The sequence below is a fragment of the Wolffia australiana genome, chromosome 17 (assembly GCF_029677425.1).
Source record: "Wolffia australiana isolate 7733 chromosome 17, ASM2967742v1".
NCBI classification, from domain to species: Eukaryota; Viridiplantae; Streptophyta; class Magnoliopsida; order Alismatales; family Araceae; genus Wolffia; species Wolffia australiana.
The window spans coordinates 10,729,909-10,800,686 of NC_135851.1; the positions used below are offsets into that span (position 1 = coordinate 10,729,909).

General features: G+C 40.1%; 5 protein-coding genes, 1 long non-coding RNA gene and 1 pseudogene across 10 annotated transcripts; 4 read left to right on the plus strand and 3 right to left on the minus strand.

Moving 5' to 3' along the window:
* Positions 1-10,881: 10,881 nt before the first annotated feature.
* LOC144714222 (uncharacterized) lies at positions 10,882-14,247 on the plus strand (annotated as a pseudogene). Its single transcript, XR_013584284.1, has 8 exons — positions 10,882-11,908; positions 11,985-12,105; positions 12,197-12,249; positions 13,146-13,231; positions 13,548-13,657; positions 13,736-13,768; positions 13,899-13,962; positions 14,047-14,247. The product of XR_013584284.1 is annotated as an uncharacterized LOC144714222 (transcript).
* A 230-nt stretch (positions 14,248-14,477) lies between these two features.
* On the minus strand, positions 14,478-15,849 carry LOC144714487 (uncharacterized). The gene is made up of 2 exons (XR_013584364.1): positions 14,862-15,849; positions 14,478-14,778 (listed from the first exon to the last, which is right to left on the minus strand). It is a non-coding gene; the product is annotated as an uncharacterized LOC144714487 (long non-coding RNA).
* An 8,239-nt stretch (positions 15,850-24,088) lies between these two features.
* LOC144714223 (uncharacterized) lies at positions 24,089-34,712 on the plus strand. The gene is made up of 7 exons (XM_078588918.1): positions 24,089-24,227; positions 24,330-24,434; positions 24,518-24,695; positions 25,007-25,130; positions 25,191-25,495; positions 31,165-32,159; positions 34,266-34,712. The coding sequence occupies exons 1-6, from the start codon at positions 24,089-24,091 to the stop codon at positions 32,132-32,134; spliced, it is 1,821 nt and encodes a 606-aa protein (XP_078445044.1). The 3' UTR covers positions 32,135-32,159; positions 34,266-34,712.
* A 3,803-nt stretch (positions 34,713-38,515) lies between these two features.
* On the minus strand, positions 38,516-43,796 carry LOC144714685 (putative sugar phosphate/phosphate translocator At3g11320). The gene is made up of 5 exons (XM_078589466.1): positions 43,151-43,796; positions 40,730-40,833; positions 39,914-40,142; positions 38,872-39,065; positions 38,516-38,764 (listed from the first exon to the last, which is right to left on the minus strand). Exons 1-4 carry the CDS (start codon positions 43,607-43,609, stop codon positions 38,919-38,921), a joined length of 939 nt encoding a protein of 312 aa, XP_078445592.1. The 5' UTR covers positions 43,610-43,796; the 3' UTR covers positions 38,516-38,764; positions 38,872-38,918.
* Positions 43,797-45,469: 1,673 nt separating this feature from the next.
* On the minus strand, positions 45,470-47,750 carry LOC144714686 (nuclear transcription factor Y subunit B-8-like). 4 transcript variants are annotated; one of them, XM_078589468.1, is made up of 6 exons: positions 47,592-47,750; positions 47,242-47,487; positions 47,040-47,169; positions 46,799-46,952; positions 45,966-46,014; positions 45,470-45,836 (listed from the first exon to the last, which is right to left on the minus strand). In XM_078589468.1, exons 2-4 carry the CDS (start codon positions 47,472-47,474, stop codon positions 46,869-46,871), a joined length of 447 nt encoding a protein of 148 aa, XP_078445594.1. In that variant the 5' UTR covers positions 47,475-47,487; positions 47,592-47,750; the 3' UTR covers positions 45,470-45,836; positions 45,966-46,014; positions 46,799-46,868. The 4 variants fall into 4 exon arrangements, with proteins under 4 accessions (XP_078445594.1, XP_078445593.1, XP_078445595.1 ...); XM_078589467.1 differs by lacking the exon at positions 45,470-45,836 and having other exon boundaries at positions 45,850-46,014; XM_078589469.1 differs by lacking the exon at positions 45,470-45,836 and having other exon boundaries at positions 45,850-46,096.
* Positions 47,751-48,010: 260 nt separating this feature from the next.
* On the plus strand, positions 48,011-52,409 carry LOC144714684 (E3 ubiquitin-protein ligase RSL1-like). Its single transcript, XM_078589465.1, has 3 exons — positions 48,011-48,808; positions 50,573-51,354; positions 52,137-52,409. The coding sequence occupies exons 1-3, from the start codon at positions 48,026-48,028 to the stop codon at positions 52,255-52,257; spliced, it is 1,686 nt and encodes a 561-aa protein (XP_078445591.1). The 5' UTR covers positions 48,011-48,025; the 3' UTR covers positions 52,258-52,409.
* Positions 52,410-63,492: 11,083 nt separating this feature from the next.
* Positions 63,493-64,532, plus strand: LOC144714224 (uncharacterized). The gene is made up of 3 exons (XM_078588919.1): positions 63,493-64,002; positions 64,045-64,275; positions 64,515-64,532. Exons 1-3 carry the CDS (start codon positions 63,493-63,495, stop codon positions 64,530-64,532), a joined length of 759 nt encoding a protein of 252 aa, XP_078445045.1.
* Positions 64,533-70,778: the final 6,246 nt, after the last annotated feature.

The following is a 70,778-nucleotide window of genomic DNA, read 5'->3' on the forward strand; positions in this document are numbered from 1 at the left end:
CGTCTTCTATGGCCCACCAATGAATGTAAGGATGTGCGTAGTCATTTAGTTTGCCAGTATACAATATTTAGGGTCTGAGATTTCGGACCGAGGACTGGTTTGACCGGACTGAACCAGGACTGTAGGTCTTCCATTTGAGGGTGGACCATTTGATAAGGCAGGTTTAGGTCAAGGAGTCAAACCGAACCAGAAATGGAAGTAAATTATTAAATATTTTTTTTCTAAAATCCTAAAATATTATGTACAACCTGCCGTAGAGGTTTCTATTGAGCTCAACATAGCTGCCATATATTTCAACAACTTTGGGACCCCACTTGATGTATAGTTATTTTTCAAAGGTGGGTAAAAAGAAACTATGAAAACCTATGTCTCTATTCAATGTTTCTTCCTTCTCTGTCATGGAAGGAGAAAGACATAAAAAATGGAGATTGAGAAAGGGGGAAAGAAGGGAAGGGAGCCACTGAGATGTTCATTACCAGCACTCTAAAGTTCGATAGTAAACATAACCATCATCATAAATTTTATGCTCTGTCTTCAATGTTGACTAGTCAACCTGACCAGATTGGGATTGAATGGGGACCGACCAATAATAAATTGGAACCAAACCACACTTTTGGCAAGGTTTGGGTATTTTTTAAAATCCAAACCACAACGGCACCATCAAAATCAGGACATTATATGTTTGTTCATGCATCATCTCATATATTTAACTTATATGATATTAATATGTATATATGCCGTTCCTAAAATGAAGCCTAGGTTTAGTATGAGTTTTTTTCAAGTAACTACTGTTTTAAGATTTATTTCATAAGTTCGAAGCATTTATTTAAATTAAAATACATGTCTTCAACAATAGAATATGACTTGATTTTGTTCAAGCATGTAGTTTTTTTTCATTCCCATCACCGGGGTCACGCAGAATCCATGATGGACCAGATGGTTATAATATTACAAAGTAGACTAATGAGCATCATCTAATGACATAATGAAAATGTTTTTATCAGAAGGGCATTGGCAAGGATTTTTGTCCCACTTGCTAAATGAGTTCAGGATAGATGAACAAAAACATATTTAATTTTGTCACCTACAAATTATCATTTGTCCACGAGCCTTACTCACAGGAAATTAAAAAGGCTAATAACTACACATTTTATTTTACCTTTTTATTGGATTCCATAAGCAGCTTAACACTTCTTCCCATGTACTTTTGTTATAACAACAATTGAAATTAAGAAAAATCCACTCTAGACCTGCATCGGTTTATTGCATCACATTTTGCTAATTTTCATGGCGACTTTAATATTTAAGACCTTAATGAATATCATAATCAAGTTTTAGAAATTTTTACGTAAGTTGGACCTCCAATCTAATTGACACCCACGTAGTGGGTTGACAAAGTTGATCTGACCAAGATGATTGGGTTGGATGTTAAGGGCCAGGTCGTGTCGCATTGGATGAATATCGGTTTACTAAGCCAATTTTTTGTTAGGTCGACATGGGAATGCTAAGATCACCTAAAATTTTTTTTAGTTCAAGTGACTGATTCATTTAACAATGGATCAGTCACCAACGCAATATATTCATATAATGTATGTGTGGTGCGTGTAATGAATTTCGTGAACACATTAAATCATGGAGCAAATTATGTGTGATATATTTGTATCCAGTTACTAGTATTTTAAAACATATTATAAACATTATTTTTTAAAAGGGTACTTGAAAATATGGTTGAAATATCCAGAGATAGAAACACTAGGTACTCCCACTCAAATGATGAGAATGGCTGATTCTTTGGCCATTAGTTTGGAGACACTAAGCATAATGATCATAGTATGTGCTATATTGAACAAACATGAGTTTAATTGGTTGGCATGAATCCCGGGTGGTATTATACCCAATTTTTCAAACCTGTTGATTCTCTCTCTTGGTGCTCACTCCTCCCAGTGCAATCAGAATAGTGCGATAGTAATAGTGGGTTAATGAAGAGGCTCATCGAGACAAAGAGGAAGATATTCAACATGTGGACAACCATGTACGTATGTCTAGAGGCTAGACACCCGAACAGTTCAACATGACTCACATGGAAATTGAGAAATCACATGTTTGACATGTGCAAAGGTGATCTGATCATTACGTGCAATATGTTTTGAAGGTATATTAAAATTCTATTATGTAATTCATTGCATGAATCATCTATTTATCATAGCAAACGTGAATTCAAAATCCAATGTCTAAGAAGTGTGTAAGGATATGGTTGACATGATTTACATCATACGTTCATTTGTATATGATTAGCATGTCATAAGAAGGGTTGGAGTTAAGCGGATTCCATTGTGGTAAAAGTTATACCTGATAGCAAAGACATTACATATCATATGAAAATGGTGTCCGGTCAGAAGTTGGCTGAGTGTGCTCCCCTTCGCGCATGGAACATCACAGCAAGACCAAAGTTTTATCAGACTAGACCAAACCAAGACTATCCAATTTCATCTTGATTTATAACCTATACAGATGACCATATATGGGATTGTTACATCTATCAAGAAACAAGTTTACAAACTACTCCTGATCCCCCAAATCTCCAAAGCCATAGACTTGGGCCAGGAGAAGAAAGCTCATCCCTCTTCAGTGGACCGAGATGATAGCTAAAAACTAATGCCTACCTACACAAACTGTTCCAACTGATGTCGTTGAACTGGCTTTGATTCCACTTGCCGAAGTTAAGTAGCTACCACTATCATAAAAGCTATAGTTGATAGAAAAGTTTCTAGTTCCAGGTAAGATTTCTCAGCAAGATGTTGGCTCCCAACAAGAAATAGTTCTTAATGGAGACCATGAAACCGTGATATTAGGAGGGGATGAGGCAAGTCTTACAAGGATTTGATGGTCCTGGTTCGGTCTGAGGTTTAACAAAGACCCAAACCTTACGTACGTTTGGTGCAGTTTGGGTATGTTCTTATTTGGTCTCGGTCCGGTCCTGCCTGGGCCAATATGTCAGGTTGACTAGTCAATGTCAATGTCAAATAAAAAAAATTATGTTCATATTAATGTTAAATATCTTCTACATCAAGTGGGACCCACAGATGGTCAAATATATGGCATCTACGCTAAGCTTAATAGAAACCTCTCCATCAAGCTAGATTTGATATTTTTGTAATTCTATTTTAAAAAATCAAATAAATATACTTTTTATTATATCCTGTTTGACCCTTTGACCTAAACCTGTTTAACTAACTGGTCCACCCTCAAATAGAGGACCATGATCAAACCAGATCTCAGTCTTAAATGTCCAATGCTTGTTCTAACAACAGCGCGTTTCAAATTAGCAGACTAAAACATAATTTAAACACAAGTAAAACTGTCTGATATTTGATAAACTGCAAATTAATATGATTAATGAATGAATTTTAAATTATTTTTTATGTGTTTTAATGATTATATTTGCATGTTATCATATTAAAATTAAGAAAAATCACTTACACTCTCATTTTACTGTTATTTCAAAAAATTTATCAATTGTTACATGGAATTTAACATTATTTTAGTGAAGAAATATTTTTTCAGGGCGTTAAATATTTTGCTAAATATTGGTAAGGGTTATTCAAAATTTTATGGATTTTTCGCATATTTTTATGTAATTTTTCGACCTCTATACAGCCCATAAATGTTTTTTATATCTTTAAATTATGTATATTTAATTTATTGGGCATTTTTAACATTTTTATATATATATATTAAGGCATCCACGTCATTCGTCCGAAATTCGGACGAATGATTGGATGATTAATTATTAACTTATTCAATACGAATAGAATAGAGAGAGAAGGAAAAGTCAATAAGGGCAGCATTTTTTTTCATATATCTGCAACGTTGGTTAGTCGCGTGCATTAAATGCACACGGCAACCGACAAACGTGCGCTAAATCGCACATGAATCCGTTAGCCATGTGCATTTAATGCACGCGCTAACCGACGCACGTGCATAATATATATATATATATATAAATATTAAGAAAATAGATGTCATTATTTAACGCGAACCGACATACTTTTTAGGAAATGACGCTTCGCGGCGTCGATTTTCCGCGTACAGCGGAAATTGACGCCGCAAAACCTTAAAATGATTTTTTTTATAACGGTAAGATCACCGCCCTAGTTTTTAATGAAATCTCGGTCAAAAATTGCGGTTCAACGAAGTGAAAAAAGCACTTTTTCTCTTTTATGTTTTTTTTAATATTAGAACAGGGTCACGTGGCTCTCTCTGGATCACTCAAGCGAGGCATTCATGACGCGATGATTGCGACTTTTTCAAGCACGAGAAACGTGACAGCGCACGATCCGACGACGGGGAAAACGAGGAATCAATGCCAGCCAATAGGAAAATTTTGTTTTTTTAAGAAAGAGCAAGATCCAATGGCTCAAATTTACCCTCACTAAAACCTTGATATCTTGAGATTTACACGTCTGATTGGGCTGAAATTTAGAGGGTAGGTTCGTCTTTTCCCCCTCTACAATCCAGACGGTTGGATCTTTAAATGGAGGTCTGGAAAGGGGCGAAATTCACTTTTGGATGCTCTCCCCCAAGCAATTGACCAGGAAGGACACAGGAGGGAGTCTGGAAGTTGACAGATCTTGCTTCTACAATCAAAATTGTAAGTTTCTGATTTGTAATTCAACACTCTTCTTGAACGATTCTAAAACGCCAAGGCATGAGCGGAATGTACGTGCCCTAGAATTGTGTTTTGAATGAAATTAGCCCTCTGTTTTGATTCTGATTCGAGATATGGTTTTTGATCCTTAATTCTACATCAATTTAAAAGATTTCTGCTTCATTAGATTTTTGATTTTGGGTCGGATTTCATCTTTTTCGCAAATTCTTCATTTTCTCTCTCTAGGATAATTTGTTTAGTTTCTCTCTCTAGAATTCATTTTTATTTTTTAGGAATTTAATTTAATATATAAAAAACCTAAAAATAAAATTTGAATCGAAAATTCATCTATCTTGAACCCCAATTTAATATCCATTTCTTAATTATTTAATTCTCAATTTTAATTCATAAAATTGTTTTAAAATTTATATTAATTGGGAAGTAAATAATCTGAATTAATCTAAGGTGAAAATTATAAAATTACTATCTTGAATTTTCTGACCGAAATATAAAATAATCAAAATTAAGTTTTACTTAATTTTGATTAATTAAAGAATATTATTGAGGATAATTAAGATTGATTAATTGCAAAAATTAATTCATTCGTGAATTAATTTATTTAATTTGGGAAAAAATTTGTTGCCTCCCTGTGGTTTGACCCCTTCCTTACTCTATATTTATATTTAGTGATTAAGGGAAATTATAAATTTATTGTATAAGTCTAAAAGCTTAAACAACGACATATTTTGCGTGTATTTTTAGGCTTATCAATAATTAGGGAACGACATGTGAAGGGACGTGATGAACGGAAGAGGAATCCTGTTGGAGAGGAGCGTGACGAGTTTTTTGTCACGTCCGCGTCTGTCACACACCCCCAAGTTTTTTAATAAAATCTGTCACATTCCCCTCATGCGCCATCCTGTTATCATCCCCTCTCCAGACGGCGTCACCATCATAGGTGACTAAAATTCAATTCTCAGTTCTCTCTCTCTCTCTTAAGAATAAAAATTTTAAAGGTTCTTTTTTTTTGCGATTTTTCAATGTTTTTACAAATCCGTCAACTATGTCATCTGTGTCGTCCGTCCCATCATGTCACCCATTCAAGGACCACCTTCACTATCATGTCGCCGTTGTAGATATTTCATCATCGTCACAGTCACCAGGCCAAGAATTTCATCACCGTCACTGCCACATCATCTGTTACGGTGACATCATGGTGCCCTCACAGTATTGTCATGGTTCATGACGTGTGAGGTGACGGATGATGACTGCCATTAAAATTACTTTTTTATCTTATTCAACATATCCTAAAAAGTATAAAAGGAGAGAACCTCTGGGCATAGGAGTAGCATTTCTTCTGAGCTGGACTGTTGGTGTTGGCATTGCGAGGAGAAATTCAAGGAGGAACTCGGCCTTGACAAGCATTGGCCTTCACTTTGGTAGTTTTGTTGGATGTTCTACTTGTTGGATAGGCTCCGAGGAGACCCTCTGTGGGCCCCTTGGTCATCGTCCTATCAGTTTCTATGACAGACATGTAAAGTGTTTCTTGGCAAAATCCCATGATAATCCGGTAGATATCTTTCATTTTTTTATTAATATTGTTTATTTATTTAGATTTTCAAGCTAGATACGGGTGATAGAGGAGTTAAAAAACTCGGCGCCATGTCAGCAGTCGGAACCATGTCAGCATCTGGCACCAGGTCAGCGAAATAGGGATTTTTAAATAAGATTAGATAGTAAGAAAGTGAAAGTTGTATATATCCGGAATGGGATATTAGATGATAGGATTCAATATAGGCAAAACTAGCTGTTAGGATTAAAGATAGATAGGATTCATCTAGCGGCTAGGATAAAAGATAGTTAGGGCCATCCAGCGGTTAGGATTGAAACTGAAATGGCCGTTGTATTTTGTTATAACGGCTACAATCAGTTTAAGGAGCTCACTATAGTTAAATATTAGTTATCAATATAAATGGTGAACCAACTATACAATCATGTTTGTGGATAATACAATCTCCAACATTCTACTTCTCATCTCTCTTCTTCTTCTTCTTCTCCTTCCTTCTTATTCTCTTCTTCTTGTTCTTGTTTCTGTCACACTGCTTGAGAAAGATCCACGTTCTTTCAACGTCATGTCCATTATCTGATGAAAGAATGAGAGGCTCGATTACTATACCAATTTGATGCCGGATGACTAAATGTGACAGAGTTAGGTGATGATGCGAACGGGATCCTAGGATGACTAGGGGTGATGGGATAAAACAGACCACAAATCACATGGTCGAGTTCAAAAATTAAGCCCGGTGAAAATATTAATGGTGCAGCCCCATTCCTCGTCGAGGGCGGGAGTACTGTCTTACAACCACCGTGGTGATGCAAAAGCACCAAAATCAATAACTTTGAATGGGAGATTCGCTTAGAAGACTCAAAATCCAAATCTAATCCGACGGCGGCAGATGAACACTCGAAGAACACTGGACGAAGAACACGGCACCAAAGAGCATAGGAGTACCTCGACACTAAATAATGTGTGAAGAGGTTGCGGGGAATTCTTGACGCATCATTGGTGAGATGTTTGATGTGTGCTTCGACAAGGTGTCAGATCCAACTGCGCGATCAATTGTCGGGGGGTCAAGGGGGGATTCGCCCCCTTGTGGGGTGTGTGGCAGCGCCCCGACACCTGAACGGTATGCGCAGCGACCAGTGGCCGCGAGGGCATCCTGGGGGCACAACGGGCGTGCGTTGGCGGCCAAGCGCGTGGTGGGCGCAGGTGGTCAGATGCGCTGCGGGCGTGGGTGGCCTGCGCAAGGCTGGCAATTGTGCGGACGAGTGCCTGCGCAGGGCGAGCGCCTGCGCGGGCTGGCGCCTAGGGCATAGGGCGGCCAGGACACAGGGCAGTGGCCAAGGAACAGGGAGCGTGCGACCGGGTTGTTGGGTGGTGACCAAGGGGCACAATGCGTGGCGGAGATAAGCGGCGGTGGTGATCGGCTGTGGTTGCGACTGTAACAGGATGGGGAAGATAGGGCAAGCCTTCCAAGGAGTGAAAAACTCAACTCTTGAAATAAACTCGCTAAATGTTCTTTTGCAACATTGGCCTACATATAGGCCTTGGAGGAAGGAGAACATAAGAAATCAAATAATCGTCAAGGAAGAGGCGACGTGTCGACTCATCACATCACGAATGGTTCTGCAATTGTCATTGGCGACGTGTCATGACGCGGGATGTGTCCTGCATAAGTGGAGGCACACCCGTTATCGGTGCGTTGATGTGGTCGTCATCATGGTGGTTTTTCAGCTGACGTTGATGATGGGTTAGGATGCAAGGCGTCTCAGATGATGGTGGTGGCGCGTCTGAAGATGGTGCGTTGACTTCGTTGCCACCAAATGATGTAACATTAATTCATGGATTTCTGTTCTCTTCTTGTTGTCAGATTAATTATGAAAGAATGGAATGTGATGAAGGTATCTCCAAGTGATTAGATTGCATATCTTTTGCAATCAGCCTCATTTTGTTGCTTATTCGTTCTCAGACCATAATTACATCTACCATGCCCTAGTTCTGCAACGAGATTACGAGAATATTTTTTTTTTACATTTGTGGCACTTTTTCTACAAAAGACGAAGGATTGATCTGATTTAATGGTCGTATACCTTTCACCATTTATTATCATCTGGGGTAGGCTCAATTTTAATTTATGAAATATTCCATATCCAGATTTGCCAGTTGTCGTGGAGTTTTTCTCATCTAACATTACTACATCTCACACCATCAATAGCCAATGATAGAGATCTATTTAATATGATCTCCTTTAAATAGTTTGTCTTTGTCGTTCATTGATAACACCCTAATTTCTGTCTTTATTTCATGTTATTAGCATACAGTTATGATTTAAAGAGCTTAAAATGGGGTTGTTATCATATATTTACATGAAAATAGTGTTTTCAACTGATTTCTGATTTTTTCCTAATTTTCCTTTAATTCTATGAATTTTAAAGGATTTATTGAAGCTCGTAATAATTATTTTTGAATGAAAATGGCATATTTAATATTTTATTTTGACATTTATCAGCATGGGAATGAATCAGTGAATTTTCTCGAATTTTTTACGAATTTTTAGGATTTTTCTGAGATTTATTTGAAGAGGAAATGTATTTATTTCAAGGAAAAAAGTATATTTATAATAGAAAAAAATGTATTTTATTATTTTCAAACTTTCAAGGGCCTTTTTGCAAACTTTCGTTGCAAAAAGACCCTGAAAACAGCTCTCGGTCGCCACTGCAGGCGTAAAGATCCAATTTAAAATTTTACAGGGTTTTATTACAATTTTTAATATATATTTTTAATGTTTTTAGGAGAAATCAGAGGAGAGAGAGTGCGCTAGGGCATAAACACAATTACTTTTGGGCGGCGTCCAAAAGTAATTCTAGGATTTTTAAGGACTTTTTTGCAAAAAGGAGGATTCAAAATGCGCCAGCCAATGAGAGAGCGACACGTCATTGCGTGTTAAAAAACGAAATTAATAAATAAATCAATTTTAAGTCCAATGGATTATATTGGTTTAAAATTGATTTATTAATAACGTTTGATCCTGAAGTTCGATTGAGATGATTTTTTTATGGATTTGTTCGTCTTGATCTCCTCTTTCTATTTGTACGGTTGGATAATTCAGATCCAGCCTACATTGATAGATAAATATCAAGTACTAAACGGGGGTAAAATAGTGATTTTTACCATATAACCTAAGTATAAAAGCTAAATTTTGAGAGGGGGAGCTCATTCTTGATGGTTCTCTATCAAAGCTGCAAGACAGAGAGGAGCCCCAGCCTGGATCAACCCTTTTGGTACTTTTTCCCTTCATTGTATTTGAACTTTGATGCATTTTGAATGAAATTGGTTAAGTTGTTTGTTTCTTCTTCTCTATTCTGATCTGAATTTCTAAATTGCTTGGCTTGAGCAGCATGTACAAGCCCTGATTAGGATTGAAAGGAGAAATTGAGGGATTTACCTAGGCATTCAATTGCATTCCCAAAGACGAAACAATCGTCCCGTCCGGGGGCAAGGACTAATTATGGGGCGAAAATTAGTCCGGGGGACCGCCGGACAGGACGACTTTCATCCTCTGGGATGAAAAAATCGTCCGTCCGGAGGTCTCCAGACGACGGACGAGTCTGGACGGGGAACTGTCGGATTCACATCCAACGGTTGAGATGTTGACACGTGGCCTCGCAAGGACATATTATAATATATTATAAATGTATAATGCATTTTTTTGGGATGAAAATTTGTCCCGGGAGGAATGGTCGGGACAAATTGTCGTCTCATGATTATTGGACGGGATGGTTTTTTACCGCAGACGAAAAACCGTCCCGTCCTTCGTCATACTCTAACATGGGTCTTAGGACGAGACAAATTTCGTCCGGAACCGTCTCGTCCCGTCGGCGTCCCTGCTCTATAGGCACGATACACCGTTCATTAAGATCATTAGCTTATCATCCTTCATCCTCGACTCTCTAAGTAGAATTCCCATGGATTACTCAAAAAATTCAAAAAAAAACACACAATCTACGGTCCACGCACGACCAGCTCATCCTTCACAATAGTGTTCGCCCATCCCGATATCCGTCCGATATCCGATATCCGGATTAAAGTGGGACGGTCTAGGATATCGGGTGATATCCATCCCTCAGGTGTTGGACGGATATCGATATCCGATACAGGGAGGTGAGGGCGAAGACGGTACCGGATACCGGATATCGGAAAACCGATATCCGGATATAGGAAAACCGATATCCGGATATCGGTTTCGTGATATCAGGTATCGGATACCGGTTTCGGTAAAAAATTGTTCATTTCGCATAGTTTAACTTAGATATACTATTTTAAGTAGATTTCAATGTGTTATTTATGCCCGTTATTATATAGTAACAATTTTTTTTAATCTTTCCATATGGGATAAAGGGATTCCGAGTTTACCACAAAACCCAGAATCCCTTTATCACATGGAACAAATAAAGAAATGTAACTTGTATATAATGACTTGGATATTTTATCAAATAACAATTGCTTCTTTCTAAGGGTAATGAAATATCTTACGCACATGATTTTAGAGAAACTTATTTTTAAAGAGCGAGGCATGAAAAGCTAGAGAGAGAGGGAGGGGGTGGGGAGAGAGAGAGGACGAGAGAGAGACTGAGAGAAAGGGAGGGCGGGAACGAGACTGAGAGAGAGGGAGAGGGCGGGAACGAGAGGGAGGGGAGAATGGGAGAGGGAATGAGAGGCAGGAGGGAGAGAGAGAGAGAGAGGGAGGAAAGAACGGGAGGGGAGAGAGAGAACGGGAGAGGGAGAGAGAGAACGGGAGAGAGAGAGAGGATATACCATGCAGACATCGAAAACCGATATCCGCATCCGATATCCAATACCGTCATCTGTCCCCCTGAGACGGGAGACAGATCACGGTATCGGAGGGATACCGGTATCGGCACTGTAGCAACCGATATCCGGTACCGATATCCGATACCGATATCCGGTATCTGGATATCTAAAAAACCAGATACCCGAAATTTCCGGTACCGGCATCCGTCCAGCATCCGTCCCGATACCAGTATCCGGTATCGGCATCGGGACGGCCGAACACTACTCCACAGTCTGGATCGCGCCACGTACCCCCCTGAGCATGCAGATCGTTCTTTCCTCGCCCTTCCCGAGAAAGAATGTCCCCGGTTCTTGGAGAATTTGATCGTTCTTTGCAAGCCGACCTTCTCCGCCGCCCTGTTCTTGGAGAATGTCTCCGGCGAGTCTCGCGGTTGGATCTCGCGGTTGAATTTCTCATATTTCTACCGATTAGGTCAAATTCTTGGATCGATTGCAGGTGTTTGCACGACGACGAGAATGGACGGCGACGCGTCGGCGGTGTTGTTCTGAGAGAGGCACGTGAAGAGGCTGAGAAATTCGGTCAGGATCTTTGCCGAGCGCGGTGGATTCAGCGGCTCGAGGTTTGTATTGCCTTCGCCGCCCCAATTCCGAGCCCTAGTTGACGATTCTCTGCGCTCGGGCCTGCGCCGGGCGCTGGAGAATCGGGAATCGGAGGGGCAGACAGGTGACGTGGTGATCACGGCGATGATCGCGGAAGATCAAAGGTCGGATAGAATGGACGTGATTGTTCATTTTGGGGAATATTCGCCGACTGGATCTGGCGCGAGAGTGGCCGTGGCGGGGCGAGGTCGGGACATGGCGGAGGCGAAGAGGACTTCTTGGGTGAGGTGGGCGAGTATGGCGGTTTGATCTTCTGCTGAGATTGTTCTGAATTTGTTTGTTGTTTTGTTGATTTGGGCGAAGAATTCGGAAGGGAATGGAGAAGCGGAGAGGCCCGATGATTACGGAGCTGCTGCTGTCGAATGATGGGGATCGGATTCTGGAAGGTAGCTTGACGAATTTCTTCGTGGTCTGTCGCCGCAAGGCAACTCTTCCGATTCTGCTCCTCGGTCTTTTTTGATCCGGTGTCTTCCACGAGTTCCCAATGAGAATTTGAGATTGATATTGAGATTCAGATTGAGATTGACATTGAGATTGCTACTGAGATTGGAATTGAGATTGCGATAGAGTAAAGTCATGGATAGATATAACGTTTGAGCTTGAGATTGAGGTTGAGCTTGAAATTGTGCTTGAGATTGAGGTCGAGGCTGAGGTTACGGTTGAGCATGAGATTGAGATTGAAGTAGAGACTGTGATAGAGATAGAGATAGAGATATAAATAGAGAGTAAAAATGAGTGATGGAAACGGAGTTTGAGCCATGGATAGAGATAGAGGGTAAAAATTTGAGATAGAGATGGAGTCGGAGTTATAGATAAAGATAGAAATAGAGTTAGAGATAGATAGGAATAGAGATAGATATAGAGGTTGGTGTAGAGATGTTAATAGAGATACGTTTATTGATGGAGACCGAAATATTCAGATCCTTCTTTTTTTTTAGAAGAAAATTCGGATCTTTTTTTAGAAGAAAATTCGGATCTTTTTATTCAGAGCACTATGAAGCTAAAGATAGAGAAAGAGACAGGGTTATGGAGCGAGACGGAGGTACAGATAGATCTATATATGGAGATGAAGATAAAGATAGAGAGTGATAGGAATAGAGAGATAGATTAAAATGGATATGAAAAAACAAGAGAGAGAGAGAGAGAGAGAGTCCTTACCCTACGAGATTACTGATCAAATTTGTGCTTAGAAAAGGAAGATGGTAATGAATCAGGGGAATCATTAGAATAAGTACATACTGCTCCAGTAAGTGATGGAATTCTTCCAGGAATCGTTCGCGAGCTGATTATAGAGTAAGATATCTACCCATCTGAGGGTGAGATTATCTTTGTTTAACACCCATTATAACAGTCGGTTGATAGGTGAGTGCATGATCAAATATGAACCAACTTATAAATTGCTGATTATGATAACCCTATAATTGCCAGTAGCAGTGGCCTTTCTCATCATTGTTTCTTTCTCAGGAATTGTTCTAAAAGGGGGATACATTTTCGCGAGACTGCGCCATCCTGGGCAGAGCGAGAACTTTGGGAGGAAGCCTTTATTACAAGTAAGGTTTCGCACATATTTTGATTAATTGAAACAGAAAAGTGCTAAAACATTTTATTTAGTGAGAGAGAGAGAGAGGCAGCAATACTCAAACACTTTATTTAAGATATTTTTTAAAAGAAAAGTCCAAAATAAAACAACAAAAGGTAACAACAGAGGTCTGTTCTTCTACCATCCACCTTGTCTCTCTTTAACTTGATCAATCTTGGGTTTTTTTATCTATTTTAGCTGCCAATAGGTCTTACGGGTGCTTTTGCTTATTGGGAAAAATGAAAGTTTGATCGTGCCTTAATTTGTTTTCTGAATATTTTCTGTAGATAGTTTGAGGCTTCTGGGGCATGTTGAGACGATCGAGGTTCCGAGACCATGGGAGGATTTGGATTCCAAATCCTGGGAAGAAGTTTCCTGGGAAGTGAAGCAGTTCAATGTAAAAATATTTTAGTTTCCTTCTTTTATAATTATTTCATCTGAAATTCAACTAAAATTTTTTCATTTTAAAAAATAGGAGGGTCCTGGTGCAATTAATTCCCAGATAAAGGTACCAAAGCTCCACCTCTCTTTACCCTGATGGGAGAACATTTCTAGAGTGAGAAAGATGGAAAAAAAGTGAATTACAAAGATTTTTTTTTCTCATGGTCTTTTTTTTCTATTCTGCTATATATTTGCAGAGGGAATTTGCAGCAGTGGCAGCTGAAGGTCTCCCCCTGGCCAATTTTCTGTAATACACCTTAGGTATATCTCACACTTTCTCAATCCATTAATGTATCTATCTGTCCATATCTCTCTCCTCGACAATATTGTTCAATGCATCGGCAGTTTACTTAAATTTTTCAGGTCCCACGAGTGCCGTTCATTTTTATGGAGATATATATTTTGGGTGATTTCTACAAATGGATTGGGGAATGTTGGAATCAAACGCCTACCAAATGTGCCAGTCATCAACCATAAAAAATGAGACTGTGAACAATATACCTTGATAAAGTTCATTTGCAGGAGAAATATAATTTGAATGATATCTTTGGGTTGGTCACCAGTTTGGTGTAATCTTCCCTCTCTTCTTCAGAAAAAAATGAATGATATCTACAATGTTTAGGGAATTCTTGAATTAGATTCAAGGGCTTACCGACCCAGAGTTATATCTAATAGCCAGGGTTCCATGTTTAAAGCACGATATTGTTTTTCAATACTTCCCAACAACACTTGCCACTTTCCTTTTAAATTTACTGCAATGAAAATAGTAATGAGGACATACTAATAGAGAAATAGTGTAAAATCTGCACAGAAAGCCCGACAACTATAATCATGGAATGCAATTGGAGAGATATGGGAAGAGGGAGGGTGAGGGGGGAAGAGAGAGATCCACTGTCCAGAAATTACGAAAAAGAAAATAATCAAATTAAAAGGGCAATGGCTCGTGGAATGAGAGAATAACTCAGACTTTTTTCCAAACGTTGAAATGGTGTCTTTTCTTCCTGGTAAATGAGGTATTGTTTTCATTAATAGAGTGAAAACAATTCACTGTTGGAGGTAGGCTGCGATGTGCTCGTCCTGCTCAATGAGCCAGCGGGCGTGGAGGAATTCAGAAACTGCGCAGCGAAGATGGTCTTCTGAACAATGGGTTACGGAGGTACCTGCGCGGAATGGAAAAGCGGGGAAGCTCCTCTCCCGCTCTCCCCGCAATCCCCACATTCACTTGCACGTATCCCTGCTTCGCCTTCTTCTTCTTCTTATTCTTCTTCTTCTTCATCGCCACCTCTAATTCCTTGGCGTGGCAAAGGATGAGCTGCAACAGGGCCGAGAAGAAGCTGCTGCCACACCCCAGCGTCTCCGCCCTATTCGCCGGGCAGACCACCATCGTCGCCACCGAGAATGAGGTGCTCCGCCAACGTTCACTTCCAACCCAAGAAAAACAGAGAGTGAAAGAGGTCTCAGGGCAGCCGCGCCAGCCGCTTTTGCTTTTCTCCGTCGAAACACATAATTTGTCAAATATTTCTCCCCCACGAGCAGCGCAGAAGAAGTTAAACGTGCCGAGTTGCAGCTCCCTGGATCTGATTAGCTATCAATGACTCGATGAATTGAATCTACCGGACGAAACTCACAATTCGATTTTGATTTTGTTCTGTTCGGAAATCCGAACAAAACTCACAATTCGCTCCAATTCGCACAAAGCGAACAGAACGACCATGTCTACACGGAGGTGTCGTCACTCCCACTTCTGTATTGCGTGCATGGAAGAAGCAGACGCGGTTATTCCTGACCCATATTAGCCCCTCATTTTTCAGCTATTTACCTTTTGTGCCATCCCGGTTCGAACCGGCTGGGCCAGTCCTGTCGAGAGAACCAATCCGAAGTGGAAATCTCGCACGTGACGCGGGCCATCGTACGTGCGAAACTCAAAAATGCGTCAAGTTGAAATTTAAAATTGATCCTCTTGTCGGGTTTATAGTTGTTCATTTCTCGGAATTAGTATAATTTGAATATGGATTTGACATGAAAATTGGTTGACGTTTCTTGAACACGAAGAGATCGATCTCTTCTCTGCTGGTGGCGGCGATCTTGGCTGGAAATTTCAAAACAGGTAAAATTTTAAGAAACAAAGAAAATCTCAAAACAGCGCTACAAGCCAGAAAATTTTAAGACGGCCTCGAACAAGTTATCAATATGACATACTACAGGTCGCTTTAACTACATAGAGAAACAGAGGAAATTTTAAGAAAATTTTAAGAAACAGAGAAATATTTAAGAAACAGATAAAATTTTAAGAAATAAAGAAAAAACAGAGAAAATTTCAAAACAGAGAAATTTTAAGAAACAGAGAAAATTTCAAAACATCTCTGCAAGCCAGAAACTTTTAAGACGGCCTCGAACAAGTTATACGTTTAACCTACTCCAGGTCGCTTCAACTACAGAGAAACAGAGAAAATTTTAAGAAACAGAGAAAGTTTTAAGAAATAGAGAAAATTTTAAGAAACAGGACTTTTCTGAGAAACAGAGAAAATTTTAAGCAGCAGAGAAATTTTCTAGCAACAGAGAAAATTTTAAGAAACACAGAAAATTTAAAGAGAGAAAATTTCATAACAGCGCTACAAGCCAAAAACTTTTAAGACGGCTTCGAACAAGTTATCAATTTGGCGTACCACAAGTCGCTTTAACTATTAACAAACAGAGAATATTTCTTAAAATTTTCTCTGTTTCTTAAAATTATCTCTGTTTGAAATTTTCTCTGTTTTCTCTCTATTTTTTAAATTTTCTCTGTTTCTGAAAATTTTCTTAAATTTTTCTCTATTTTCTCTGTAGTAGGTCAAGTTGATAACTTGTTCAAGGCCGTCTTAAAATTTTCTGGCTTGTAGCGCTGTTTCGAAAATTTCTGTTTCTTAAATTTTTCTCTATTTCTTAATAATTTCTCTGTTTCTTAAAATTTTCTCTGTTTCTTAAAATTTTATTTATTTCTTGAAACTCATCTGTTTCTTAAAATTTTTTCTATTTCTTAAAATTTTCTCTGTTTTTTCTCTATTTCATTAAATTTTCTTAAAATTTTCTCTGTGTCTCTGTAGTTAAACGATCTGTAGTAGATCAAATTGATAACTTGTTCGAGGCCGTCTTAAAATTTTCTGGCTTGTAGCGCTGTTTTGGAATTCTCTAAGTTTCCCAAAATTTTCTCTGTTTCTTAAAATTTTCTCTGTTTTTTCTATGTTTCTTAAAAATTTCTATGTTTCTTAAAATTTTCTCGATTTCTTAAAATTTTCCATGTTTCTCTCTGTGTCTCAAAATTTTCATTTTTTCTTAAATTTTTCTCTGTTTCTCTGTACTTAAAGCGACCTGTAGTACGTCAAATGGATAACTTGTTCGAGGTATTCTTAAAAATTTTCTAACTTGCAGCGCTGTTCTGAAATTTTCTCTGTTTCTTAAAATTTTCGCTGTTTCTTAAAATTTTCTCTGTTTCTTAAATTTTCTTTGTTTTGAAATTTTCTCTTTTTTGAAATTTTCTATGTTTTTCTGTGTTTCTTAAAATTTTCTCTGTTATTTAATTTTTCTTAAAATTTTCTCCGTTCCTCTGTAGTTAAAGCGACCTGTGGTTGGTCAAATTGATAACTTGTTCTTAAAATTTTCTGGCTTGTAGCACTGTTTTGATATTTCTCTGTTTCTTAAAATTTTCTCTGTTTCTTAAAAAAATCCTGTTCCTTAAAAGTTTCTCTATTGTTAAAGCGACCTGTAGTAGGTCAAGTTGATAACTTGTTCGAGGCCGTCTTAAAATTTTCTGGCTTGTAGCGCTGTTTTGAAATTTTCTCTGTTTCTTAAAATTTTCTATATTTCTTAAAATTTTCTCCGTTTTTTCTTTGTTTCTTAAAATTTTATCTGTTTCTTAAAATTTTCTCTATTTCTAAAAATTTCTCTGTTTCTCTATAGTTAAAGCGACCTATAGTAGATCAAATTGATATCTTGTTCGAGGCCGTCTTAAAATTTTCTGTCTTGTAGCGTTGTTTTGGAATTCTCTCTGTTTCTTAAAATTTTCTCTGTTGCTTAAAACTTTCTCTATTTCTTACAATTTTCTCTGTTTCTTACAATTTTATCTGTTTCTTAAAATTTTATCTGTTTCTTAAAATTTTATCTATTGCTTAAAATTTTCTCTGTTTTCTCTCTGTTTCATAAAAATTTCTCTGTTTCTTAAATTTTTCTCTATTTCTTAAAATTTTCTCTGTTTCTCTGTAGCTAAAGTGACGTGTAGTAGGTCAAATTTATAACGTGTTTGAGGCCCTCTTAAAATTTTCTGGCTTGTCGCTTTGTTTTGAAAATTTCTGTTTTTAAAATTTCCTTGCTTGTGGTGCTGTCTTGAAATTTTCTGTTTCCTAAAATTTTCGTTCGTGTAGCGTTGTTTCGAAATTTTCTTGCGGACGGTCCTGTGAAGGGTGAAGGGTGAAGGGCAGTAATCTGGGCAGTAATCCAGGCACCCTTCACTCTTGTGGATGGCCCCATGAAGGGTGAAGTAATCCGGGCAGTAATCAGGGCACCTTTTCTCTGTTTAACTTGATCAATCTCGGTTTTTTTAATATCTTAGCAGCTAATAGTTTTTAAGGGTGCTTTTTGTTGTTGGGACAAACGAAAGATTAATTGTGCCTTAATTTGTTTGTGAATATTTTCTGTAGATAGTTTGAGGCTTCTAGGGCATGTTGAGATGATCGAGGTTCCGAGACCAAGGGAGGATTTAGATTCCAAGTCCTGGGAAGAATTTGCTTGGAAATGAAGCAGTTCAATGTAAAAATATTTTAGTTTCCTTCTTTTCAAAATCATTTCATCTGACATTTAACTTAAAATTGTTGATGTTGGAAAATAGGAGGGTCTAGGCGCAATTACCTCCCAAATATAGATAGGTACCAAAGCCCCACCTTTCTTCACCAGGATGGGAGAACACTTCTAGAGTGAGAAATATGAAGGAAAAGTGGATTGCAAACAGTTTTTTCTCATGGTCTTCTGTTATATTATGTTGTATTTTTTGCATAAGGAACTTGCAGAAGCAGTGGCTGTTGAAGGACTTCAACTGGCCATTTTTCTGTAATACATCTTAGGTTTTCCTCTCTCAGTCGATTAATGTATTAATATGTCCATATCTCTCTCCTCAACAACATTGCAAAATGCATCGGAACTTTGAAAAAATTTAGTTTTATGGAGTTATATATATATATATATATATATATATATATATATATATATATATATATATATATATATATATATATATATATATATATATTAAATGATTTCTAGAAATGTTTTGGAGAACGATTGAATTAGACTCAAGCGCTTACCAGCGGTGCGAGTCATCAACCATGAAAAAGGAGACTGTAAACAATATATTTTGATAAAGTTAATTTCACAGAGAAATATAATGAGGATGATATCTTTGGGTTGATCACCGATTACGGTGATATTTACTCTTTTCTTCAGAAAAAAAATGAATGACATCTACAGATGTTTTGGGGAATGATTGAATTAGATTCAACAGCTTACCAACTGTGCTAAAAGCTATGGCTGACAGCAATGGTGCCATCTTTAAAGCAGGATGTTGTTCTTCAACTCTCCCCAACAACACCTGCCACTTTCCTCTTTTTAACTCAAGCGTGCAGTGGGTTGCTTCTGGGATTTGAACCTGCGACTGACTCTGATACCAAATGTGATAAAAGATGCACCTGATAGCATGTGCACCAATTTTTGTCTTTAAGGAGGACGTTGTTATTCAACAGTTTGTAGGGGATTCTGTAGAATAGTTGGAATTGATTATTTCAAAGCGCACATCAACATGGTTTTGTTGATTTTTGATGTTCAGGGAAATAACCAACACTAATTGGACCACTTTGTGTATTTCTCTAAAATTAATAACATATTCTAAGTGGCTTAGGTGAAGACTTTTATTACAAAATCTTTCAGGCTATGGAGTCTATGAGCTAACATAGAGTTTACCAAGGAATTTTCCCGTGAAACGGAAACGACTCTGAAAGGGAAAGATCATAAAATTCATGACCTGATTCTCCTTTTTCTCTCTCCACACCAAAGCTTATTATGAAGCTATCCCATAAAGGGACGGATTTGATTTGTTGACTCAGTCTCAAAAAAACTCAAACAAGAAATTTACCTGACATTATTTACCACTCTACAATCTCTCAATTTGGGGGCTCGAATGAACCAAATAAATCGCAAGAGAAATAGCAAAAAGAAACTTCCAATATAAAGTAGAGTCGACAAATTGAAAAAATATCTCTTTTTTCAAAGGGATTGAAAAAAAAGTTGAAAATAATCTCTCTGTAAGCTCAGTTTCCAAATAATTTGTAATGATCATCAATTTGCAAGGCACACCTGCTTTATGAGTGACAATTCACATGAAAACTACAGATGGGCACCTGAAATCATCACCTCTCTCTTCCCTCTCCCTCTGTCCATCTCCATAGAGAGACATAAGAACGAGAGAGAAGAAACATTTTTTATGATGGAATTTGCCGTCTCTCTACAGAAGAGAAAATCAAGTAAAAGTGAAAATCAAGTAGAAGAGAGAAGAAATAACCTGATGCAAGAACAGACGGTCAAGATGGTCTGTACTGGGAAGTTTCATCACTTGCGCCGCTTCTTCACCTCACTATGCAGAATGACTCCGATGTGATAAGGTGTACCCAAGCATCCCCATCACTGAGACCGGATTTCTGAATATTAGAATTGACACTACCACTGCCACAGCTCCTTTGGCATTCCCAAGAACCTACATTAAAAAAATATATATAAGAAATGTCTACATTTGCACAGTTATGGCAGTCTGTAATACATTCCCTTTTCATTGGCATGGAGGAAGAGGCCTGAGTGTATATTTGGGTATGTTTTGGCTGGTTTCTTATGGAATGCTTATGACCTTATAAATTAAAAATTACACTCTCGCGGCAGGGTGCAGCTGGACCGACTGCATCCACAGCTGAGCTTGTGGACCATGATTAGGCCAATAAAAAAAAAAATTTGGTCAGACATGTTTGCTTTTTTAAAAAAAATTGAACTGTGATCACATGCCCATGCTGTGGTCACCGACAAGGACTTCCCAGGCAGTCACCCTTCCTAGTTCTGCTCTCCGCCAAGCACACTTAACTTCGGAGTTCTAATGGGTTCCAGAACACTAGTGTGCTGATACTAGTGTTGGTCAGGCATGTATAGTAAGAGTGGTCAGAAATTCCAACGGGAAATATATTCATTCAGAGAAAATTGAGAGATACGGGCAGGGAGAGAGAGAGGGATATAACATACTAAGAACCAGTCACCAAAATGGGAAAGATAATTAGACACGTGTTGATCCATTTAGGGTTCACGTCAATGATTATGATGATAATGTCAATTTGTGTTCATCAGTTTCCTAGGGCCATCATTGATGGCAAGTTGTCATCGTCATTCATCCGAGCCACACATGGAAGCTGGTAACATTAAAGAAGTTCAGGGATGACGATGAAAATAACAAAATCGTTCATCAATCATAGGTGTGCACAAATGAAGGAGAGAGAGGGAGAGAGAGAGAGGGAACTGCTGTCCCGAAACTACAGAATCAAGTTTAACGGGCAATGTAGCATGGAATGAGAAAATAACTCGGATTTGATAATATATATATATATATATATATATATATATATATAACTCCATAAAAATAAATTTTTTCAAAGTTCCGATGCATTTTGCAATGTTGTTGAGGAGAGAGATATGGACATATTAATACATTAATCGACTGAGAGAGGAAAACCTAAGATGTATTACAGAAAAATGGCCAGTTGAAGTCCTTCAACAGCCACTGCTTCTGCAAGTTCCTTATGCAAAAAATACAACATAATATAACAGAAGACCATGAGAAAAAACTGTTTGCAATCCACTTTTCCTTCATATTTCTCACTCTAGAAGTGTTCTCCCATCCTGGTGAAGAAAGGTGGGGCTTTGGTACCTATCTATATTTGGGAGGTAATTGCGCCTAGACCCTCCTATTTTCCAACATCAACAATTTTAAGTTAAATGTCAGATGAAATGATTTTGAAAAGAAGGAAACTAAAATATTTTTACATTGAACTGCTTCATTTCCAAGCAAATTCTTCCCAGGACTTGGAATCTAAATCCTCCCTTGGTCTCGGAACCTCGATCATCTCAACATGCCCTAGAAGCCTCAAACTATCTACAGAAAATATTCACAAACAAATTAAGGCACAATTAATCTTTCGTTTGTCCCAACAACAAAAAGCACCCTTAAAAACTATTAGCTGCTAAGATATTAAAAAAACCGAGATTGATCAAGTTAAACAGAGAAAAGGTGCCCTGATTACTGCCCGGATTACTTCACCCTTCATGGGGCCATCCACAAGAGTGAAGGGTGCCTGGATTACTGCCCAGATTACTGCCCTGCTTACTCCACCCTTCACCCTTCACAGGACCGTCCGCAAGAAAATTTCAAAACAACGCTACACGAACAAAAATTTTAAGAAACTGAAAAGTTTTAAGACAACACTACAAGCAAGGAAATTTAACAAACATACAAAATTTCAAAACATTACGAGTTGTGTCGCTTGCTTTTGTCCATACTGTTCATCGACCTCATATGGTTGAGCTTGGAAAAGCATATGTTTATGTCTCTGCTTTAAATCTTCGTTTGGGTTTTTTCAAAGAATGAATTTTCTTTTGTGTAGTGATCTTTCTATTTATTTTGTTGTGATAATGACGGAATATTTGAGGGATTGAGGCTTTCTTGATCAACCTATTTTACAGTGAACTTGCCTTTTTTATTTTATCAGCTTGGTAATCAATTCAGCATAGTGTTTAACCACTGAATTGATTTCATGATCATAGTAATGTTTTTAAACCCCTCTGTCTTTACTTTTCAACTGTCATACATCCAACAGTGAAGTGGACCAATTCGACGTAGAAAGTAATGCAGCATAGTGTTTAACCAGGTATCACTCTATAAATGAATTAAACCTGATTTACCAGGAAGAAAAGAAACCATTTCAACATTTGGAAAAAGAATCCAGCCATTTAAAATCAACTTATCTTCATAAGAACAAAATGAGAAAAGTCTGCTGTAGGCTACGACTTGTATGGCCAATAACGTAGGTGGCGAGGATAGATCTGTAGTATAAAATGCAAAGTTTCTGTTATTCTGAAATCTTGTCATTCTATTTAAATGGCTCTCTACAAAACTCTTGCTTTGGTGAGTTAAGAACTTCGAGATGATCATATCATCTCTGTAAGGAATTACAATAATCGGCCGCAAAGTTTCCCTTTACGCCGTGAATTCTATCATATCAGAAGATTATGAGTGAGAGATTGGCACTAAAAGCGATGAGAAATTAGAGATCGACACTAAAAGCCATGAATTTTCTCAAGCGATGAGAAATTCAAGATTGGCACTAAAAGGAATAATTATATTATTAAAGAAAAGGAGGGGGACATGTGACCTGGTGTCAACACTCGGGCTTGAGGTAGCCGCGGCCTTCGCTATAGAACAGACAAGTCCCACACCGGAAGATCTTTGAGACCGAAAAATCTTTGACATGGGAGGACACAAAAGATATGCTTCCAGCACGTGGAGTATTGACTTGGAATCATCCTTTGAGCAGGCCGAGGAGGAGGCAGATTCTATAACTTGACTTTCAAGGAATACCTTTGACGTTTCATGAATCGTCAAATCAACATGGGTTCTAGACAATGGTTTCTTACGTGCTGGAGATTGATCGTGGATGATGTGAATACCTGCATCTTGTGAATTCAGGGCTTCAAAAGCTCAAACCATGCTTGTGTCAGTCATGGTAGATTCACAACCCACAAGATTTTTCTGGAATTGTTTGCGTATCACGGCCAATTGTGGGGGTTGACTTGGTAAATCCTATAAAATAGGATGACTTGGTACATCCTAGAAAGTAGGATGACCTAGCACATCCTTGAGAATAGGATATGCCTACTTTCTTGGATCGTGCCTAGTTTTTAGAGGGTGTTTAGGCCTTGGGTTGTGCCTATAAAAGGCCCCCCATTTCCCTTGTCTTCTTCACCCAGACATCCCTTGATGTATTCTTCTTTTCTCTCCTTGAGTTGAGTAGAGTTTCTTGAAAGTTCCTTTGAACTAGAAATCTCTTCCTCTTCCTCTCTCTCTCACTCTTGGAGTTGGTGCTCTCTTGACGGTGACAATACGGGGACGTGACGAGGCTAACGACTACACCTTGGTGTTTCTCCTCGCATCGTCTTGGGATCATCCTCGACATCTTCTGTAGTTGTTCACGTCCAAGTACGCTTCCGCGAGTGTTTGCGCCCAACAAGTGGTATCAGAGCTTTGGTTTGGAGGGGACGTGTTAGGGCTTAGGAAATGATGACTTACATTATTTCTCGATATGAAGTTGAGAAATTGAGCAGCTCGGGCACCTTCAGTCTGTGGCAAAAAAAAGTGAAGGACATATTGATCAAAAAGGATGTGATTGCGGCTTTGGATGATTCGAAACCTGAAGGTATCAAGGATGCAGATTGGAGATGAATGCAAATGAAAGCCGCTGGCACTATTCGTCAATGTTTGTCGGATGGCACGAGGTATCATGTTTTCGGTCTTGAAGATCCTGCCCAGATGTGGAAGACATTGGCTCGGCGATATGCGGGGAAAATGTCTATGAGCAAAGCTTTGTTGAAAGCAAAGCTATTTGGGCTTCGAATGGCCGAAGGTACCAAGTTGCATGCTCATATTGATCATTTCCAAAGCCTTTGCGTTGAATTGCAGAAGTTTGAGGATGACTTGTATGAGGAGAGCAAGACGATCATCTTGCTGATTTGCTGCCCAACAATTACGCGAACCTTGTGACGACGATGCTTCATGGGACGAACATGCCGAGTCTTGATGAGGCAATTTCGACATTGATGGAGTTTGACCAGAGGCGGTCTGCATTTGATGCTGATCAGAGTCAAGCTTTGTTCGTGGAAGGCAGGCAAGAAAGAGGTCGTACGAGAGAGAGAAGCAAGACTGGAGAAAAGAAGAAGGAATGGTCTAGGGCCAGCTGGTTGAAATACTAGGAATGCCATACTAGGGGCACTTAAGGCGGGATTGTCCGAAGCTGAATGGTGATAAAGGAACAGGTGGAGAGACGAGTTCAGCCAACGTCGCAAAGGTGGAGGATAGTGATGATGGTGAAGTCTATTCTGCCCTAGTTGCGACCGAAGAGTTGGCAGACACGTGGATCCTTGATTCCGACGGCTCTAATCATATGTGTTCGCGTGATGACTGGTTTGACTCCTATAGGAGTTTGATGGGGACTTTTTCTATGGGAAAAAATGCTCCGTGCGAGGTTGTTAGCATTGGCAGTGTGAAGCTTTGGATGTTTGACGGCGTGATGAGAAAGCTGGGGAATGTGCGGCATGTACCGGTCTCACGTCAGAACTTGATTTTGCTTGGTGTGCTAGAGGCAAATTGATGTTCTTGTCAGGCTGAGAACGGGATGCTCAAGGTTTGTAAAGGTTCTCTTGTGATTATGAAGGGGAGTCGACAGCCAGGAAACATTTACAGACTTGAAGGGAGCACCGTTGTAGGTGGAGCTGCTACAACAACACCCCATGAGCCGTCAACTGAGGACACTCAATTACGGCATTTGCGGCTAGGCCATATCAGTGAAAAAGGAGATGGTACCTCGATGAAGGTGGAGCACCTTGAAGACAATCGAGTTACAAGTACGTTGGCTGGGAAGTTTGCCAAGGTGGAGATTGTTGGAAAAGTCAAACCCCCTAGCCCTAGGTTTCAGGATTGTGGGGGTCGACTTGGTACATCCTATAAAATAGGATGACTTGGTGCATCCTATAAAGTAGGATGACCTAGCACATCCTTCAGAATAGGATGTGCCTACTTTCTAGGATCATGCCTAGTTTTTAGGGGGTGTTTAGGCCGTGGTACCTAGTATCCGTGCACTATCATCTCCTTGGTATCCGAGCATCGCCTCGGATACCTGATAATCTCAATTTTAGGGTTAAAATTCGTCGTTGGTGATTGAGATTATTCAATAAAATATATTTGACCGTACTTGAAAATACGTAGTTAGTGATGAGTACGGATCGTCTCCACAGGGAACGATGATTAAGGAATTACTTTCTTAAACTAGTGATGATCAATGAGCGATCGACAAAAACACAATTCAAGGATATGAGCGAGTGATATCGATTAAGAAGTACTTAATTTATATGTTAATTTAACTTAAATAAAAGAGTAAGTGATTGTGACGGACACGATAATGAACTATGGTATGAACGAGGATAGTGGTTGGATATGGAATGGTAGGATGGCAAGGATGGAGAGATGAGAGAGTGGGGACGTAAGTAAGTGAAGTGATAAATGAAACGTTGATAAAAAAAAACTATAACTATGATAATGATGATGTTGGGAGAGAAACAACGTAAGGCGAAGACACTTACCTTAGATCCTTACGTTCCGCCAGGATCACGACGATTTGCGAGTGCCGGTAAGCTCCCCCTCTTCTCTTTTGTCTCTTCCACACACCCAAGACACCAAGAACACTCTTGATGGATCTCAAAACTCACTCTCTTTCAATCAGCCCACAAAAGTGGGAAGCAAGTTCAAGATGGTTTTTACAATGATCCAGGCCTCTATTAGAGGGTATGGAGAGAAAGAGGAGGGGAAGATGAAAAGTTGTGGCCATTGGAAGTTGAAGCAATCCTAGCCTTTAATTTCTTCTCTCTCTTCATCAATGTCATCAGTTTGTGCCTGTTAAGAAGTCAAAGCACTTGGTATTCTGTGGCTTTTCGTATTCCGTGGCTTTTCATATTCCATGCCTTCTTGTATTCCGTGGCTTTTCATATTCCATGGCTTTTCGTATTCCGTGGCTTTTCGTATTCCGTGACTTTTCATATTCCATGCCACATGTACATGTCAAAAGGACAAAAAACAAAGAAAAATCTCTTTCTCAATGCTGATGTGGCGGCGCATCCACACGCCACGTCACACTATGCCATAAAAAAACCCAAAATACTTAAAATTTCATATTAAATCAAATAAAAGCCCAAAAAATACGTATAAATATATTTTTTGAATCAGAAAAATCATATCTTTCCAAATTTAATATCCAAAAATTCCAAAAAAATCATATTCTTTCTCAAAAATTATATTCTTTTAGAATATACTATTAGAAAAATCCTAAAATATAGAAAAATTTCAGAAATTTGTTCTAAAAATAGATTTAATCATTTTAAGCTTGATAACATGCAAATATGAGTAATTTAATGCATAAATACGCATAAATATAATAATATAAGGCACTAAAGATGCATGTTATCAATACCCCCTAAAGGGCGACGACATACCATCTTCCTACATCACAATGAGGACATACTTATAGACGGATAGAGAAATAGTTTAAAATTTTGCATGGAAAACACGACAACTATAAACATGCAATGCAAATGGAGAGAGATTGGAAGGGGGAGGAGAGAGACAGAACAGCTGCCTGGAAACTACAAAAGGCCTAATAATGTAGTCTGTAATGAGAGAATATTTCGGATTTGATGATTCACGGTTCAGGATTATTTTCATAAACATTGAAATGCTTTCTTTTCTTCCTAATGTTTTTATTCAGTTGTAGAGTGATACATGGTTAAACACTATGCTGCATTATTTTTTATTCAAAGTTGGATGTACGGCAGGCAAAAAATAAAGCACAAAGAGGGGTTGAAGAACATTACTATCATCATGAAATCGATACGATACTGTTCCCCCAAGGGTATCTTAGGCATTTTAGTCCATTAAGGGCATTTTAGTCATATCATGTTTAGGGTAGATTGATGCTTCTATTATAAATATGTATAGCCCTCCTTTGAGGAGGGCAGTCAAGACTTATGGTAAGATCGGCCTCTTGGCTTACTATCTCGATCCTCCCTATCTTGCTCCCATCCCCTTGACCATTCAGCAATCCCCTATCCCCGTGATTGTCTCACCAGATCTTCAGCCGACTACATCACTACCCTTGCCGTTCGGTTCTCTTCTAGTCTCCGACAAACCCTGTCCCCACAATCGTCAAGCCTTCACTACATCATCCGGCGGCTCGTCCCCAGCCGATCCCTACCGCCCTCAGCTCGGCCTTCCCCCGACCATTCCTGTTTCACCTCTCCTACCCCAGGAACGTCTACCTCGCCTCGTCCTCTACCCTCCTTCCGATACGAAGCAAGACCGAGGTTCGTATCAGAAATCAAAATCTCAGATTAAGCTCTTATATTGCCTCACGTTTATCTTACATTTATTACCGAGCTGATACAATAAAAAAGGTAAGCCCACTGTAAAACAGGTTGATCAAGAAAGCCTCAACTATGTCCTCAGTATCTTACAATGAAATAAATAGAAAGATCATTACTCACAAGAAAATTCTTTCTTTGAAAAAACCCAAAAGAAGATTTAAAACAAAGACATAAACGTATGCTTTGTCCCAGGTTAACAATGAAGTCAACGAAGAATATAGACAAAAGTATGCAACACAACTTTTAAGGGTCCATAAAACATTTTCTAAGAATCGAGGCAATAAATAAAAATGATGAAAATATTTTTTATTGGTCTACAATCTGGAATGGAAACATCAAAGGTCATAAGAAGCTCTCAATCAGTAATAGCATTCATACAGGGTTAATTAATCATTTTTTAAGATTTTAGGAAGAAGATAACAAATAGTTAAAGTTAGAACCTCTGCCGACATGCATACTGATTAGGATTTGGAGAATATTTGAAGGGTCATCGCGCTCCAATGCTTGGTGACGAGAAAATTGGTCAGGTTAACGAAATAGGCCAAGGCAGAATTGAAGAGCAGATACCACAGAATCCGATTGTCCTCTTGAGCGAGTGCTAATGTCAGACCAATTATTTTCTCTTCCATTATCAATGTTGCGGGACGCAGAAAAACAACAGCAGTAGATTCATCGAATTAAGCTTTTCCCTGGAATACCAAGAAAATTTCTATCCGGGAAGAATTAGCTCCTTTTGTATTTTCATATCAACTTTCTCCGGTGAATAAAAAGAAATAGATCGAATTATCTCTGTCTGTTAAGCATTAACTGACGAAATATTCTAAATTGTAAACCTGGTACTCTGAACACAAACTTCTCATAATCTACTGATATGATATGACTTCATGGCGCAAAGGGAAAATTTACAGCCGATTTCTCTAATTCCTTTCTGAGATGATATGATCATCTCAATATTCTTAAATCACCAAAGCAAGATTTTTGTAAAGAGCAGTTTAAATGGAAAGATAAATTTCAAAAATAACAGAAACTGTGCATTTTAAACTACATATCTGTTACACACTCTTGTAGTAATTGAATAGTAATTTCAAATCGAAGAGTTTCCAGAAATAGCAATGTAGATGAGAATTTGAGTAGCTCCGGCTAAGATTGTGACAGTTACTCCCACTGGCAGCAGCAGCTCCTACTCGATCACTAGGGCGATCTCGCTCTCTTAGAATATTCCTCCCTCCTACGACAAGCGAGCTCCCTCCCGCGACTCCTGAGTCCGCGGTCTAGTTGCCGAGACCTCCTTGCCAAGAAATACCAGAATGTCATACCTGGAAGGCGACGTCCTTATTTATAGGAGCCCTGGTGATGCCCCCCCTTCAGTGTTCAGTTAGACTTGTCAACAGCCCATTGACCAGATCTGGGTCCCTTTCTTTGATACTTTTTATGATAGGGTCTATCAATACCCTCCCCTTGGAGTCTCAGCTTGACATCAAGCTGGAAGTCAGGAAAGGCCTTGTGGAAACGATGAACTTGTTCCCAAGAGGCTTAAGACACTGGAAGATTAGTCCACTTAACCAATATCTCCTTCCCGTAGGGCGTACTACAAACCTTGAGGATGTCCTCTGGGTATACCTGCCATTCATAATCAGCAGTTAGATGTGGGTGTAGTTCTTTTGTAGCTAGTTGATGAGATTCCAAAGCTCTTTTTAATAATGAGGCATGAAAGACTGGGTGTAACGTGGTCTGAGTGGGAAAATCCAATTTACAAGCGACATCCCTGATCTTCTGAAGAATTTTAAAAGGCCCATAGAATCTTGGACTGAGTTTTTCACATGATTTATGTCCCAGTGATTTCATTATATATGGTTGTAGTTTTAAATAAACCATGTTGCCTTCCTGGAATTCTTCATCTCTTCTATGTTTGTCTGCTTGGAGTTTCATTCTTGACTGAGCTTTGGCAAGGTGTTGCTTTAATAATGTGAGGATCTGATCCCTTTAAATCAATAGTTAATTGATGGAGTCAAAAGGCGATGTGGTGGACCCATATCTAATGAGTGATGGAGGGTGTCTACCATAGACTGCTCTGAAAGGTGTAGTTTTGATAGAAGTGTGATACGATGTGTTATAATTGAACTCTGCCCAATGTAGCCATTTCTTCCACCATTTTGGGTTCTCGGAAACAAAACATCTAAGATAGCATTCCAACCCTCTGTTGGTGACCTCCGTCTGACCATCCGTTTCTGGATGATATGAAGAGCTGAATTTTAGGAGCGTTCCTTGGAGGGGATGTAACTCCTTCCAGAAGTGATCGGTGAAGAGGCTCCCTCTATCCGATATGATCAAATTTGGGATGCCATGTAGCCTGACTATTTCGTTAGTAAATACTTCAGCAATGGTATCAGCTGAAAATGGGTGCTTGACGACGATGTAATGGCTATACTTGGACTATCCACCACAACCATAATTGAGTCAAAGCCTTCTTATTTTGGTAGTCCTTCAACAAAGTCCATCGTGATGTCCTCCAAAATTTGATTAGGTATCGGTAAGGGTAGATGATTTTTGTTGTTGGAAAACGTGACACTGATTAACATATGATTTAATAGTTCTTCTCATACCTGGCCATTTGACTTGCTGAGATATTCTTTTGAAAGTTCGTAGAAATCCACCGTGCCCACCCATATTTGAATCATGGAATTCTTGTAAAATCTGAGAGATCAAGGAGGAATTATGATGGCGCAGCACCGCCGGACATCATCGAGCCAGCACGCGAGGAGCCACCATCGTCATCGAGCCCGCCACCGACACGTGTCCAGACGACACGACGAGCCGCCGCAGCGACACGCGACCCCGAGTTCAAATACTCGGCACGACGCACGCGCTACTTCACCTTCGGAGCAGCCCACTTTTCCCTCTGTTTTCTTTTCTTACCTTTACTTTCCTTATCTTTGTCATCGTCGTCTCCTTAGTTGTTGTGTAGTGAAGGGAAGAGCCCATATGACGACATCTTCCCTCCCATGGGCCTGACAAGCCATTATCCTTTAGTTTTCCCTTTTTCATTTCCCTCTTGTTTTGTTCTAAGGAGGCCCATCTTCACCCATTATATAAGGGGGGGGGGGTGGGTGTCCAAAGACTCACTCTTGAATTTTCTACCAAGTTATAACGTTTTAGAAGTTGAAGAGTCACGTACGTGAGAGGAGGAAGAAGAAGAAAGAAGAAGAAGAAGAGGAAGAAGAAGAAGAAGAAGAGGAGGGAAGAGGAGGAGGAAAGAAAAAGAGGAGTGACGAGGGGAGGATCGTCGCCACCCGCACCGCCGCTCCACCTCCGCCGCCGCCCGCAGCTCTGGCCGCCGCGGCCCTGCACCATCGCCCGCAACTCCGTTCGCCGCTGCCCCGCGCCGCCGTTCTGTCTCTGCCGCCACCCACGGCCGCCGTCGTCGTCCTGCAGCGCTGACCGCAGCCCCGGCCGCCGCTACCCCGCGCTGCCGCCCAGTCTTCGCCGCCGGTCACGCCGCCGTCCACGCCTCCTTCGCCGTCACAGCCAGTCACGCCGCCGCCCACGTCCCTCGTCGCCGTCGCAGGTCACGCCGCCGCCCACATTCCCGTCGTCGTCGCTGCTGGTCACGCTGACACCCTCCGGGGACCGTTTCAGCTGCCTGCTCGCCGCCGGTTTGCCTTCCCGCAGGGCTTCGTGCGCCGATCGCCGCGCCGAAAGGCTGCCCCAGCGCCCCGCGCCACGACTCCCGCGCTCGCGCGGCCCTGTGCCCGGCCACGCCAACGGCCGTGCCCCTAAGCAGCGCCAGCCCGTGCGACCCGAGGCCGAAGCGTCCGCGACCCTCGCGCGCGCGGCCTTGCGCCGGCCCTTCCACAATCGTGCCCGTAGTGACGCGCCCGCCCACGCCGCGCGCCGCGACGCCCGCGCGCGTGTGCCCGCGCACGGCCCCCCCTGCCTGCGGCTACGATCGCCGAGCGACGCTCGCCCGCGCGCTGTGTTCCTACCCCATCTCTCCCGCACACCGCGCTACCAGTCGCGCCTGCTGCCGCCGCCCGCCTCGATCTCTGCTGTCACGGCCCACCTTGGAACGCCCTCGTATCCGATCCGCCCCGCTCCCCATCCACTCCTGCTACCTCTGGATCTCCAGCTGACCTGAGAATTCCGTCGCCAGCGCGACAAAGGTACTCCTTTCCCTGCTCTTTTACGTCTCTTACGTCCTTCAGTACGCTTTCGATTTGCCTCCTCGGGTTAGATAGGTGAGAGTGAGACAGGTTGAGAAAATGACGAAAATTGCACGAGAGTCTTACCTGTCCGGTACGAGTCGGGACCCCCCGACGCGTGTGAGCACTTCAGCGGGGCTTCCCCGTTCGGCGACGTACTCGCCCTCGACCCGCTCGGACGAGGTTCAGGAGGTCCGTCCGGCCTCACTCAAGGCGACCCCTCTATCCTCTGGAACGGCACCCACTGCTCGTCGGCGCACGCACGTACGATAGTAGGACTTACACACATTCATCATCGTCATTATATATGTTCACTTGCATCCATCGGACGACGTCGGTCGACGCCGTCCGATTAGTCCTCGATACGACATCGAACCCGTACCCTCGGTGACGACCGGACGACGTATTGACGACGTCCGGCATCAAATTATGATATAAAACAATCTTTCCCGTCCAAATTAATAGTCCTTGTTGGAGTGAGTAATGCGGTACTTGTTCACCACCTGCTTCGATCCTTTTGATGAGATCACTCAATTTGGAATCTTGCCTGATTTCTTCAATAAGTTTCAATTTGTCCAACCAATGCGTTGTAGATAAGGAATTGCACTCTCTGTGAGGTTCTTGTGTAGATCTCGACAATGCGTCTGGTACAATGTTCTTCTTACCAGCTTTATACTGAATAATAAAGTCATACCCCAGTAGCTTGAATCGGCATTTCTTTTTGTTCTGAAAGGAATCTTAGGCTGAATTGATCAGTATATATGGTGAACTTGGCAAACATTAGGTAATGTTTCCACTTGTGTACGCCCCAAACTACTGCCATTAGCTCCCTCTCATAGGTTGACTTGAATAGGGATTTACAAGGAAAGGCTTTGCTGAGATACGCCATAGGATGCCCTTCTTGCCATAACACTGCTCCCATGGCTAGGTCTGAAGCATCCGTTTCTATGATGAAAGGAACAGAGAAATTTGGTAATTTAAGTACAGGAGTTTCTGACATTGCTTTCTTTAATCTGGAAAATGCTTGATCAGTTTCTTCTGTCCACATGAAAGATTTTTTTCTTTAGAAGAGATGTTAGTGGCTGGGCAATGGCTGCATAATTAGATTCAAAGCGCCTATAGTAACCAGTAAGACCTAGGAAACCTCTTAATTCTTTTGCTGTAGTGGGTCTTTTCCACTGCTGAATAGCTTCAATTTTTCATGGATCAGTTGAAACTCCTGCTGATGATATTCCATGTCCCAGAAATTCAATATATTCACTCCCAAAGCAACATTTCCTGGGATTAATATAAAGGTGGTTTTCTGAAAGCAGATCAAATACAATGGCAAGATGTTCCTCATGTTGTTGAACACTTTGACTATAGATGAGTATGTCATCAAAGAATTATATGGACCATTACACCCTTTACAGATATTTTCCTATCACTTTCAAGAGTAGTCTTGGCTGGATTCTTTGCTCGAGCAGTATTTGGCAACTTCGGTTCACCCTTTGGAGGAGGCCGTCAATACTATTGTCTCGGTACATGCACAATGCGAGCCACTCGAGTTATTATCCTATTTTGATCATGCATGTGATATTTATGAAGTTTATGTTGACGTCAACGAGGGTGATTCTCTTAGTCATGATGGACTAGCTATCATGGTCAAACAAGACTATAATGTTGTTTGAAGGATGAGTGAAATACTTCAAGCTCATGTTGTTAAGATAAAAAGGTGAACAAATCAACCAAGAGATTTTAAATGCCATTGCAAAGGGACTAGCAATGATTTAATTTGGGGGGGTATGATAACATGCATGTTTAGTGCTTCAATATGATCATATTTTCACGTATGTTTGCATTTTATCAAGCTTAAAATGATTAAATCTATTTTTAATTTTCTGCATTTTTGGGATATTTCTAAGAATATAATTTTTGAAACATAATATAATTTATCTAGAATTTTTAGACATTAAATTTGAAAAGATATGATTTTTCAAAGTCAAAATATATATTTATATGTATTTTTAGGGCTTTTATTTTACTCAATATGCATTTTTGAAGTATTTTTGGCTTTTTTTTGCGCAGGGTGATGTGGCACGCTCACGTCCACTCATTTAAAACAAAAAAAGAAGAAAGAAGAGGGTGACGTGGCATGCTGGCGTGCTGCCACATCAGCACTTGAGAAAGTTTTTGTAATGCTTCTTATTTTGTTTTCTTTGTCCTTTTTCCAGGTACACGAGGTGCGAAATACAAAGAGCGCCTGCACAGAATAAAAAAATTGCGGAATATCACATGCTTTGACTTCTTAACGAGCACGGAAAATGAGGATGTTGATGAGGAGAGATAAGGAAATCGAGGGCTACAATTGGCTCAATTTCAAATGGCCATAACTTTCCACCTACAGCTCCGATTGAGCTGAAACTTTCGGCGTTACTTCATCTTCCCCTCCTACTTCCATCCATATCATCTGATCTATAAATAGAGTCCTGGATCAATGTGAAATTTATATTGAAATGTGTGGGCTATGTGGATTGATTGAAAGATAGTGAGGTTTGAGATCCAACAAGTGCATTATTGGTGTCCTAGGTGTGTAAGAAGAAGCATTGGAAAAGTGGGGGAGCTTAAGGTAAGTGTCTTCGCCTTGCGTTGCTCTATTTCAAACAACATTATTACCATAATTAGATATTTACAATCAACTTTTCTTTTATCATTTCACTTACTTACGTCCCCAATCTCGTCTATATATCCTCTTCATTGCAATGTCTACATTCAACCTCACTATTATCATAGTTCCCACACTCGACCATCACTCTATTCTTAACATTCACTTACTCATTAAATTAACATATAATTTAAATCCTTTTACTTGATATCAATAGCTGATATCATCTACTCTCATATTCATCTCTTCTCTCATTCATCATCACTATCGTAAGAAAGTAATTCCTTAATCGTCGTTCCATGTGAAGACGATCTGTACTCATCTCTAACTAAGTATTCTTAAGTACGATTAAATATAGTTTTTATTGAATAATCTCAATTACCAACGATAATTTAAACACGTAAAATTGAGATTATCACATAGCAGGGAAGATGGAGTGAACCATGTGATGTGAAGTCGTACTCGTCCCTGGCCACCTCGAGGAGGGTCTTTAACAACGGATGATGCAGGTACTAGATTGGAATCCAAAAGCACGGAAGCTCCTCTCCTGCTCTCTCCGGAATCCCCACCTTCACTTGCATGTATCTCCTCTTCACCTTCTCCTTCTTCTCCATCGCCCTCGCTTTCTTAACATGAAGAGGAAGAACTGAAGAAGAATAAACAAAAGAAGAAAAAATATTGTACTTATGGAAGTGTTACAATGCCATCACAATGTCCATACGCTGCGATTTCCAGACATCAAAGATGGACGTAGGTTTTTAGGGCAGGTTGAGATGATCGAGGTTCCAAAACCATGGGAGGATTTAGATTCCAAATACTGGGAAGAAGTTTCCTGGGAAGTGAAGCAATTCAATGTAAAAGAAATATTTCCTTCTTTTAAGTTATTTCATCAGAAATTCAACTAAAAATTTTTCATTTTCAAAAAATAGGAGGGTCCTGGTGCAATTACTTCTCAGATAAAGGGACCAGAGCTCCACCTCCCTTTACCCTGATGGGAGAAAATTTCTAGAGTGAGAAAGATTGAGAAAAAGTGAATTAAAAGAGTTCTTTTTTCTCATGGTATTCTGTTCTATTCTGCTATATTTTTAAAGAGGGAACTTGCAGAAGCAGTGGCAACGGAAGGTCTCCCCTTGACCAATTTTTTGTAATACATCTTAGTTATATATATCTCTCTCTTAATCCATTAAGGTATCTATCTGTCCATATCCCTCTCCTCGGCAACATTGTACAATGCATTGGCAGTTTACTTTGACTGCAAACTATATACTTTGATGAAGTTCATATTATGTAGAAATATATTTTGAGTGATTTCTAAAAATGTTTTGGGAATGCTTGAATTAGATTCAAGCACTTACAAACTGTGCCAGTCATCAACCATAAAAATAAGGATGTAAACAATTTACTCTGGCAAAGTTCATTTGAAGGAAAAATATAATTTGAATGATATATCTGGGTTGATCACCAGATATGAGTGACCTCCCCTCTTTTCTTAAAAAAATAAGGATGATATCTATGACTGTTTTGGGGAATTCTTAAAAAAAAACAACCGATACCCGATATCCGGAAAAAAACCGGGACAGTGTCTGATGTTGGATATCAGATATCGGTCGATATCCCTCCAGATCTAGATGGATATCGAAAACGGATATCAGAGGGGTAGGGACTAAAACAACTATCAGATACCAGATATCGGATTCCGATATCCGGATATCAGAACCGGTATCCCAATATTGATATCCAATATCCGCAGAAAAAATTAATATTTATAATCACATAAGATGATTAATCTACATCATCGAAGTATGCTATATAGAGTGCAAGATTTTTATTTTCTTCCTAAGGATAACAGGATACCGAGTTTACGTTAAACTTCATATCCTGTTATCCCATATGGAAGAAAATATAAATCTTACGCATTAACCGAGGTAGAATATACATTAAATCATATAAAAATATTTTATTAATAGTAACTATATTTAAAGCCAGTTATATATTTCATATATTAATAGCTAGTCCAATAAATACAGCTGAAAATTTCTATTTTCTTCCATATGGGATAAAAGGATTCTGAGTTTGATGTTAAAACTCCGAATCCTGTTATCCCATTTGGAAGAAAAAAAAAGATTTAGCTGCACATATTAAACAAGCCATAAAAAAAAAACTTACCAACTACCCTCTTGCCCACATTGATCCATTCTAACAGCGACACAGTGATGGATTAATTGTATTTTTGAATAACCTTTTGAAATTGGATATCAAAATCCGGTATTCACGTCTGATATCCGATATCGTCATCCTCTCCGAGAGACGGAGGCAGATGATGACATCGAGGCGAATACAGACATCGGATATCGGAACTGTAGCAACCGATGTCCTATATCAATATCAAATAACCGGATATCGTAAAAAATCTGATTCTGATACCATAATCTGATACCGGTATTGGGATGGGTAATCCATGTTCAACACTTCCCAACAACACCTGCCACCGGTCTATTTATAGCTCAAGCATGCAATGTGTTGCTTCAGGGATTCGAACGCGCAATTGGCTCTGATACCAGCAGTGCTAAAGGCTGTAGCTGATAGCAATGGGGCCAATTTTCATCTTTAAGCAGGAGGTTGTTCATCAATAGTGTGTAGGTGATTGTACAGACAAGTTGGAATTGATTTGTTTATCTCTGGAAGTACACAACAACGTGGTTCTGATGATTTTGAATGTTCATGGAAATCAAAAAAAATTCTCCAACATTAGTTGAGAAATATAAAAGTATTAGTCGGACCACTTTATGTTTCGCAAACATTAACATCTTCTAAATGGCTAAGTATAGACTTTAGTTACAAAATCTTTCAGACTATAAAGTCCACGAGTTAACATTGAGTTTACCCAGGAATTTTCCCTTGAAACGGAGCCATCTTGAAAGTGTTAAAACTCAAACCTGTGGAGTTTACATCAGACTATAAAGTCCACAATGGCAGAAAAAGTATGTAGAAGTCACAACTAATATTATATCTTGAGATTAATCTCCACTGAGCATAAAAAAGAAATGGACTAAATGTTATTGCTGAATCAGCTGTCTAGCTAAGACATAAGACAGGTCATGAACTCGTCTCCAAGAGACAAAAGCAGGTTCTAAATTAACAAAAACAATTGAATATCCAAACTTTCCCGTCTCCAAACTCAAGATTAATCAAGAACTATCTTAACATCAATCTCTATGGCACAGAATCTTCAACCGATCTTCTAATAAACAGCCACTTTCTTTCTATGTTATCTCTTGCTCAACCTTTCATTATATCACATTCATTCTCTCTCTCTCTCTCTCTCTCTCTCTCTATATATATATATATATATATATATATATATATAGTTATTGGGAAATAGATCAAAACGTAATGAGAAAGTCTGTTTCCTTCCGAAGCAATGGCGGAGGTCTCTTCAAATGGATTGGAGGTGATGTGGCCTTGGCGGCAGGGAAAGATCATAAAATTCATGACCTGATTCTCCTTTTTCTCTCTCCACACCAAAGCTTATTATGGACCTATCCCATAAAGGAACGGATTTGATTTGTTGACTCAGTCTCAAAAAACTCAAACAATAAATTTACCTGACATTATTTACCACTCCACAATCTCTCAATCTGGTGGCTTGGATGAACCAAATAACAGCAAGAGAGATAGCAAAAAGAAATTTCTAATATAAAGTACAGTCGACAAATTGAAAAAATATCTCTTTTTTCAAAGGGATTGAAAAAAAAGTTGAAAATAATATCTATGTCAGCTCAGTTTCCAAATAATTTGTAATGATCATCAATTTGCAAGGCACACCTGCTTTATGAGTGACAATTCACATGAAAACTACAGATGGGCACCTGAAATCATCACCTCTCCTTCCCTCTCCCTCTGTCCATCTCCATAGAGAGACCTAAGAACGAGAGAGAAGAAACATTTTTTATGATGGAATTTGCCGTCTCTCTACAAAAGAGAAAATCAAGTAAAAATGAAAATCAAGTAGAAGAGAGAAGAAATAACCTGATGCAAGAACAGACGGCCAAGATGGTCTGCACTGGGAAGTTTCATCACTTGCGCCGCTTCTTCACCTCGCTATACAGAATGACTCCGATGACGGTGAGGGTGTATCCAAGCATCCCCATCACTGAGACCGGATTCCTGAATATTAGAATTGACACTACCACTGCCACAGCTCCTTTGGCATTCCCAAGAACCTACATGAAAAAATACACAAGTAATGTCTACATTTGCACAGTTATGGCAGTCTGTAATACATTCCCTTTTTCATTGCCATGGAGGAGGACGCCTGAGTGTATATTTGGGTATGTTTTGGCTGGTTTCTTATGGAATGCTTATGACCTTATACATTAAAAATCACACTCTCACGGCAGGGTGCAGCTGGACCAACTACAGCCACAGCTGAGCTTGTCATATAGGCACCATGATTAGGCCAATTGAAAAAATAAATTGGTCAGACATGTTTATAAAATGTATATTCAGAATAGTCCGAAAAATAGGTGCGGGAAATATTTTTAGTCAGAAATAATTGAGAGAAACGGGCAGTGAGAGAGCGGTAGAACATACAAAGAACCAGTCACCAAACTGAGAAAGCTAATTAGACAAGTATTGATCCATTTAGGGTTCACGTCAATGATTATGATGATAATGTTAATTTGTCTTCATCAGTTTCCTAGGGCCATCATTGATGGCAAGTTGTCGTCATCATTCGTCCAAGTCACACATGGAATCTGGTAACATTAAAGAAGTTTAGGGATGACGATGACAATAACGAAATCATCCATCAATCATAGGTGTGCAAAAAATGGAGAGGTCTTTTGAAGCAACTGCAATCCATATAGCCAATGAGGATATACTTATAGACGGATAGAAATAGTTTAAAGTCTGCACGGAAAGCCTGACAACTGTAAACATGCAATGCAAATGAAGAGAGATTGGAAGGGGAGAGAGAACCGGTGTCCCGAAACTACAAAATCAAGTTTAGAGGGCAATGTAGCGTGGAATGAGAAAATAATTCGGATACTGATTAGGATTTGGAGAATACCTGAAGAGTCAATGCGCTCGTATGCTTGGTGACGAGAAAATTGGTCAGGTTTACGAAATAGGCCAAGGCAGAATTGAAGAGCAGATACCACACAATCCGATTGTCCTCTCGAGCAAGTGCTAATGTCAGACCAATTACATTATCTTCCATTATCAATGTTGCGGGAAGCAGAAAAACAACAGCAGTAGGTGCCATGTAGAGTAGTAGATTCATCGAATTAAGCTTTTCCCTGTAATACCAACAAATTTTCCATCCGGTAAGTATTAGCTCCTTTTATATTTTCTTTTTTTGAAGAAAGCTCCTTTTATATTTTCATATCAACTTTCTCCGGTGAATGAAAAGAAATAGATTGAAGAACCTCTGTCTGTTAAGCATACACTGACAGAAGATCCTAAGCTGTAAACCTGGTACTCTGAATGCAAACTCTTCATAATCTACTGATATGATATGATTTCATGGCGTAAAGCGAAAATTTACGGCTAATTGTTGTAATTCCTTTCTGAGATGATATCATCGTCTCAATATTCTTAAATCACAAAAGCAAGAGTTTTGTAAAAAGCAGTTTAAACAGAAAGATGAGATTAAAGAATAACAGAAACTATGCATGTTACACTACAGATCTATCCTCACCACCTACGTTGTTGGTCATAGAAATCATGGCCTACAACAGATTTTTCTAATCATGTTCTTCTGAAGATAATTTGATTTCTCGATTCACAAATACTTATGGCCCAAACTTCTGGACCTCTGCCGGAAAAACCTTCTAAATTGAATATTTTGAAGAGAATTAAATTATGATAGTAGAAGAAAAAATACCCTTCAGAAGATAGAAGGATCCCTTGTACAACTGACTTGAGCGCTCTTGCAGCAGTAGCACCAACGCACATCATAAACCCAAACAAATGAAAACTTGGCTCTCCCTGCAGTACCAAATCACAAGCAATAACATAAACAATTAACCTAAAGCCCAAATAAAATAAATTACAGAATGGCTCAAACCAATGATAGTTAACTTCCAAATTTCCACAGATTACCACACTAAAATCAATTAGATCTTACTAGATCAAGGAATGGCGTCTAGGAGATGCATGTTCAGCCGTTATTATCATACTTGCCGACAAATTCATGAAGTAAAAGATTTCAAGAAAAAAATGATTTTGATGAAAGAATGCCCAACAGAATTCATGAAGAAAAGGATTTTTTAAGAAAAAATGACTTAAACAAAAGAATGCCCAAGAGAATTCATGAAGAAACAGATTCCAAGAAAAAATGATTCTAATAAAAGAATGCCCAACAGAATTCATGAAGAAAAAGATTCCAAGGAAAAATGATTTTAATAAAATAACGCCCAACAGGATTCACGAAGAGAAAGATTTGGAGAAAAATTATTTTTCATGAAAGAATGCCCAACAAAATTCATGAGGTAAAATATTTCAAGAAAAAATGATTTTGATGAAAGAATGCCCAACAGAATTCATGAGGTAAAATATTTCAAGAAAAAATGATTTTGATGAAAGAATGCCCAACAGAATTCATGAGGTAAAATATTTCAAGAAAAAAATGACTCTAATAAAAGAATGATCAATGGCAGTCATGAAGAAAAAGTTTCATGAGACAAAATGTGTTTCATGAAAGAATGCCCAACAGAATTCATGAGGTAAAATATTTCAAGAAAAAATGATTTTGATGAAAGAATGCCCAACAGAATTCATGAGGTAAAATATTTCAAGAAAAAATGATTTTGATGAAAGAATGCCCAGAATTCATGAGGTAAAATATTTCAAGAAAAATGATTTTGATGAAAGAATGCCCAACAGAATTCATGAGGTAAAATATTTCAAGAAAAATGATTTTGATGAAAGAATGCCCAACAGAATTCATGAGGTAAAATATTTCAAGAAAAAAATGACTCTAATAAAAGAATGATCAATGGAAGTCATGAAGAAAAAGTTTCATGAGACAAAATGTGTTTGATGAAAGAATGCCCAACAGAATTCATGAGGTAAAATATTTCAAGAAAAAATGATTTTGATGAAAGAATGCCCAACAGAATACATGAGGTAAAATATTTCAAGAAAAAATGATTTTGATGAAAGAATGCCCAACAGAATTCATGAGGTAAAATATTTCAAGAAAAAATGATTTTGATGAAAGAATGCCCAACAGAATTCATGAGGTAAAATATTTCAAGAAAAAATGATTTTGATGAAAGAATGCCCAACAGAATACATGAGGTAAAATATTTCAAGAAAAAATGATTTTGATGAAAGAATGCCCAACAGAATTCATGAGGTAAAATATTTCAAGAAAAAATGATTTTGATGAAAGAATGCCCAACAGAATTCATGAGGTAAAATATTTCAAGAAAAAATGATTTTGATGAAAGAATGCCCAACAGAATTCATGAGGTAAAATATTTCAAGAAAAAAATGACTCTAATAAAAGAATGATCAATGGCAGTCATGAAGAAAAAGTTTCATGAGACAAAATGTGTTTCATGAAAGAATGCCCAACAGAATTCATGAGGTAAAATATTTCAAGAAAAAATGATTTTTGATGAAAGAATGCCCAACAGAATTCATGCGGTAAAATATTTCAAGAAAAAATGATTTTGATGAAAGAATGCCCAACAGAATTCATGAGGTAAAATATTTCAAGAAAAAATGATTTTGATGAAAGAATGCCCAACAGAATTCATGAGGTAAAATATTTCAAGAAAAAATGATTTTGATGAAAGAATGCCCAACAGAATTCATGAGGTAAAATATTTCAAGAAAAAAATGACTCTAATAAAAGAATGGTCAATGGAAGTCATGAAGAAAAAGTTTCAAGAAAAAATGATTTTGATGAAAGAATGCCCAACAGAATTCACGAAGAAAATGATTTTAAGAAAAAAAAAGACTCTTATAAAAGAATGATCAACGGAAGTCATGAAGAAAAAGTTTCAAGAAAAAATGATTCTAATAAAAGAATGCCCAATAGAATTCATGAAGAAAAAGATTCCAAGAAAAAATGATTTTAATAAAACAATGGTTAACAGGATTCATGAAGAGAAAGATTTCGAGACAAGATGTTTTTCTTGAAAGGACACCCAACAGGATCCATGAAGAGAAAGATTTCGAAGCAAAAATGATTTTAATAAAAGAATGTCCAATAGAATTCAAGAAAGCCAATCTGATAAATAAAAAACAACAACAAAAGATGAAGGAAAAAAAAGGCAAGAAGAAGAGGGCAAACCCCGCTGGCAATAATAACACCGGCAACAACAGGTACGAGAGTCGCATACGTAAGCCAGGTCTCGCCCCGAACGGTCAAAATACGAGCAAACACAGCCGTAAAGAACGGCGTAGTCGCCCCAATTGCCTGATTGAACGAAACCGGAAGAAACCGCAGAGATATATTCCCGCTGACGACGGAACCGCAGAAAATGAGACTAAGCGCGGCGATCTTGGCATACTGAACGCGAGATCGAAGGATCTGCAGCGGCACAAGCTTCATCCAGGCAATGGCCAAGTAACTGAGCAGCGAGCAGGCGGACATGTGACACATTGTGAGGAAGATCGGGTACTTGAATCCATAGTTGCTGAGAAGATACTTGTTGAGCAAGAGAACTCCAATGTTGGAAGAATACCACGAGATTACGAGCCCTAGCGTGAACAATTGGCTGCTCGCCTTCCCCTTCACCTTCTCAATCATCCTGCCAAGATCGCCTTCTTCTTCTACCTCTCCTCCTCCTTCGATCTGTTCACCGCTCGCTGGCCCCCATTTCCGCAGCTCTTCTCCCTATCAATGGCGGAAGAGATAGAGAGAGAAAGAGAGAGGAGAAGAGAGAGAGATACAAAGGGAGCTGGCGCCACCTCTTCAACTTGGAGGAGGACGAGATGACAATTAACCCCTATTTTATAGGCGTTCCTTCCTCATTCCAGGAATGCATTCCGCCATCTCTTGATTTAATCCCGGCCGTTGATCTCCGGACGGTGACGAAACTCCGGGGTTCGTAATCCGAGGTGTCGGCATCGTCAACGGGTGACTTTAATGACTCTTCTTTGTCGTCCTCCAATCGATGACGGTTAACGATATAGACGACAACTCCTCATCTCATAGCCAGAAATGTGGAGAGAGAAAGAGAAAGAGAGAGAAAGAGAAATAGAGAGATAGAGAGATAGAGAGATAGAGAGATAGAGAGATAGAGAGATAGAGAGATAGAGAGATAGAGAGATAGAGAGAGAGACAAAGAGAGGAAAGAGAAACAAAGAGAAAGAGAAACAGAGAGAAAGAGAAACAGAGAGAAAGAGAAACAGAGAGAAAGAGAAATAGAGAGAAAGAGAAACAGAGAGAAAGAGAAATAGAGAGAAAGAGAACGAGAGAGAAAGAGAAAGAGAAAGAGAAAGAGAAAGAGAAAGAGAAAGAGAAAGAGAAAGAGAAAGAGAAAGAGAAAGAGAGAGAAAGAGAAATAGAGAGAAAGAGAAATAGAGAGAAAGAGAGAGAAAGAGAAATAGAGAGAAAGAGAGAGAGAGGATATGCTGGGACACAAGACGAAAATATGTAGATGATACGTTCCCTGCTGGGATTGTATGCTCGTACTGACCCTGATGGAATGGACAACACCTTGGGGACGGGGGGGAGAGAAGCTATCGAGAGGAGACAACTACTAGGTGACTCAAATCCCGTCCTCCAACGAGGAGGGCTACATATTTAAAGGGAAATACAAGAGGGAATGGAAAAGACAATAATGCCCCTATAGTCAATGTCATCATCATAGTCGGAGTAGATCGTAACAGTAAAGACGGACGACCAATATCATCGTCAACTGACATTGACGTCGTTTATCCGTCATCAAAGACGACATCGCGACTTTCAGACTCAGAGTAAGAAAGAAAAGTCACGACCATCTCCTGTCAGTCCTGCCCGAAGCTCATCCCTGATCGCCGCCACTCATCGTTATGAAGTCAAAAAATTGCGAGACAGCATGACATATGACTTTAGGAGTGAAAATTATAGTGCAGGGACATGTGACGGGACAATTTTTTTATCCTGGGACAAAACCGTCCTGTTCAAATGTATGTACGAAATTCGGGCCGAAAATTCAGGACAAAAATTCCTCTTGGGGACCACGGGACGGGATGATTTTCATCCCGTGGGACAAAAAAACCATTTGTCCGGAGGTATCGGACGATGGACGGACGAATCTGGATGAAAAACTGCTGGATTCACATCTAACGGCTGAGATGTAGCCACGTGGCCTCGCTATGACAATTTGCATCAAAGTCCCAATATTTCACGCGCGTGCAAACTGATACCGCTCAGAAATAATTGTACATATGTCTATTAGCATTCTCTCTCCTCTGTATTTCCCTAAAAAACTTAGAAAAATATATATTTATATATTAAAATATAAAACGGATTTTTTTTCGTCCGGGATGAGGGACCGAATGGTTTTTTCCCTCGAGGACTGGACGGTAGAGTTTTTGTAACGTCGTCCTGCCCTTTGTCCCTGCACAGAATCCGGACATCAGACGGGACAAAAAATTCGTCCCATCCCATCTATCATCCACGTCAGGGCAATCCGGAACTATAGTGAAGATGAATCAATGTTAATTCAAAAGAGACCTTCTATGGACTTTGGCATGTTGGACTACAGAGTCCTAGCTAATCACGAATAATTCTGCAAGGCATGACTTCAGGAGCAATGAAACATCCTCGCGTCGCAAGTTTACGATCGGCTTTGAGGAAGCATGCCAGTTTCCGAAAGAGTCCGCGGTGCCAGTGGCATAAGATCTATCCAAAAGTCATGCCTTCGCTTCTTAGGTCCCACGACGAGCGCCGAGAAGGAATGGACGCGACGTAGCATGTGCTGCATTTATCTCAACCATGGATACTTTCATCCGGCTCAGGTTCTTGCACGATGGGCCAGGTTGAAGGGCTGATAATATTAGTACAAGGGAATAATTCAGTGGTTACATAAGGTACATACGACAGTTTATACACGTACACAATAGGCTACATGGGATAATGGGCCGCATTAGACAAGCAAGGCCCAATTAGATCCTACCTCCGGATCCGTTGAGGTAGTGCCCATGAGGTTGCATCATCTCAGCGCCCTGCCCAAAAAAGAAAATGGCAGTTTTATTTGTGGTTTGATCTTACCTATTTTCCTCGTCCTCATTGAGACGTAACCAGAACCTGATCATAATTAGGTCAAGATAAGAGATAAGCTCGTGATGAATTAATTATCTGAACTTTTTCCTTGAAAAATCTGTCAACATAAACTGTTGTCTTTGGGTAAATTCCACTGCAGTCAGTTTAAAATATAATAGAAGCATAAATGAAGAGAATAACTAAATGAAAGTGTACTAGGACGAAGAAAAATATTTGACATTTCTAGAAAAATAATAGTCAGTTTAAAAATATTATATTTCTTGAAGAGCATGCCATTGGTTCACTTAAAAAAAAAAGGAAGCCCAAATCATGAAACACGGGAAATAGATAAAACTTTTGAATAGTATTGGTTAATTCATGCGCATAACCGTTTCTTTCATCTTGTGGGAATCTTTAAATAAACATGTGTGTTTATATATATTTCTAGAAGAAAAAAATATTTTGAATAAAAAATCTTTAAACAAAAAAATTCTGCCCGGAAGTTCCTTTTTTTAATCAATCATCATGTCCAGGATGAAAGGAAATGGGCATTTGGAAGGAAATGGGAATATAAAGACATACGATTGCCTTATAATCAATGCATGTCCATTAAAAATGAAAACAAACAAAAAAACAAAATAGGCATGCAGAAAGAACACAATAAAACATCTATTCAAAATCCGAACTACGGTGGCATATGTGCAATATAGGAAGAACAGATAGAAGAAAGAAGGAAATCAGTACAACCTGCGACCCAGAGAGAGATAAATTCCCACTTTGGGAAGCACTTCCTTCTTTCTTCCCAGATCCTTTTGCATCACCCTGCAAGAAATGAATCAGCAACAGAAGTTTTCGAAAAAATTGACTGAATAAATGGCAACCATCCGGCTATTACCTCCACCTGCAATTCAACAAGCAGAAATCTAATCAGATTAAACTAGGAAAAAAATAGAAGGAAAAAGATGGGTTAGAACGAAAAACTTACAACCTCTCGGTACTTCTGGAGGTAGATTTTAAGCGGTTCGATGTAGTCCTCAAACCCTAGAGTGGCCATCGCCCAGAGCAGATCATCCCCGTTGATCGTCTTGCGCTTCTCCCTCTGACATTTATCACTCGCCCTGCTCGAAAACCAGACCCAAACGATGAATTTTTCGAAAAAACCAACTAATTAGCTCAAGACAAGATCCCACTCGCTGGTGATGAAGCTGATGAACTCGGAAACACACTCCTGGACGGTCTCCTTGGCGTCCTTGGCGATCTTGGCGTTGGCAGGGAGCGCCTTCTTCATAATCCTGCTGATGTTCGCGATGGGTAGGAACCGATCCTGCTCTCGAACGTTCGATTGGGGGCTGCCCTCGCCGCCGTAGTCGTGGCTACCTCCCGCGTCAGGGCTTGACTGACCCGCGGCCGAGAGCTCGGCCATCTCGCAACCAGCCCTGAATCCATTTCCCCCCAAGAGAACTGTTACCCAAAACCCCCAAAACCCTGAATTTCCCAATTCCCGAATCCGAATTCCGAGATCAGAGGGGCGAATCTTCACCTGGAATCGCGAAATTTGTAAAATTTTGGCGCGCGCGTGGAGTGGGGAGGAACACGAACGACGCACGGCGACCTTGGCGCGAGATCGGACGCTGGAGAAAGAGGGAGAGCGAGACGACTGCGATGAAAGCTTCTTCTCGCTGTCTCTTCTATCCGCGCCGTCCATTCTATCTATACGCCTCTCGCTCGGCGGTCGCCGAGAAAGTTGTCACGTGGCGTTATCCTGCCCGTTGGTTTTAAGCCATGGGCCTGAAAAGGCCCACTATGGATCTCGATCCGCCTCGCCACGTGGCTTTATCCTGCCCGTTGGTTCTTAACCCCGTTGGGCTTGCTCTCTGGGATCAGAAGGCCCGCTATGGAGGTCGATCCACGTGGATACATCGTGGCCGTTGGTTTTAACCTTATTGGGCTCTGTCCTGGTACAGAAGGCCCACTATGGAACTCAAAAACGGGTATAAATACTCGAGTGTAACGGTCTTTGCTTGTCTCGCCGCTTCGTATGAACTGCCTGCTGGGTTCAACCCGAGCTCTGCCATGGAGGTGGATCAATCCGATGATCTGATCGAGATCCAGCGCGGAGAGCTGATGCACGCCAGTCAACAGATGTCCGACATGGTTCTAGCGAATCGCTTGCAGATCGAGGAGGCGATCGTAGCCTCTCTCGCCGTTCAGAAGCTTAAATCAAAGCTTCTCCCGTTTGATGAAGAACCTGTGCATTTGGAGGAAGAAGAAGACGCCATTTTCGGTCTGGAAGTCCAGAGCAAGGAGCTAGAACGCGCCATTGAAGAGCACAGAGACGCGGTCTTCTGCCAGACGGAGATGCAACGGATTTCTCTTGAGCTTCGTCGCCAGGCTCACGACGCGAAGTTCGCTCGTGAACTCGCGCTAATTCCAGAGGATGAGTGGCGGAACACCGGAAACTTCGTGCAGAAGCCGATGGAGACGGTTTCGGCTGAGGAAGAGGAGCATTTTAGGCTGTATTTCAAGGGATTATGTGAAGCAATGCCAGGATCTGCTGAATACGTCACGGCCGTTGGTGTTGCGATTTGCGATCCTCGTGGTAATCAAATACTGAAGATGCAGACGCCTACGATCGGGCCGAGGGTTGGCGGTGAGATTGTGGAGATTCGTGCGCTGATCGAAGGCGTCAATGCCGCTATCTCTTTAGATTTGAAGACTCTGGATATCTTCTTTCAGCACACAGCGCTTTTCAATCACGTGAGTGTGAATTTCTGAACCTGTACTCATTTTTTCCTGTGTTATGGTTGCATTTATTTCATATCATCGTTTGAGATTGCACTTCTTCTCTCATAATGGCGGAATAAATTCAGATACCTTTGTTGCCAAAAAAAGGATATCTGAACAGTGATTTTTATTCAATTTCCTATCCGCAGTTGAGAAGATTCTGTCATCTTCATTTGAGATTTATTCCTTTCTGTTTAAACTCAAGTTCCAGCGTGAGAGGGACCATTGAAGGAATGCGTTTACTGATTGTAGTCCTGCATTTCTTTTCTTATTTCCATTTGTAAACCACAATGACCTGACTTTCAGGCATCATTTATCATTAATTTTATTCGTCATTCTCGTTTATTTCATTGTTTAACGAAAACCACACGAACTGTGTTTGGGTGTCAGAACTCTCACTCTCGTTAGGTTCCAGTGTATCGATATTCAATTATCTGAACCATAGTTAATAAAACCTTCTCGTCAAGATCAAGTGGATGGTTTGTGGAGTGACCGAAATTTTCTGATATTTCTGTCTCTATTTCTGAAAACTCTTCAAAATGTCACATTTGTCCTTCAGTTGATTATTCAAACCGACAGATTAAAGATGATTACCCGTGTCTCTTCTACTTGCTTGGATTCCAGAGATTTTCATACAAGTAGAAAATGATATTCATAACGAAAGATTAGACTAAACGCAGATCAAATAAGCTCAGGTTTATAGTGCACGGACGTGGACGGATGGTTTTTTCATTCTGGGGACAAAGAACTGTTTCGTCCAGGCCCTTGGATATTTGACAGCGGACGGGATGTTTTTGTTGTTTTGGGACGAAAAAACCGTCCCGTCCTCAAGCATTGGGCAGGACCAGGGACAAATGAGCTAAAGTTTCATTTTATTATTTTTAAATCTTAGTGTCTACAGTTTCCATCCTGGATGCCAAACAGAATTGGGATGCCAAGGGTGTGCTAATTATAATTCCGGACCGTCCCGGACATGGACGATGGACGGGACAGGACAAATCTCGTCCCATCCGACGTCTGTATTTAGTGCAGGGACGAAGGACGGGACAAATTGTTGTCCCGTCCAGGGGAAAAACCGTCCCACCCCTCGTCCCGGATGAAAAAAAACCCGTTTTATATTTTTGATATATTAATATTGATTTTTCTAAGTTTTTTAGGGAAATACAAAGGAGAGAGAATGCAAAGGGACATATGTACAATTATTTCTGAGCGGCGTCAATCTGCATGCGCCTAAAAGTACAGGGACTTTAATGCAAATTGTCATAGCGAGGCCACGTGGCTACACCTCAACCGTCAGATGTGAATCCGGCAGTTTTTCTTCCAGATTTGTCCGTCCATCGTCCTAGACCACCGGACGGACGGTTTTTTGTCCCACCGTCCCGTCCAGTGGTCCGCGGGACAAATTTTCGTCCCGAATTTCATCCAAACCCTTGGACGAGACGATTTTTTCGTCACGGGACGAAAAAATCGTCCCGTCCACGTCCTGTGCTATAGTGCTAGTTTCCCAACAGAATGGTTCTGGATGGGATGGTCCTGGACTGGACAGGGTGGGATGACCCCAACAAATGTGACGTGGGAGGGGATGAAAACCATCCCCAACCATCCAGTGTCCCTGTCCTGGACGATCATGCACTATAGTTGCAATGCTTGTTGTTCTATAGATAGGTTCTATCTATTCTTTACTTTCAAGAGGACATTTCAAATATAAAAGGTACAATATTTTTTGTTCATGGGCAGATTACAGGGAAATGGGGGGTGAAGCAGCGAAACGTCTCGGAGGCATTAGAAGAGGCAGTCAATGCTCTCAATAAGCTGAAATCCCACAGCATGTTCCTGGTCCCTCGCCAGGACATACCTTTCGTGTTCCGGCTGGCCAGAGATGCCGTTGACTCGTTCCTCCAAAAGTCAACTCTACATAGAGTCAACGCCGGGGTCAAAGAGAACTGCCCGATCTGCCTAGAAGACGTTGACCCGGAGGGCATCTTCCAGGTCATCGGATGCAACCACCGTTTCTGCTTCTCGTGCATGTGTCAGCACGTCGAGGTGAAGCTCCTCGACGGGTTTCTTCCCTGCTGCCCTTCGGAGGGCTGCAAGACTGGGCTGACTGTGGATGAGCCGTTGACTTATCTGACCCCAAAGCTAGCAGAGACCTTGGCTCAGCGCCTGGCGGAGGCGGCGATCCCGGCCGACGAGAAGGTCTACTGCCCGTACCCTCGGTGCTCAGCGCTGATGGCGAGGGGCGAGGCACGCCGGCTCGAGGGAGGGTCATCGTCTAGGGGGGTGGCGCGGGAGGATGTGGGGCTGAGGCAGTGCCTGGTCTGTAAGGGGCTCTTCTGTCTTGTGTGCAGGGTGCCATGGCACCATGGGATGTCGTGCGAGGGGTACCAGTGGAACAGTCGTCAGTTGCATGGGGAGGAAGCGAGGGTGGAGCAGCTCGCCAGGGCTCACATGTGGCGGCGCTGCGTCAAGTGTAGTCACATGATCGAGCTTGCTTCTGGCTGCTTCCACGTCTCCTGCAAGTGCGGATTCTCTCTCTCTCTCTTTCTGTTTTGCTCTCTGTCTTTCTCTCTCTTGATCTCTCTCTCTCTATCTCTCTTTGCTCTCTCTCTCTTGTTGTCTCTCTCTCTCTTTTTCTCTGTTTTGCTCTCTCTTCCTCTTTCTCTCTGTCACTCTCTGTTGCTATCTCTCTCTACATCTGTCTCTCTGTCTCTCTTTTGCTCTCTTCATCCGTCTCTTTCTCTCTCTCACTCTCTTTTTTGCTCCCTCTCTTGCTCTGTGTTCTCTTTCCTCTCTCTCCCTCTGTGTTCTCTTTTGCATTTTCTCCCACTTTATCTCTCTTTTTTACTCTCTATTTTGATTTACCTCTCTCTCTCACCTCTTCCTATCCTCTCTCTCTCTTCTCTCTCCCCAACCCTCTCTCTCTGCCCCACTGTCCATGTTTCTCCTTGTCTCTACCTCTGTCCATCATCCCCTCTGCCACTATCCATCTATCTCTCTCTCTATCTCTTCTCGTCTCTCTCTCTCTATGTTTATGCACCACTGTCCATGTTTCTCCTTATCTCTACCTCTGTCCATCTTCCCCTCTGCCAATATCCATCTATGTCTCTCTCTATCTCTTCTCGTCTCTCTCTCTATGTTTAAGCACCACTGTCCATGTTTCTCAGTATTTCCTGCACTTTCTTTTCTCCTCTGCCACCAAGTATTTTCTTTTCTTCTCCCTCTCTCTTCCCTACCATTGTCTTGTACCTTCCTCTCTTTACATGTGCCCATGGCAGAAATAATAATTTAGTATTATTGATAGGTGTGGGTACGAGTTCTGCTATAACTGCGGAGCAGAGTGGAAGAAGAAGAAACAGACGTGCAGGTGTCCGTCATGGGTGGAGGAAAACATTCTCTACGGTGAACAAGGAAGACGACGGTAGAGGCAGGTATGAATTCCACCTTTGATGATGATTGCTCCTCTTTTGAATCTGAATTCTGATTTCTGAGGCTGATGTGCATCATGATGGGCCCATTGTGTTCTAAACCTGGATTATACTTGCAAAGTAATTGCTGAAAGGTAGATTTCATGAAAGAGTCCATTAAACTCCTCGCACCTTCTAGAAAGAGTGGTGGAGATTGGCAGGTCATTTATTGGTGACCCAAATTGTCAATTACATAAATAAAATACGATATTAATTGATATGTGTTTGTGTTGATAAGCCTAGAATGTGTTTTTGATTCATGTCAATTATTCGTGTTGTTTAATTCTAGACTTATGCAATAATATTTATGTTTCTCCCGTTTTCAAGTTATGTAAAGTGTTGAGTGAGAAAGGATCGATCCTTGTGTAGGCTAATACTTAAGAGAGAGAGAGAGAGAGAGAGAGAGAGGAAGAGATGATATAATGAGATGGTAATCCAGGCTGACCAAAATTTTATCTTCAGGGTGATGACTTCATGAGGGAAATATAAGAATGGTAGAAAGAATCTAGGTTTTGAACCTCCTCGAAGGATCAAAACCTAAGTTGAGAGAGAGAATGAACGATAGAGTTGTACCCTCTTGACCTCTCTCTCTCTTGGAGGGCAAGATCCAGAATATCAGATGACCAGAAAGGGCAAGGAGTATATCAGAATATTTGAATATTTTTCTTGTAATTTTGTATGCATTCTTGAATGTGATGATGCTCTTCCCAAATAGTCTCCCCTATATCTTGAATATTCTCCCCATGCTTGGCATTTTGTTAAAAAAACTAGAAGAGAATCAAGAAGGGAAGGTTAGCTCTCTAAATCAATCCAAGAAATGTGATAAATTTTGACTTCAAAAACATGTTGTGTCCTTCTTGGTCAACTATAGTTGAAGCAAGTGAGAAGTGTTTTTTTATTTCTTTTAATAGCATCATTTTATCAATCCAGCATTGTGGATGAAAAGAGGATGAAAAACCGATGCTACCCTAAAAAATTTTGGGTCGACTCGGTGGCTGAATCTTGGAGGAACCAATCATTCGATACGAAGAGTTTGTCAATTAACCCATGGTATGTGGACAACTGTCAAATAGAATCACTCTTGATTTTGCAAAAAAATAATGGCTTTAATAAATCTAAAGGTATTGTCTTGAGTAAAAATGTACTCTCTTGGTGAATCCCTCATAGTCAGAGAATTTCAAAAAATATAAAATTCCATAAAAATCTCTACAAGACAATACCTTTATTTTTATAATTCAAAATATTCTTTTTCTAACTTGTAAAATTTATTTCGTGATGAATCTAATGTTATAAAATTGGAAAAAATATCAAAAATTATGGAAAATTTATAAAATATGCTGATGGTTATTTTAACCAATTTAAAACATGATAACATACAACTATAAATATCTTAATATCATATGTTTATGAATGATGCATGTTATTGTGTTCTAATTTGCATGCTATCATATGTTATGTTAAGTTAAAAATTATAATATCTTATTAAGAGTTAATAGTATGATTGATTCATTGACTGGAGTGGTACATGTGCCTATATGTCATATGCATAATGTCCATAAGATGTTTGAGAACATACTTAAAACTGTGGGGTTTTATTAAAATTTATATTTTCCATGAAGATCATTAAGTTCTAGGAGAAAATTTTGAGTTCTATGATCTCGACCTTGACAACACAATAATTCCTTCCTATGGAAGACTTAAAATGGAATCATAACGACATTAACAAAAACACAAATGAATCGCCTCTGCACATATCGCGTTTGTGATTTTTCAATCTTCGAGCGAGTTGTGAAGAGTTTCTCATGGGTGCAGTCCCTAGAAGTATCCACGCAATCCTCGGCGCATCGAATTTCCTCCTTTGCCTTGACGAGCTATATTCTGTTGTCATCATTACAATCTCCTGTTGGCATCGAGAATGGAGACGAGTTAAGGAAAGAAGGTGAAGGCCTCTGAAAAATTGTGACCTAGGTGAACTTTTTTAGGGCCTTCTCCTATTTATATTTAGTGGGTAGTATTTATAAAAATCCCCCAAAATTGACGTATATCTTCCAATGTCTAAAAGATCATTCGTGTGTGACCCTCTTGGCCAATGTATCAGTCTAATTAACGACATCATTGGCCCAATCGCATTTATTGGGATTCCAAATCAATTAAATATATCATCATATCAATTAATTAATATCAGATGTGTGGAACCTAATCAATAGGAGAAGTCTCAGGCCGTGGGGCTCTAAAAGATACAAATGAGTGTGTATTGACTCACTCATGGATCATGTCCATCATTGTTTATAGTGTAACATTGTCCCTCGTATGCTTGACGCTCCAAGGACAGCTTAGGGTATGGTCAAGTGTTAAACCTTATTCAGTCACCCGAGTTGGTATTAAAGTATTCAGAAATCATTGAAGAGCTCTTCTCTTATATTTCACTATTTTGTCTAAGGACTTCATTGTATCATCTTCCTAAAGTTGTATCCTCTTATATCGAGGGTGGATGATCCTGACCACTCAATCATCTTTCTGAACTTCTTGATATATGATAGGCGTAAAATTAGGGGTAAAATTACATCGTTGTGAGATTGAGTTTAATTAATAATATGTATAAACCTTTACTCATAAAATAATTTGTTTAGTTAGTGATGAGTAAGTATTGTCTCACTGGGGACGGATATTGGGGAAAGAGCTCTCTCTATCGAGTGAATTTGAGAAGGTGAGAAGGATTACATATAACTTAAGGGATAGTGAATGCAAGAAGATAGAATAACGATAAATGTAGTAGTAATTTAAGAAGATGGGATGAGTATAGTTCTAGTAATGGATCGTTATCAAGCTAGTAAAGAGCACCCATTATTTATCGTCAGCATCTCCACATTAATAGCTACAGGGCTGACCATACTCATCGTATGAGTGAGGCTAAATAGTATTATTTTAGCTGGATACTTTGATGTCCCTCTCAAAGATCCTTCGAATATGAATATTTATATCACATGCTTAAAGACTAGTAATCTCGTTATTATAATCTCATCATAATTCACTACATCCGATCATGTATTCATGTATTTTTTTATAAGGATCACACGTTCACTATAATGAATGCACTTTATAAATAAACATAAAGAGAGATACAAAATGTGTGATTTGCTTGCTAGCCACATATTTTCATCAACAAAAACGAAAGCAAGTTTCCCCTGAAAGTTTTTTCATGCGTGGTATGGCTTGAATAGTGAGAATATCATATAAGAATTTACTATACCATGTCAATTATATTAAGTCAATTAATTGCAAACACATTAATTAATCATGGATGAAATTAACTCACTGATTGATTAAGTTCCCTCGAAGACACAAAGTAGTGAGTGAACTCGATTAAGAACATTTATTATTATTGATTACCATATATGCATAATCCTACATCCACATGAGACTCATGAAAGACTTGTGGCATGATTAATTGTTAACCCTAACGTGTTAGTCTAGTTAGTACTAATGCACCATAGAAGTTAGTAGATAACTTTTATCCAATATATCCACTACATTATTTAAGAATATAATGTATCTTCTACCTTGAGTGATTTTCTTATATTGAGGATAAATGATTCCATATCGACTACTCAATCTCCTTTTATGTACTTTGTGTTATATTCAAGAAACTTCTTTGAATCACATGATCATAGAATTATGTCTCAGTCTATTCACAATGTACTTAGTATGTCAGGAAAATGGACTACTTACACGACTCTGAATTAATTTATGTAGTTGACATTCACCTTTAATACAATTTGAACACTCATAAAGATAAATTAATGTGTTCCCGAGTGATGCAAAAGTCGCCATGTGGCTTTATCATGCCCATTGGTTTTAACCTTGTTGAGCCGACCCTGTGGGCTGGATCTGTCCTAGCCCAATAGGCTCAGTATGAAAATCGATCTGACCCACCATTTGGCTTTGTCCTGCCCGTTGGGTTTTTAATCCTATTAGGCCGGCCTTTTTTGGCTCATAAGACCCACTGGAAACCTTGATTCATGTCACCACGTGGCATTATCTTTCCCGTTGGTTTTTAACCCCATTGGGCCGGGCCTTTGGGCTGGATCTATTCTGGTCCAGAAGGCCCACTATGAAACTCGATCAGACTCGACATGTGCTCAAATCATGATCATTAGTTTTGACCCTATTGGTCTGGCCCTTTGGGCTGGAGCTCTCCTGGCCTAGAAGGCCCAATATGAAACTGTATCTGAGTCACCATGTGGCCTTATAGTGACCGTTGGTTTTAACCCATTGGGGCAGCCCTCTGGGCTGGAGCTCTCCTGGCCCACAAGGCTGAATATGAAATTGGATTTGAGTCGCCACGTGGTCTTATCATGCGTTGGTTTTAACCCCATTGAGCCAGCCTTCTAGGCTAGAGCTCTCTTGGCCCAGAATGCTCAATATGAAACTGGATCTGAGTCACCACGTGGTGATATGGTGACCGTTGGTTTCAACCCCATTGGGCCAGCCTTCTGGGCTGGATCTGTACTGGCAAAGAAGGCCCAATATGAAACTCGATCTGACTCGGTACGTGCCTTTATCTTGGCCGTTGGTTTTATTACCCCATTGGGCTGGAAATTTCCTGGCCCACTATAGAACACGATCCTACTTGCTGTGAATCTCTCAGAGAAGATAGAAGAAGATGTATAAGAAGGAGAAAAATGACAATAAAGATGGATGAGAAGAAGAGACAAGAACAAGGATAAAAAAATCGTTGATCCTTCACATTCAAAATCATTACAAATGAGTTGGTATTTATAGATAGATCTATAACAGATAGTTATCTAACAGTTTGTATTTCCTGTCTAGATTTAATCCTAACCACTGAATTTAATCCTATCTATATTTAATCCTAACCACTAGATTTAATCCTACCAATCTATTTCTCTTTAAAGAGTAAAAATACTTATTTTCATTTTACTAACTAGTTCTTAAATCCTATTAGTCTAGGTTGATCTTGCACTCATCTTAACCCCCCCCCCCCCATCGCAAGCTCATTAGCGACATAGAAGACGTTGAGCTTGGATCATAGCTCCCAGAATCTTGGCTTTGAAAGAGGCTTGGTCAGAGCATCCGCCAGTTGGCCTTGACTTGTAATGAATTTGATATCGAGAAGATTAGCTGCAACTTGTACTCTTACAAAATGAAAATCTATTTGAATATGTTTCATACAGGCATGGAAAACTAGATTTTTGGCTAAATATGTAGCTCCAATATTATCACACTAAAGCGTAGGAATAGATGATGGTACGAGCTGTAGTTCAGTGAGAAGAGAATTTATCCAGATAACCTCAGATGCTACATTTGCCAATGCTTTATGTTCTGCTTCAGTACTTGATCGAGCAATTGTATATTGTTTCTTTGAATTCCAAGACACTAATTTCTTACCCAAAAATACTAAATAACCACAAGTAAACCTTCTATCTATTTGATTTCTTGCCCCATTCGCAGACGTTCTTATGAGGAAACACATATGATACTGAAACTGATGCCTTATCGAGCAGTTGTTTCTATTTTAAAATTGGTCTATTCTGCAGCAGAAAATGCTAACAATATGGGGTTAAACGAAGTGGATTTATTCATTAGTAAGGGCAAAGTTAATGGGGGTACAGTTCTAAAAAGGTTAAGACCTAGATCTCGAGGACGAATTTAATAAAAATAAAATTTAAAATCATAGGTATTTCATTGGTCAATAAGATTAAACAACAATTTGAAACTGATAGAAGGTATATAAAAAAATATATTGATGATAATCCTTTTGAGAAATCTATTTCACAACATAGCACTATGATTGTGAGTGAAGATAAAAAAATTACTATGATTTATTTGTTACTGAAAATATTCTATCTACTAGACGTCGTAGAGAGTTGATAATTCTAATTCTATTTATGCCTAATCGGAATCACTATACACGTTTAAAGACAAAGCAAAATCTGAATAAATCATAAGACTATATGTAATACTCCCTTTTAGATAGTGAATTAGGTGTTTGAGAGTTATCCTGTCATCTCTAGTAGGTATTTGAATTTTCTGACAGGCTTTGTTAACAGCAAATGCTATGTCAGGACGAGTTAAAGTAAGATATTGAAGACTGCCAACTAAACTTCTATAGGTTGAATCATCTAATACCTTAGACGAAGAAGATGAAATAGAAGATTGACTTAAGGGACATGAAGTAGGTAATGGTTTACTATTCTCAAGATTGGCTCGTTTTAGAATAGAGTAAATATATTTAGACTGCAAAAGAATAAATCCGTTATTGGCCTTAATGAGTTCAATACCAAGAAAAAAATGAGCAGGGCCAAGATCTTTAATTGCAAAAAAGTTTGAATTTCTGTAAGAAGTTTATTGATTGGATCAAGTGCTGGACAAATCATCAAAATATCATCTACATAAATAAGAATAAAAATCGGTGTAAGAGCATCAAGTTTATAGAATAGGTAAGTATCAGTTTTCGAGCCTGAAAAACCACGAGTAATAAGAAAGGTGGTTAATTTTGTAAACCAAGCTCTAGATTCTTGTTTCAAACCATAAATTGACTTCTTAAATTGACATATATGATCGGGATACGTAGAATTTTTAAAACCTGGAGGTTGTTCCATGTAGATAGTTTCTGAAAGATCCCCATGTAAAAAGGCATTAGAGACATCTAATTGATGAATTTTCCATAGGCTGCTAATAGCAATAGATAAAAGTAAGCGAATAGTAGTGTGTTTAACAACAGGACTGAAGGTTTCAAAGTAATCAAAACCTTCCTCCTGATTATATCCTTTAGCTACTAAACATGCTTTATAACGATAAATTTCTCCTTTAGAGTTATATTTGAGTTTATAGACCCATTTACAACCAATAACATGAAGATTTGGATTTCGTGGAACTAACAACCATGTATTATTATCCATAAGTGCTTTATATTCAGATTCCATAGCATGCATCCAGTTCATATTTTTAGATGCTATTGAAAATGAGGTAGGTTCCAAGAATTTACAGATGTATTAAAGCAGCTAGGAAGAGGATGTTTAATGGTAAGATTTTTCAATAGTAAAGAAGTGGACGGATGAAAAATAGCAGATGATGTCAAACAATATTTTTCATCAGAGAGATAGAGATCAGATAATGTTTTGAATTTAAGTTTAACACCAGGTTCAGGTGTGCTATCTAAAGTAGTAAGTAGATCAACTAATGATTGGCTGGAATCATGTTAGCATTAGAAGTCAAGGATTCAAAAGATGAATCATGGTTTTTAGGAAATTAAGGAGAATAGTTTAACGTCTGTGAATGAGAGTCTGAAGATGAATGATCATTTGTACTTGGAGAATCTGTAGTTGATTTGGATATTGAAGTTAAAGATGGATTTGAAAATTGGATAGGGTAATGATATAAATTATCAGGTGTTCGAGTTCCAAGAAGACCAGGCATAGATGATTCTAAAGTTGGGTTTGAAAAAAGAAAAAATTCTTCATAAAAAATAACATGATAATATATAAAGAGCTTACCTGTATGGAGAGATAGACATCGGTATCCAACATGATGAGTACTATTTCCCATGAAGACACATTTCTCTGATCTGTCATCTAATTTGTGTTTCGAGTATGATCTTAAATATGGAAAACAAAGACATCCAAAAGTTCTTAGCCAAGAATAGTTAGGAGAAACATGAAAAAGAACTTCAAATGGAAATTTATGTTCTAAAACAGGTGTAGCCATTTTATTGATGAGAAAAGTAGTTGTTGAAACAGCTTCATCCCAAAACTTGTGCGGCATACTAGCTTGATGAAGTAATGCCAAAGCTGTTTCAACAAGATGTCTATGTTTTCGTTCAGTAGTATCATCTTGTTCTGGTGTATGTGGACAGGAAATTCTATGAACAGTACCAGTTTGTTTTAAAAAAGAATGAAGAGCTTGAAATTTTCCACCTCCATCAGACTGAAAATACTTAATTTTATGAGAAAATTGTTTTTCAAATCGTTTTTGAAATTCCACAAATGTTGAAAAAACATCAGATTTCTTTTTCAGCAGATATAACCAGGTGTATTTACAAAAATCATCAATAAACACGACATAATAAAGATAACCGGAGTGAGATTGTGTAGGGGATGGCCCCCATAAGCCAGATTGTATGATTTCCAATGGCATTGTTGAGATATGATGAGTTGGAGTGAAATGAAGTTTGTGTGATTTACTAACACAACAAGAGCCACATAAAATGTTTTCGAAAGTGAAAATTTGGAAGGCCAATTTTTTATTATAAACTGTAAAATGCGAAAATGTGGATGTCCAAGTCGAGCATGCCAGGTATTTGTTGAAGCTCTTTCTCCAAGAAAAGCTTGAGACATGTTTGAACTTGAAGAGTCAAGGCAGTAAAGTTCGTCCTTAATGGTTCCTCGACTGAGAACTCTGTTTGTTTTCCTGTCCTTCACAAGATAGTATGAAGAATAAAACTCAACATATACGTCATTATCCATGGTTAATTTTTGAATTGACAGTATTTTTTTTGTTATTTTAGAAACATGCAACATGTCTTTTAAATATAACCTTTTATCATGTCTAACAGTTTTAGAAGAACCAATGGATAAGATATGCAAACCTGAGCCATTACCGATGTGAAGTTGATCATTTCCAAGATAACTAGCAGATTGATGAAGCCTGTTTTTGTCTGAAATAACATGATGTGTAGCTCCACTATCAGGGTACCAGGCTTCACTTGAAGGTAACTTTTCTGCACTTCTAAAGAAATCTCTTATTTTTTGTGAAGATGAAGTCATGCCTTGTACCTGTTGATCTATCTTTCTCCATGTTAAGTCACTTTTGCTGCAAAATTCACTACATTCCCTTGTTTGTTGTCCAAAATGGAAACAAATTTGACATCGTGGCTAAAATATATTGCTTCTACCCCTTCCTCTTCCACGATTATGATTGTAGTTCCTGTTGTAGAACCCATCTCTTTTATGCTTGTGATAAGCTTGTACATTTCAAGTTTGAGAATAGTTGGCAGATGGACCAAAGAAATCATTCATATTTTCTTGCTGATATGCTAGATATGAATCATGTGCCTTTAAATTCATGAAGATATCATCAAGTTTCATGTTGTTGATGTTAGCATTTATGCTAAAAACTATTCATCAGTCGTCATGGTACCTTTCTTCATGTTATGGAATTTTCGGTGTAGTTGCATAATTTTTGCTTGACTGCGATTTGAGAAGACATACTCAAGTTTCTCCCAAGCTTCTTTGGAAGATCTCATTTTACTTATGCTTGGGATGATGGTTTCTGATAGAGTTGAGTGCAGAAAACCCAGAACTTGTTGATCAAGCTTCCACCATGCTTTGAAAATTGGATTTTCTATCATCCTTCTAAATATGCAATAGAAATGGGTGGAGATATGTCTTTAATGAATTGAACTAGATCATACCCATTTAAATTTGGCAAGATGGAGCTCTTCCACGCTCGGTAATTGCCGTTATTCAGCTTGATAGAAACTGTTGCACCACTTGGGACTAAGGCCGGAATGCGTCATCTGACGGTCAAAGCTCCTGACTCTGAACCGTTCATGGTGTAGATCGATTACTTAAGCAGCCCTTTGCAGGCCTCCATCAGACTTATGGTGTCGTCAAGGAAGAAGAAATTGATATCAAGTTTGTAGGATTCTTTGACTATAAATGCTGCTTGTGACTTATGCTTGTGGGGAGCTGGTCTTGTGGACTTCTTTGGATGAGAATCAAGCTTGCTCCCACCTGCACGGTCAATGCGAATAAGAAGAAATTATTTTGCGGATGCTTTGTATCGAAGTTGAATGATTTTGCGGCTCCGAAGCAGGAAATTTCTCACAAGAGAAGTTCTTTGGCTCAACTTCGAAGAGACTTCGAATCACTTCGTCAGGTGGCAGCTTCTCTGATTTCTGAGCAGGGCTTATTGTCTTGCTTCTATAATCTCTGGATTCGGCGTTGTTGGCTATTTGCCCTTGCCTTCCTGTTTCTTGCTGCAGGTTCGGGCGACCGCTTTACTGGATGGAGAACCTTTGAGATGATCCTCCTCTTTTTAAGATGCCTCCACGAAGATCTCCCACGACGCGAGATGCTCCGTCTCTCGTACTTGGACACAGGTGGAAATATGAAATGCCACCGTCGAGGTGAGATGCTCCGCCTCTCGACTCAGACAAAAATCTGGACGCAGACAGAGATCTTGGATCCACCACGCGAGATGCTCTGTCTCCTGTTCGAATGGTACACTTCAACAGTTCCACAGTTCCAAAGACTACAACACTGCCCAGCAGTTCAACAGTTCGATGATATCACAGGAGCATTATCCGTGGCTCTATCTGCTCAACTTTGACAATCGGCATTGAAGCGCTGATTTTTGAGTGAAAGGAATGAAGCCTCCCACTTACTTCTCTTCAAATCTCGGTGAAGCAAAACTTTGTGGCGGGATGAAAGAAACTGCAGCAACTGATTGCTCTTCAAAGCTCCTTCAGATCGCTGGCTCTGATACCATGTAAAATCTCTGAGAGAAGATAGAAGAAGATGTAGAAGAAGGAGAAGAATGAGAATAAAGATGGATGAGAAGAAGAGACAAGAACAAGGATAAAAAATCGTTGATCCTTCACTTTCAAAATCGTTACAAATGAGTTGGTATTTATAGATAGTTCTATAACGGATAGTTATAGACAGTTACATATCCAGATCTATAACTGTCTATTTTAAATAAAGCATAACCGTTAGTTTGTCTAAAGATATGTGGAGCATGTCTAGATTTAATCCTAACCACTAAATTTAATCCTATCTATATTTAATCCTAACCACTAGATCTAATCCTATCAATCTATTTCTCTTTAACAAGTATAAATACATATTTTCATTTTACTAACTAGTTCTTAAATCCTATCAGTCGGGGTTGATCTTGCAGTCGTCCTCACTCGCCACGTGGCTCTATTCGGACTGTTGGTTTTAATCCAATTGGGCCGGCCTTCTCCTGGCCCAGAAGGCTCGCTGCGGAACTCGATCCCATTTGCCACGTGGTTATATCGGGACCGTTGGTTTTACACTCCTATTGGGCCAATTCTCCTATGGCCCAGAAGGCCCATTATAGATCTCAATCGGAGTCGCCACGTGGTTTTATCCTGCCCGTTGGTTTTATAATCTTGTTGGGCCGTGCAAAGGGCCCGGAAGGCCCACTATGGAAATCAAAAACGGGTATAAATTCTCGAGTGCAACCGTCTTGCCTTGTCTTTCCACTTCGTATGAACTGCATATTGCCTTCTGGCCGAGCTCTGCCATGGAGGTGGCTCAATCCGATGATCTGATCGAGATCCAGCGCGAAGAACTGATGCATGCCAGTCAAGCGATGTCCGACTTGCTTCTAGCGAATCGCATGCAGATCGAAGAGGCGATCGCAGCCTCTCTCGCCGATCAGAAGCTTAAATCTAAGCTTCTTCCGTTTGATGAAGAACCTTTGCATTTGGAGGAAGAAGAAGACGCCATTTTCTGTCTGGATGTCCAGAGAAAGGAGCTAGAACGCGCCATTGAAGAGCACAGAGACGCGGTCTTCTGCCAGACGGAGACGCAACGGATTTCTCTTGAACTTCGTCGCCAGGCTCACGACGCGAAGTTCGCTCGTCAACTCGCGCTTATTCCAGAGGATGAGTGGCGGAGCACCGGAAACTTAGTCCAGAAGCCGATGGAGACGGTTTCGGCTTAGGAAGAGGAGCATTTTAAGCTGTATTTCAAGGGATTATGTGAAGCAATACCAGGATCCGCTGAGTACGTTACGGCCTTTGGTGTTGCGATATGCGATCCTCGTGGTAATCAAATACTGAAGATGCAGACGCCTACTATCGGACCGAGGATTGGCGAGGAGATTGTGGAAATTCGAGCGCTGATCGAAGGCGTCAATGCCGCTATGTCTTTAAATTTGAATAGTTTGGATATCTTCTTTCAGCACACAGAACTTTACGATCACGTAAGTGTGAATTTCTGAACCTGTACTGTTTTTTTTTTCCTGTGTTATGGTTGCATTTATTTCATCTCATCGTTTGAGATTGCAATTTTTCTCTCAAAATGGCGGAATAAATTCAGATGCCTGGATAGCAGAAAAAGATATCTGAAAAGTGATTTTTCTTCAATTTCCTATCCGCAGTTGAGGAGATTCTGTCATCTTCATTTGAGATTTATTCCTTTCTGTTTAACCTCATGTTCCAGCGTGAGTGGGACCATTGAAGGAACGCGTTTACTGATTGTAGTCCTGCATTTCTTTTCTTATTTCCATTTGTAAACCACAATGACCTGACTTTCAGGCATCATTTATCATTAATTTGATTTCTCTTTTCTCGTTTATTTTATTGTTTAAATGATCGAGAAAAGAGAAGAATATTTTTTTTCTGAAGAAAATAGGGCAGACCACCTGGGGCCCACCTGATACTATCAAAAAAAGCAAAGTTATGTACACACCATTTACAGATATGACCACACGGCCTACTTTTTGTCCCCTTACACCCCAAAATGATACTAGCGCCTCCACGTTGTATATGACTCTCTCGACTGAAGCCTTTCCTCCCTTGAACACCGCTTTGTTTCGGTGCAACCATACCGCCCATAGTACTGCGAGAATTCTCCCCCATTCTACTCTGCTCCGGTATCCACCAGTCCTGACTGATGTCCAACAATCGTCGTCTGAGGAGATATTCACCCCTGAAATCTGCTGCGATGCCCATACTCTCTGAGAAAAGAGAAGAATAAACGTACGAACTGTGTGGAGTGTCAGAACTCCCACTCTCATTAAGTTCCAGTGTATCGATTATCTAATTATCTGAATCTTAGCCAATAAAACCTTCTCGTGAAGAACAAGTGGATAATTTGTGGAGTGAACAAAATTTTCTGATGTATCTCTCTATTTCTGAAATCTCTTTGATATGTCACATATATTTTTCAGTTAATTATTTGATAGAACCCCACTTAAAATGAGAGAACCCCACTTCTTTCTTAGCAAGGGGAGAGCTGAAGTATCACTAGATACGATAGCAACAAGGCTATATGGTTTGATAGATATGGAGAGGATAGGAGATAGAGAGTGGAGGAATGCCGAGAGGTTGAAGTCGTTGGCCTTGTCAACGTGAACGTCTATGATCTTGCCGTCGAGACTCCTGGAGGTGGTGACTAGAAGGTGAAGAAGAAGGTTAGGGCACGACGAGAGGGAAGAGAGCAAAGGAAGAGGATGATAGAGGCTTACAAGGTCTTTTCCTGGCTTTCCTTTCATCTCCCTCTTCTCTTATGACTCACGGAGCATAACCCTTAATGGGCTGGGCTAGGTGTGGCCCCCTTAATACAAGGGGTTGCTTGGCCCCCCTGCTGCCGTTGATACCTTTTGATCAAGGTCTTAAAAATTCTCCCTCCTTGAAGTTGCAACTTTTTCCTAAAGTTGAAATTCTGGGAAACAATCAGCAATGCATGCCTCACTTCCCAGGTTGCCACAAAGTCTTGTAAAATTTTCCATTTAATCTGAACCTATGGTCCATCCTCGGTGTATTTGTAGTCTTGAGAGCCTGCGGTGACACATTCCAGACAAGGTTTTTCGACGAAAGCTTTGCTTGGTAGGTGCTGCCTACTCACCCCACTCCCTCAGACAAATGCAATTCTCGGAACACTCCAGTTTGAAGTTCAGCCCCCTTCTCCCATGCGGAGTCACAGGCAGCGCCCCAGAAAAAGCACGGACGAGCCACATGCTGGGAAACTTGCACGTGTGGTTCTGGCTGGGGACCCGGTGTACTGTACTAATATGTGTAGGTCCCTGTAATTCGAGTGAGATTGTCATGGCGCAAAAGCAGATATGGTTTGGTATTCCCTTGTTCCCCGTATTGGTTATGTTCCTTATTTCTTGTCTAGCAGAAACTAATCGAGTTCCGTCTGATCTCCCAGAAGCAAAAGCTGAATCAGTTGCAGGTTATAGTGTAGAATATGGGCGGGATGCGATCCTTAAGAATTCACTGTTGGTGGAAGCCAATGTCGGGGGGTCCCGAGGACTCATTCTGACTGAAACAAGGGGTGGGTCTTTATCAACTTTAAAATCCAAGATTTCTGGTTCAGCATTCAAAGGCACTCTTCATTCTTCATTCGAAACTCATGAATTTCGGGGGTTTCTGTTCAGTGACGACGTAAATGAAGGGAGTTGGGGAAAGAAAACTCCCTCCTTGGGCGAGCATGGAGCTTAGTCAAGTAGAACCGGGTTGCACTGTTTGATGCTCGGATCGAAAACAAAGTAGTGGGGCCATGCCGGTACAACAGAATATGCGTTAGAAAGGTCAATCCCTGGACAAAAGCTGAGGAATGTCTTGAGAAGCCACGTTGAGCCTCACTATGTGTTGAAGCTGCGAGACATAGAAGACAGGGTGCAGAAAGCATTGGGCGGGCAATTCCAGCTTGTATGCAATAGGGCCTACGTGCTGGCAATAGTGTTCGCCGTACCGATATCCGTCCGATATCTGGTATCGGACAACCGATATCCGATATCCGGAAAAAAATGGGACGGTTCCGGATATCGGATATCGGATATTGGACGATATCCGTCTATCAGGGGTTAGACGGATATCGGTATCGGATATCGGGGGGTGAGGACGAAGACGGTATCGGATACCGGATATTGGTTTTCCGATATCCGATATCCGATACCGACCGATAAAATAATCATCCATCAGACATTAAATTAGTTAGTTTAAATCACATTAGTAGATTTTGATATGTATTCAATGCCCGTTATTATATAGTGTGCATTTTTATTTTTTTCTTCCATATGGGATAACAGGATTCAAAGTTAACATAAACTCTGGATCAAGTTATCCCACATGGGAGATTTTAGAAACTTTTATTAGTATCTATTAAATGAGGTCCATATATATTAAATATTAAAATAATAGCTATGCCTATTATCGTTATTTTTAGAGCGTTATATGTGTATATTAATTTAATTATTACTGTACGCATTCGAATAAATAGTAACAAATTTTTTTTTTATCTTTCCATATGGGATAAAGGGATTCCGAGTTTAACACAAAACCAGAATCCCTTTATCCCATATGGAACAAATAAAAAAAGTAACCTGTATATAATAACTTAGTTGTATGACTAAATAATAATTTCTTCTGGTGCCCCCTTGCCAACGTTACCCCTGCGAAATATGAAATGTCAGCCGACCGTAAATTTAGGAGAGAGAAACATGGTCTCCTGTGCGTCTTATATTTTTAGAGGGCGAGGCATGAAAAGCTAGGGAGAGAGGGAGAGAGGGAGGGGAAGAGGGAGAGGGAGAGGGATAGAGGGAGAACAAGAGAGAGAGAGAGAGAGAGAGAGGGGGGGGAGAGGGAGCGGGATAGAGAGAGAGAGAGAGCGAGAGAGGGATAGAGAGAGAGAGAGAGGGAGAGGGCGAGAATGGGAGAGAGACTGAGAGAGAGAGAGAGAGAGACTGAACGAGTGAAGGAGAGAGAGATAAATAATTCGATGCGGATATCGAAAACCGATATCCGCATCCGATATCCGGTACCGTCATCTGTCCCCCTGGCGGAGACCGATGCTGGTATCGGACGGATACCGGTATTGGATATCGGCATTGTAGCAACCGATATCCGATACCGATATCCGGATACCGGATATTGGAAAAAACGGATACCGGAAAATTCATTTCCGGTATCCGGTTCAGCATCCGTCCCGATACCTGCATCTGATACCGGCATCGGGACGCGCGAACACTAGCTGGAAAATACGATATGGTCCGAAATACCAGGGGCCCAGTTTCTCATTCAGACGATGCGCCAGAGATTTCATGCGGTTTGGGCGCAGCTTTATGTAGACTATGTCTCCGACTTCGTAGGTGACCTCGCGTCGATGCCTGTCCGCCGATCTTTTCATTTGGGCCTGTGAGTTCTGGAGGTGGTATTTCAACACATCCAACATCTTGTCCCAAGCCGCCAAGAGTTGATCAACTTCGGCCATAGACAATGAGGATGAACCAAAACGCACCAGTTGTGGGGGATCCCCACCGTAGATGACCTTGAAGGGTGATGTCTTGATTGCTGTGTGATACACATTGTTGTAACTAAACTCTATCCACGGTTGCCATTTGTGCCATGAATTTGGTTTGTCCCCTCGAAACAATATAAATATGCCTCCAGCCTTTGATTTGATATTTCTGTTGGACCATCTTACTCTGGGTGATACGCGAACTCATTCACTGTTCCGTCCCTTGCTGTTTATGTAGTACTCGCAAGAACATACCGGTGAATACTCTGCCTCTGTCAGACACCATGATTTTCGGGACCCCATGCAAACAAACAATCTCTTTGATGAAAGTATTCTGGCTATGTCCTTGGCAGAAAATGGATGTTTGACAGCCACATTATGACTGTATTTGCTGAGGCGATCTACCACCACCAGGATTCTGTTGAACCGGCCAGAGCGTGGTAAGCCCTCCACAAAATCCAAGGAGATTTCTTCCCAGATCTTTGATGGTATCGGAAGTGGCTGCAGCAACCCCATGGGTGCCAAATGAGATGACTTGAACCGGAGACTCACCTGGCATTGATTGACGTGCTTCTTGATGTCGCTTATCATGCCTGCCCATAGAACTTTTCATTGATCTGGTGACACGTCTTCAAAAATCCCATATGTCCCCCAATCGCCTTGTCATGAGGTTCAGCGAGAATTGTTGGAATGAGCCCCGATTGGCTGGGAAGGACGAGCCAATTCTTGTATAACGGGAGATCATCACGAATAGTAAATCGCTCGTCTCTGTTGGCACCTTGGCGAATTTCTGTCATCACCTGGTGCCATTTGGAGTCGGCCTCGAGCTCACGGCGCGCGGTCTCCATATCTTGCCATATTGGCAGGGACATCGAACATAGGACCGCCTTCTCCAGTTTTGGTGAGCATGAGAGTGGGTCCACTACCTGATTTGTACTAACTTCCTTGTAGCGGATATAAAATGAAAATTCCATCAGTTTGGAAACCCATTTGTGATAAAGTCCTTGTACCTCTCGTTGCTCGAACAGATACTTCAGATTGTATTGTGCGAATTACAAAATGTCTGAAAAGAAGGTAGTTACGCTATCGTTGGACTGCCCACACAATAACGATAAGTTCCCTTCCGTAGGTGGAACGCACCCACACCGTTGGGGGAAAAGCGCGGTTGAATAGGCCATAGGTCACCCTTGTTACATCAAAATCACGCCCAACCGCAGCCCTGAGGCATCCGTTTCTATACAGAACTCGTGGGAAAAATCTGGAAGACACAGCACAGGCACAATCGACATCGCGACTTTCAGCCTCTCAAATGCAAGTTGGCTGCATCTGTCCACGTAAAGCCATCCTTCTTTAAGAGCTGAGTGAGGGGCCATGCTATGGCCGAGAAATTAGCCACAAATCTGTGATAATACCCTGTTAGGCCAAGAAATTGGCTCAATTGTCATACTGTGCGAGGAATAGGCCATCCCACCCTGTCAGCAATATTTCCCTTGTCTGTAGCCACCCCTTTACTCGATATCACATGTCCCAAATATTCCAACTGCCCTTATAAGAACACACACTTTTTAGCATTTACACATAGCTGGTGGACAGTCAAAATTTGAAACACTTGGTGAAGATGTTGCACATGGGCCTTGAGATCGCTACTATAAACCATAATGCCGTCAAAGAATACCAGCACAAATTTCCGCAAAAAGGGTTGAAAAATCTGATTCATCAATGCCTGAAAGGTAGCCGGTGCATTAGTCAGGCCAAATGGCATGACTAAGAATTCATTGTGGCCATGAGGAGTGTGAAGTGCTGTTTAATGCACATCCTCTACACGCATCCGAATTTGGTGATATAGAACTTTGAGATCTAACTTAGAAAAACTGTCATACCATTCAGTTCATCGAACAGTTGATCCACCACCGGAATAAGAAACTTATTTGGGATGGTAATGTGGTTGAGGGCCCGATAGTCGACACAACAGCGCCAATTCCCATCTTTCTTGTGTACAAGCAAGGCCGGGCTCGAGTAAGGGCTGGTTGAGTGGCGAATGATTCGTTGTGCTAATTGCTTCTGCACCACTTGCTCCAACTCGTCCTTTTAGGCTGACGGATAATGATAAGGCCGCACATTGACTGGAAATGTGTCTGGTAAAAGCAGGATGCGGTTGTGATGATTCTGAGTTTTGGGAGAAGACCCTTGGGGGTCCCAAATGTTTGAGGAATTCGTCTGCAGCTGCTCACACAAACCAACAACACCTGATGTCGATATTTTCGGGGACACTCCTGAGACATAATGGAACTCAGAGCTCGGTTGTCGACAACCCCGCCAGTTGTGATCCCTCTTGGCCTGTCAATGGTGGGAAGGATCGCCCCAGTGAGTGTGATGCACTCCATCCACGCTGAAACTGAGCATCAAAAGATCATATTTGGTCTTAATCCAGCCGAGGATCTGATTCAATCCTAAGACGCA

Bases quoted from the DNA above. Each gene is read 5' to 3' on its own strand.
- LOC144714223 (XM_078588918.1), top strand. From the start codon at position 24,089: ATGATGACTTACATTATTTCTCGATATGAAGTTGAGAAATTGAGCAGC. The intron at 24,435-24,517 runs GTACCAAGTTGC...TTGTATGAGGAG, and splicing joins TGGGCTTCGAATGGCCGAAG to AGCAAGACGATCATCTTGCT. The intron at 25,131-25,190 runs GTCTCACGTCAG...TGTTCTTGTCAG, and splicing joins GGAATGTGCGGCATGTACCG to GCTGAGAACGGGATGCTCAA.
- LOC144714685 (XM_078589466.1), bottom strand. From the start codon at position 43,609: ATGATTGAGAAGGTGAAGGGGAAGGCGAGCAGCCAATTGTTCACGCTA. The intron at 40,834-43,150 runs GTTTGCCCTCTT...TTGGTACTGCAG, and splicing joins GTGTTATTATTGCCAGCGGG to GGAGAGCCAAGTTTTCATTT. The intron at 39,066-39,913 runs GTATTCTCCAAA...TTTTTCATGTAG, and splicing joins CGAGCGCATTGACTCTTCAG to GTTCTTGGGAATGCCAAAGG.
- LOC144714686 (XM_078589468.1), bottom strand. From the start codon at position 47,474: ATGGCCGAGCTCTCGGCCGCGGGTCAGTCAAGCCCTGACGCGGGAGGT. The intron at 47,170-47,241 runs GTGGGATCTTGT...GTTTTCGAGCAG, and splicing joins ATCAGCTTCATCACCAGCGA to GGCGAGTGATAAATGTCAGA. The intron at 46,953-47,039 runs GTTGTAAGTTTT...GTTGAATTGCAG, and splicing joins ACCTCCAGAAGTACCGAGAG to GTGGAGGTAATAGCCGGATG.
- LOC144714684 (XM_078589465.1), top strand. From the start codon at position 48,026: ATGGAACTCAAAAACGGGTATAAATACTCGAGTGTAACGGTCTTTGCT. The intron at 48,809-50,572 runs GTGAGTGTGAAT...GTTCATGGGCAG, and splicing joins ACACAGCGCTTTTCAATCAC to ATTACAGGGAAATGGGGGGT. The intron at 51,355-52,136 runs GTGCGGATTCTC...TATTATTGATAG, and splicing joins TGCTTCCACGTCTCCTGCAA to GTGTGGGTACGAGTTCTGCT.
- LOC144714224 (XM_078588919.1), top strand. From the start codon at position 63,493: ATGGAAATCAAAAACGGGTATAAATTCTCGAGTGCAACCGTCTTGCCT. The intron at 64,003-64,044 runs GTTTCGGCTTAG...CTGTATTTCAAG, and splicing joins TCCAGAAGCCGATGGAGACG to GGATTATGTGAAGCAATACC.